At 40.7% G+C, this 60948-nt stretch overlaps 1 protein-coding gene and 1 long non-coding RNA gene across 2 annotated transcripts; one reads left to right on the top strand and one right to left on the bottom strand.

The window, feature by feature from the left end:
- Positions 1 to 240: 240 nt before the first annotated feature.
- On the bottom strand, positions 241 to 36978 carry TMEM121 (transmembrane protein 121). Its single transcript, XM_072998275.2, has 2 exons — positions 36253 to 36978; positions 241 to 3855 (listed from the first exon to the last, which is right to left on the bottom strand). Exon 2 carries the CDS (start codon positions 3124 to 3126, stop codon positions 2188 to 2190), a length of 939 nt encoding a protein of 312 aa, XP_072854376.1. The 5' UTR covers positions 3127 to 3855; positions 36253 to 36978; the 3' UTR covers positions 241 to 2187.
- An 8342-nt stretch (positions 36979 to 45320) lies between these two features.
- Positions 45321 to 50698, top strand: LOC144588663 (uncharacterized). The gene is made up of 3 exons (XR_013544312.1): positions 45321 to 46120; positions 47431 to 47511; positions 48220 to 50698. It is a non-coding gene; the product is annotated as an uncharacterized LOC144588663 (long non-coding RNA).
- The last annotated feature ends 10250 nt before the right edge of the window (positions 50699 to 60948 follow it).

Raw genomic sequence — 60948 nt, 5'->3', positions numbered from 1 at the left:
CAGCTAACAGAGTTGTCCTACATTGGGGGGTAGAAAATGCAAGGGGTTTTGATGGCTTTTGTAATGAACTTCTGTTGGAGGGGTTCCCTGGCTAAGCTTAGCAGCATGGATTTTGCCTCTCCTTAGAAAATGGTTCATTCCCAGAAAGGCTGGGAGAAGGACAAGAGGCCTTGCTGATTTCAGAAAAGGGGGAGACAAAAGCGGGAATGAGAAAATAAGGAGGCACACAGAGAGCAGGAAGAACTCTGGTTGGGTGTCCAGAACCCTTTATTACATAAAAACAGAACTGTCTTCAAACAAAATAAAAAACAAAAACAAAAACTGTGAAATGCCCCCCAATGAGTCGGATCACAAGTGACAAAATGATTTGATATTGTCCCTTTCCAGGCAGGAAAAGGGCTCAGTGCCTGTTGCATGCTTTACCTTCAGAAACCACAACTTCCTGATGAATCCACGATCTTCTGCTTTTAGGGCAACACATTTGTAGGAGCAGCGAGCATTCAAAGAGGAAACCAAAGGAAGTCAGCAGTGGCCCGTGGCCATGTAGATATCCCTAGAGAGAGGTCTTTGCAGAACAAGACTCCACTCGGTCCTCCTGGGCCACTTCCATTCTCCAGGATAGGCTGCCTCTTCACCACTCCTGCTTGCCCCTCCTCTCTTTCCTGACCCCACCTGTTGCCCTGTGTTGCTTAGCTGAGACTGTGTGTTTCATTCAGTAGAAAGACTGAGAGTTCAGTCTGCCACTGAACCTCAAGGCATATTCTCTTTTGCATCTTTTATGAGGTGAGAAATGCAATGGTTGGGTATCAGCTGCTGGGAAAGACACATAGGAAGGTGAGTGGCAGTATATTGGGGGGGGAATACCTGCCCTCTCCTTTTACTGTACAGTAAATACAGTGGGACTCTGAACATGACAGTGAGTGGCACACTCTGGGGCCCTTGGCCTGCATACCTGGACGAGCCAGGTAAGCACTGGACAGCCTCATTCTGATGGGGGGGGGGGAAAGAGAGGCACATGCATATTGTGGGAGCTTTGGCCATCAGGCACAGAAGACATTGTAAGGCTTATGGCTGAGGAAAACGGCTGCTGGGCTATAAGAGAATCAGGAGCAAGGGCTTGATGTGGGAGAGTGAAAAAAGATTGCCGAGGATTGCACAGTCACCTCCCTCCCCCCATCTCCTGCATCTGTCTGGATTTCATCCTATTCTTATCACGTGTCTCTGGCTTCTGCTCATCCCCACGCCCTGGCTGGCAGATCTGTGGCTGGCATAGAGGAATGGATCCCCTTGCCTTGTTTTAGAAAGTGGTTGTGGACTTTATACAAAAGTACTTCTGTTATAAATTCAGCTGCTTGCTGGAATAAAAATTAATCTTTGTAATCCTGAGGGTTGCAGCTTCCACTTGTGGCCCTACCTGGCAACTCACTCCACCTTTCCCAGTGCGAACATCTGGAACTGCATGCCACTGGGAATTAGGAGGGATCAGAGAGGACGGTAGTTTCTTTCTCTAAAGACAGAAATCTTGTGCTGAATAATTTGATAAAATGTCACAATAACTCTTGAGCTTCTTGTCAAGTACTCTTCTTAGGGGGCTTGCTTAGCACTCTGGCAATGCTGCAGCCCCTCTTTTTCCGGGCAGTTCCCTCATCTCTTCTGCATCCATGTAGAAGCAGCGCACGACCCCTTGTTGTGACCAGTGGAACAGAACAATCAAAGGAACTACTAGGTACAGATCATAAAGCTGGCCAAGCCCATCTGGAGTTCCCAGCCACAATTCAGCACCTGTTTCTTCTTCTTAAAAATAAGAAACTGTAAACACAACTGTTTAAAATAAGAAACCAATTTTTACAGGTGCACTGGTTCAAATGCCAGGCCTGATTCTCCCACCCCACCCCACTCCCTTGTTTAAAAAAGACTGATAACAAAAGTCCTCATTCCTTGAAGCACATGTAACAAACAGATAGAAAAGATCTGATGCTGGGGATGAGGTTCTCCTTGGAACGTTCATTTGGTTTTGTTTTTCCCTACAGGGCCCTTAGGAAATACCTGAGATGCAGGAGGTGTTCCGTTATTTGATCCACATCTTGTGCCAGGGGCTGCTCTCCATGCTGGGAATGACAGCAGAATCCCCAACCCTCCCCCTCCCCCAAGAAAACATGAGCAAATGCGGAGTTCAGAAGGGCCCCATCATGTGTCCAAGATCTCCCGGGTAGGAGATTGCTCATGAGAGATGCCTTGGGTACTGTGGACAGTTTGGTTGTGGGACACAGAGTTCTGCTGCAACTCAAGTGCAATAGCATTTTGTGGGAATTCCTTCACTTGCTTCTTGTACTCAAGGAAAGTGCAGGCCTTGGTGGCAATGGCGATGATGTTCTTGCCAATAAAGATGGTGGAGACCCTGCTGTCTTGGAACAGGACCATGTTAATCGCCCGGATGAATATGGTGACAATGTTGATGGTCACCAGGCTCAGGACAGGGTAGAGCATCATTTTCTGGGGAGCTATGTGCTCGCCTTGCATGCTAATCTCACTGAGAGAAACACAAGGCAGGATCAGGAGCAGAATGTAGCAATAGAAGAACATGAGCCCTTCTGCCCAGATGGGTAACCCAGTCTTGTTTGGCTCCCACAAATTGGCCTGGATGTCCAAAATATCCAGCAGGTCTAAGGCCACCCAGAAGAGACGCCCTCGCAAATCCTCTTTCTTCCGGAAGGTGCGTATATATTCCATGCTATCCAAGGCCACAAGCACCAGATACAGCCCTGGTACACAGATGGAGAGAAGCAAGGTCAGAGCCTTTCTGGCGACAGTCTCCAGGTTCCTTTTATCAGCCTTGTAGTTTTGGAATATAAAATACAGTTTGATTTCCAGCACAAAGATGTAGAGGAACCAAAGGATCATCGCATAGCCACGCTTGGCTGTCTTCACCTCAGCCCCCACCCAGACAGCTACATAGCGCAGCACGATCAGAAAGCAGATGTCTCCCACCAATACGATGATGCAGACACCAATCTTCCGGGGGCCTTGGTTTTGCTCCACAAGATATGCATCCATGAATGCCATGCTGGTCATGATAACAATAGTGGTGAGACATACATGTCGCTTGTCTGGGGGTGGAAGCACCATGTTTAGATGATCAAACCTCCTACCTTCTTCTTCTGGCCTCCTTGTGTTGTTACAAGTGCAGGCCTACATTTGTCACTGATGGTTCCCAGCCATTGGGTATCAGTACTCCTTAGTTAATAAACAAGATCAGACAGGAAGATGACCCAGATATTTCATGTAATAATCTCAGGCTCCTGTAGCCCAGAAGCAAACTTAGCACAATCAACCATCCAGAAAACTTGAATGTCTCTGGAGCAGGATTCCTACATAGAAGATCCTCAGACAAATCCTCCAGAGCAATCCACTGGAGTTCCCTTCTGCCGAAGGCTATTCTCAATGTCTTTGACAGTATATTGGATAAAGCCTCTCTCTTTCTTTCAGCTATGATTGTCTTTCTTGTTAATTTCCTTCTTGGGTGATGGTGAAGGCTGACCTGTTAGTCACCTGTCTTTTGGACTCTCAGGCAGCAGTTCATGCAGATACTTGATAATCATAAAAATCATCAGGCAGCCAGATCAGGGTGATAGAGGAAGATCAGGTTGAAATGTGTTACTTCCCCAAATGATAACTGATTCAGCTGCAGCTGGAGGCAGGACTGGCATCTGCCCAGAGTAGCCTTTCTCTAGGGACTCCTTCTGCATCTTCTGCCACAAACTTATCTGGAGCAGGATCCATAGTGAACAAGGCTTGCATTTTCAAGTGAGAGTTCTCCTTATCCACAGTCTCCTTCCTGGTGACATCAACTCTGATCTGGAAAAGACAAAAGAAAAGTCAGTCTGCATATCCCTCCTGTTGTTCATCAGTGCATTTGAGACTGCAGTTCTCTTTAGTGACTTATCTTGTGCTTTTTGGGGCTGGTGGTTTGTTTTGCTTTGATCTGAGGAGTGGTAAGCAGATTCCTACACTCTGATTATACTCTTGAGACAAGAAGTGGAGAATGCTTGCATTTAAAGGAGATGTCTGAGGTATTCTTCTAGAAGGACCTGGGACAGGAGTAATAGCAGGTTTTAGTGGATGGATTAACAGCAGATCTTTCAGTTACAGGTTATCTCATTCCTGTAATTAAGTTACTTTGGGGGTGAAGTACAACAAAGGCACATTTTAAAAGCAGTACAATGAATGGTATCAAAATTACTTTATTGATGTACTCAGTAACAGTTCTGCTAGTTGTTCAACAATGATTATGGCACTGTATGGCAGTGGTGAACAGTACAGTCTTGTCATCTTCCAGCACCTGCTGTCTAAGAAGACTGCTTCATTCTGCTTAATGACAGACCTAAAAGCTTGAGGCTGAGACAAAAATGACAACATGGCAAAACATACCTAGAGTTGGATTCAGACTTAGTTCTGATTATAATGAAAGGGGATAATGTTAATCAAATCCCAAATGGCTTTAGGAAGTAGCAGGAATTATCATCCTGATTGACATTTAGCCGAGCCACATGTTGCATGAGTGCCTCACCTGAGAAGTCTATCAGAAGGCACATTTTTGTTAGTGTTATTTTATGAAAATGTAACTCAGATTGGATGCTGTAAAGAAACTGGAAAGGAGGGGATGATAGGTTCCAGGCAGTCCATTAAATCGAGACTTATATTGACTGTGAAAAGGCAGGTGGGAGGTGAAAGGAAGAGAAGCAACTGACTGATTGCCCATTGGTCGAGGAGATTGGAATATTATCTTGCTGTGGAGGAATGTCAAAGATTATAAAACATCCTTTCTACCTAGGGAAATAATAATGATAATAATGATCATGATAATAATCATTATCATGATCATTATTATTATTATGGAAATAAATGTGGAAAAGCCCAACCGGACATAACCAAAATGCCCCATGGATTAAAGACATTTGTAAAGAAACTCAAGGAAAACAAATGGATGATATTGTAATAGCAACTGAAATGATTAAGAGGCAAGTAAAGGATCTGAAAAATTGTAGTGCACCTGGTCCAGATGAGCTGCATAGATTTTGGTTAAAGCATCTATCAAGCCTCCATCAATGTATAGCAGTGCAATTTAACCACTTCAAAATTCTACAACTGAAGACTGAATGAAAGGCTGCACATTTCTGATAATAAAAGATCGTCAAAAGGGCAATGAACCCATTAATTATTGACCAATTACATGCCTTCCAACAATGTTCAAGCTCCTCACAGGACTACTTGCAAGATCTATATATAAATACTTAACTGAAAACTCCCTATATCCAACTGAACAGAAAGGGAACTTTAAGATCAACTGCTTATTGATAAAATTATACTAAAGAATGCAAAAAGATGAAAAACAAACCTTAATATGGCCTGGATAGACTATAAAAAGGTGTTTGTCTCATTACCACACAGCTGGATTAACACATGCCTAAAAATGTTTGGGATTAGTAAAAGCATACAGAAGTTCCTCAAGAAAAACATGGAAAAATGCAAAACCATCTTAATGGCCCATGGTGAAGAAATTGGGGAAGTTAACATCTAAAGAGGAATGTTTCAGGGGGATTCTTTGTCACCACTGCTGCTTAACATCTCACTAATCCCCATGTCAATAATTTTAAATAAAACTGGATTGGGCTACCATATTTCACAAGAAGATGGAAAAAATCAATCATCTCTTATACGTGGATGACCTAAAACTATTTGCAAAAAGTTCCACAGAGATAGAATCACTGCTAAACACAGTGCAAATATTTAGTGAAGATATCCAAATGAAATTTGGAATTGACAAATGTGCAGCTCTGTCTATACACTGTGGCAAGATCCAAAATCTAGATGGAATTGAGTTTAAAATGGCAATATTATAAAATCACTCTCAAGTAATGAAAATTATAAATACCTTGGAATACTAGGAGCAGACAACATCGTGCACACAAAAGTTAAAGAACTGACAGAAAGAGAATATATCAAAAGATTGGGGACAATTTTAAAATCTAAATTAAATGGGAAGAAAACAATCAAAGCCATAAACACATGGGCCATTCCAGTAATAAGATACCCAACTGGAAAAATAGATTGGATTCAAAATGAGCTAGAAGAATTGGATCAAAAAACATAAAAACTAATGAACATGCATCACACACTACATCCAAAAAGTGATGTGGACAGATTATATTTACCACAAAAAATTGGAGGCTGTGGATTACAGCAAATAGAGCAGGTAGACGAGGAAGAAAAAAAGCCTAAATGATTAAATCAGTACAGAGAAAAATTACTGTAAGCAGTGAAAATGGAGAATATTTTGAAAACAATAGAAACAAAGGCTCAATATAAGAAACAACAATTTGAAAAGAAATTAAACAGCTGGAAAAAAATAAGCCACTACATGGATAACACCCGAGAAATATTGATGGAAAGCATGATCATAATTCAGCATGGTCATGGCTAAAACTGGGGACGATTAAGAAATAAACAGAAGACTTGATTTTTGCTGCACAAGAACAAACACTCCAAACCAACATGATGAAAGCTAAGATCCAAGGAGTTAGTGCTAACAGAAAATGTCAACTCTGCCAAGAAAAAGATGAAACTATGTTACACCTCATTTGTGAATGGCCAAAGACTGCACAAACAGATTAGAAAGTTAGATATGATAGAGTGTCAAAGTTAGTGTACTGGTCATTATGCAAAAAATATAACTTGCCATCCTCCAAAAACCCATGGAAACATCAGGTAGAGAAGGTGTCAGAAAATGAGAAAGTGAAAATCTTGTGGGATTTCTGAATCCAAATGGACAGACACCTTGAACACAACATACCAGATTTAGTAGTAATAGAATGAAGAAATGTCCGGATCATTGACAGTGCAATTCCACAGGAGACCAGAGTTGAAAATAAAGAATTGGAAAAACGAATGAAGTACAGAGACCTAGCAATTGAAACATCTCGTTTGGAGACGAAACACACTTCAGTGTTCCCCATAGTAATTGGGGCTTTAAGAACAACAGAAAAAATTTTTAACACAGTATTATAAGCTGTTGCAGATCTCAGAAATAATACCATCAGAGCTACAAAAATGCCAATATTAAGAACAGCATACATATTGCACCGGTATTTAACACATACTTAGGTTTTTTGTTAAAACTTGTGTCTGTTATATAATACCAGTCAATGTTTTTATAATTTTGATTGACTGTTCCTGGTTTTTAAAAATAATAATAATAGTGTGTCATCAAGTTGATTCCAATGTATATTGACTCTTTCCAGGGTTTCCTAGGTAGAGGGTACTCAGAAGTACTTCCCTCTATTCCCTTCCTCTGGGGCCACCCTGGGACTGTGCAGCTTCCCGAAGGCTACACAGGCCGGCTCTTCTTGTAGGAGGCACAGTGAGCACTGACATCAGCTGAAAATATCTGATTGCAGCTGACGAGGGAGGAGAAGGAATAAGCAAAGTTAATTTAACACAAATTACCTCCTTCCAGAAGGTTCACAAGAACTTGGAATGTGATTGTAGAAATGTGGGGAAGGATCTGGAATGTGGATGATGGGTATAAAACAGGAAAGAACAAGGTGTGATTAGTCAGGTTTCTCTAAGAAATCACTGAGCTCCCGTGGGATTTGCTATGTCGTCTGTGCATGTTCTGGATCTATGCCGAATTGTAAGCATGGAGCATAGAGAAGCCAGTTTTTTTGTTATTTTCTCTGGGAACGCTTCTCAAATTGCCTAGCCTCCAGTTCCTCCTATTTTAAATTTCTGAGTTGTTTTGAAACCTATTTGAAGTTTTATATCTCCTTTTGTTCTTTTATAACCATTTTTTTTCTGAAAAAAATATATTTCCATTGTTTGGTCACTTGGAATAATGGGGGTTGGTGGTATTGAAGAAAGGGTCTTACCTCATGTTTTTTTTTTTTAAGTATTTGTGAGTGTGTTTTAAGTATTTCTATTTCACCAGTTTGGTGTGAAAGTCAAAGTGGACAATTTTGTGCATTTTAAAAATTCTCCTTGTAACACTGAAACGTTTGTAGACCAGAGTGTTCAAAAGGGGGTGGGGGTTTAATAAGAAGATCACCCTAGCCCGTAGCACCTGATCTTCCTGGACTGTGTCTGCACCAAAGAATTTGATGGCAGGGTGGTGGAGTGGTTATGTCAGCCTCTCCGTCCCCAGCTGGAATCCTTGACAGATGCCAGAAACATTTAATTTAAACTAACTGGAAGTTTCATACCAAATCTCCTTTGAGCTACTTTTGGCCTGGGGAAGACTTTTGATACCTTCGGATGAGAGGGGAGGCTTTAATAGTATAAAATCACCACTGAATTGCCACCAGTAGAACTGGGGCTTCCAGCAGCAGTACCTAGTTCATTATTGCCAGAAGACTGATGTTGGGAGCTAGGAAAACAGATTGGGATATTGCCCCCTTCCTATGCCTATGTGGCTTTCTCTTGCAGCAACTTGCCATGCAGTGCCAAAATGTTGGACCAGATGGATCATTCATTTCACTCAGAGTGCAGTTCTTGTGCTTTTATTCCTTTCCCAGGCAGCAAGTAAAGGCCTCTGAGGCAATCAAGAATTCTTGGCAATTGCTCTGATCAGAGATACAGGCTAGCTCACTTTACATCTTTAGGGGTTCCACTCTTGTTTTGCGTGAAAGTGTTTGTTTGTTGACTTAAATCCCAGATGAGTCTGCAAAGGCACCAAGCGTGAATGTTGGCTTTCTTACTGAGTCTGGTTTAAGCAAGAAATGGTCCAGCCACAAGGAGGGTTCCCAGAATTAATACAGTAAATGAGCACTGGCCACAGAAATGTGCTGAGTCAAATTAGTACATGAATCCATGAATCCATAGATACATATGTAGGTACATAAATGTATCTGGATGATTAATTTATTTCAAAATCTGTCAAATTATTTTAAAAATTAAACAGTTCTACTTCTATACCATTCTATTGATTGCTCTTGTTCTTTACTGATAAGTATGTATTGCAGTATTAATAACAATTTGTAGTACACAACAATGTACAGACTTAGGCAAAATCAGGTCCTGTCATCCAGAGGGATGAATTGGCCTTTCCTCTTATAACACCTGACAAGGCAGCACTCGGCAACAGTGGTTTCTCTTGTATTTAGAACTGATGTTTCCCCAAATGATGAAACTAATCTGTTTGCAGGTGCTTTCCCCCATCTTGGTATTTTGCATTCTGGCCTCTTTGTTCTGTGACTGGTCTGTGAAATGTAAACACAGGCCTAATTTGCCAGTGTTTGCCTATGAAAGGGGGAAAAACAGGCTTCTCCTCTAGTTTGACCTCTTGATGGCCTCCTGCAGACACTTTAGACTGCTTTTGACCCCATTAAAAAAAGCCCAAATCAGCAACACTGATTTCAAGCCCTACTATGCATGCAGATTCAAGCCCAATGAGGCTGGCATTAAAGGATCATTTGGTTGGTTTCTTACATCTCCTCTGCCCCCCAATGAGCAAGGACACCAGGCTTCCAAATAATAGGATCTGTTGGCCTTCCCCCAAGTTGATACGTTTTCCTTCATGGCTTAGCTGGAGAAAATCCAACTAGCTAATTACAAATTACTGGCCAAAATCCAATTGTATACAGTATCTTTGGGCCTCAGAACCTAAAATGGGATAGGAAGCTTTTAATTGGTTTAAGCTAAACGTTTCTGGCACCCCATCTGAGATGCAATGGGAACGAAGGTACGCAACAGAATTTTGCCTGCTATGTAATACTACTTAGTTTCTTTTCTGAATAACAGGTTATATTGCAACAATAACTCAACATTGTTACTGTAACTTTTAGCATTAGCTACAGGACTATGGTCTCACTAGAGCAGCGATCCCCAACCTTCCTCAGCCTCTGAGGAAGGTGGGGCACCCCCGCACTCGTGTGGGTGCGTGCGGGTGCATGCGCTCTCTCGGGCGCATGCGTGAAGCAGTGGGGGAGCGCTCATGCCAGCCCTGGCATGCACGTATGTGTGCAAAGCAGCTGTGGGGAGGGGAGTGTGTGCGGCAGGGCTGTCTCCATGGCCCAGTCCAGCTCATGTCATGGACCGGCACTGGGCCGCTGACCGGGGGGGTTGACGACCCCTGCACTAGAGGATTGTGCCCTTCATGCTGTTGTGTTCAGATTTCTTTTATGGTAACTAATATTTTATTTATTTTATTTTATTTTATTTTATTTAACTTATATGCCTCCCACTCTACCCAAAGGTCTGTGGGTGGCTTACAACAATTAAAATACAATAAAAAAGATAAAACAATTAAAATATATACTTTAAAAATTGCCATCAGGACCGACAGATGATATTATTTCAATTAAAAGCCTTCTGGAACAGGAAGGTTTTGACTTGGTGCTGTAATGGCATCAGCGTTGGCGCCAGATGAATCTCAGTCGAGAGGGCATTCCATAGTCTGGGGGGAGCTGCCGAAAAGGCCCTTCATCTACAAGCCATCCCTGGCTAGATCTTAACTGCCAGGTAGGTTCATATGGAAGGAGGCGATCCTTCAGGTATTCAGGGCCCAAGCCATTTAGGGCTTTATATGTTAAAAAAAACCCAATACTCTGAATTGGGCCCGGACAGCAACTGGTAGCCAATATAGTTTAAACAGAATCAGCTTGATATGTCCCCTAGTGGCCCCACCACTCACCAGCCGTGCAGCTCGGTTCTGGACCAGTTGCAGTAGCTGGACCGTCTTCAAAGGCAGCCCCACGTAAAGCGCATTGCAGTAATCTATACGAGATGTTATCAGTGCATGTGTAACTGTTATGAGACTTCACTCATCCAGGTAGGGCCGTAGCTGGTACAATTTCCGCAGCTGAAGGAAGGCACCCCTGGCCACCGGATCCACCTTGGCTTCCAGAGTTAGACTGGGGTCCAGGAGCACCACTAGGCTGTGGACCCTGTCCCTTCGGGGGAGTGTAACCCCATTCAGGGCAGGAATATGGACCCCCAGCCTGTCCGGCAAAGCACCCACTAACAGCACTTCCGTCTTGTCTGGACTGAATTTCAATTTATTAACCCTCATCCAGTCCACTATCAGGTCCAGACACAAGTTCAGCACAGAAACTGCCTCACCTGGATTGGTGGAAAATGAGAGGTAGAGCAGAGTATCATCAGCCTATTGCTGACTCCTCAGTCCAAACCTCCTGATGACCTCTCCCAGCGGTTTCATGTAGATGTTAAACAGCATGGGGGACAGTATCGAGCCCTGAGGAACTCTGTGACATAAACGTCATGAGGCAGAGCAACTGTCCCCCAGCACCACCCTCTGGACACGGTCAGCCAGGAAGGAGCAGAACCACCGTAAAGCGGTGCCCCCAACTCCCAACCCAGCCAGCCTATTCAGAAGGACACCATGGTTGATGGTGTGATGGTGTCGAAAGCCACTGAGAGGTCCAGGAGTATCAACAGGGTCACATTCCCCTTGTCTCTCTCCCGGCAAAGGTCATCATAGAGGGTTACCAAGGCAGACTCTGTACCAAAACCTGGACTGAAACCTGATTGAAATGGATCCAGAAAATCCATTTCATCCTGCAGCGCCTGGAGTTGCCCGACCACAACCTACTCCAACACTTTGCCCAAGTAAGGGAGGTTTGCCACTGGTTGGTAGTTAACCACCAGCCTTGGGGCCAGGTAAGGCTTTTTAAGGGAGTGGTCGAATTACCGCCTCTTTCAAGGTGGTAGGGACCACTTCCTTTCTCAAAGAGGCGTTCATGGCCTCCTGGACCCAAGTGCGAACCCCCTTGGCAGAGCTTCCAATTAGCCAAGATGGGCAAGGTTCGAGTGGAGTGGCGGTAGAACGGACAGATCCAAGCACCCTGTCCACATCCTCAGGTCTCAACAATTGAAACTCACCCATTAATACTTGACCTAAGCACGGCACACTGGACACATCCTCTGATTTTGCAGTAACAGTGGAGTCCAACCCACTGTGAATCTGAGTGGTTTTTCCCTCAAAATTAATGGCAAACTCATCATAGCGAGCTGATGAGCAGTCCGGAACCTCCACCGGATTTCCCAGTTGAAGAAGATCCTGAACCACCCGAAACAGCTTTGCTAGACGACGTGCTGAGGAAGCAATATGGCTGGAGAAATATTGCTGTTTCGCCAGCCGTATTGCCACGAAATAGGCCCGATAATGGGCTCTAAGTCATGTTTGATCAGACTCTCAATGGGACGTCCTCCACCTGTGCTCCAGCCATCTCCCCTCTCGCTTCATCGCCCACAGTTCAGAAGTATATCAAGGAGCTGTCTGGGCTCTGCGTGCAGGGAGAGGGCACTTGGGAGCAATCATGTCAACCCCTTGGGTCATCCCCCTATTCCATAGGGTGACCAGAGCTTCGACAGGAGCGCCGACCATATCAGACAGATAATCTCCCATAGCATTCAGGAAACCATCCGGATCCATTAGTCTCCGATGGCGGATCATCTTAATAGATCCCCCACCCTTGTAGAGGGGAGAAGCTAATAGACTAAATTTAATATAATAGTAAACATTTCAATTACTTTTGAGAAACAGGAAAGTAAACAATAGCTCTTTACTTTCTTGGTCTTGGAACAGTAACAGAAATAAATTACTTTTTGAAGATAGGGGCTTAGCTGACTCTATTTAGTGGTAGGCTGATATTTACCGAAAGCAGTAGTTCCCAATCTTGGGTAACCCAGATATTCTTGGACTGCAGTTCCCATAAGCCTTCACCATCAGCTGTGCTGGCTGGATTTTCTGGGCATTGCAATCCAAGAACATCTGAGTCACCCAAGGTTGGGAACGACTGGCCTAGAGAACAGTAGTTCTCAAAAAGACTCAGAGCATATATTGTGTACTATAGGTGAGCAATTATGCAGCCTGTGTGCTTCATGAGACCCCATCCATCTTAGCGATTTCTAACAGTCCCATGCCTTTGCTGCCACCATCCAAGGTTTAGCTTTGCACTTCCCTTTCAGTCAATTCCCTCTGCAGTTAAAGAGACCCTTCCGAGCACTTCAAACCCCTGTTTGTGAGCACAGCAGCTATAAAGAGGCTCTTTATCTTTGGAATTTGTGGCTTGTTGAGCATTTTACATGTTTTAAGTGTCCCAATGCTACCCTCCCAGCCTGCCTCCAAAAGACAGATTAGTCCATTGCACGTCACCTGTGAATATTTTGGGGAAAGGAAAGAGGAGCACATCTTTAATTGGTAAATGGGATGGAAGCAGGGGAAAAGTTGCAAATCTCATCCTGTGTGGCATGGATTCACTTCCAATGCAGCAAGACAGCAGCAATACCACATTCAGCTTTATGGGGTTCGGTTTTTCATTTGTTTTGTTTTGTTTCGGCTCTCTGTCCTCTGTTTCTCCACAGGTGGTGGTGGGTCTATCTAGAAGTTCTCACCAACTGAGATAGGAACTGACAAGAAGGGGAGTGGATCTCTCTGTCTTAGGGATGGAGCTGAAAGAAACAAGCACAGGTGGTCATAGATGTGAATCCCATCCAGAGCATTGCTCAGCATGCAGAGAAATCCCATGCCAAAGGAAAACATATGGGGACACACACCCGGTTTAGAGAGAACCTTATGCTGGCTCAATGGTGACTGGAAAGTACTTTTTTGCTGCCGTCCACTACCAAGGAACAGGTACTAAAATGAATTCAAACTTCTGTTTGGTCATACGCAACAATTTCATTTCTCCATATGCTCCAAACTTACTTTAGCTTTAAAATTTAACTATACTGTTTGAAAATAAAATGGCTAGTTGGGAGGAGCTCTGCCACAAAACTAGAGAAACTCCACTCATATTTTTTGGCTAGTCAGTTTTGAAAATATTTTTAAAAGAAATTCTGCTTTTCTAAAAAGTTTGCTTTAAATATGAAACAGAAGGCAGACAAATTAGAAAGATTTTTTAAAAAGAAAAAAACCCCAATAAGATTGTTAACAACATTCCGTTCATGTCCTGAGTTGACCAGAGCTGATTTGTACTGCACCCTGGAAGTTAAATCACTGTTGTTCACACATACATTTTTAATTATCCTAGGAAGCTACATTTTCAAGTTGTCCACACAACAGAGAGCCCCCCTTCTCCCCTTACCCTTCTTTGTCTTTATTGCCACTTTTTTTTCCACTGGCATTCAAATTCCTTCTCTCCCCATGGCCATCCCCCATGTTTAGTGTTATAGCACTGAACTACGAGAAAAATATTTTTAAAACACAATTAACAAATTGCATTGCAGCTGTAGCCCTTAACCAGTGTGAGCAGAAGGCAGAATATGGTTTGCAACCCATCCACCCATCACTATGTCCCACTCTACATATCACCAGTTATATCATCTGGAAACACTGAATACAACCACAAAGGGCAGATATAGATGATCACATAAGTCAAAAGCAAAACAAAATACTGTAATGTGAGCAGGAATATTACCAAAACAAACAAACAACAAGAAAATCTTCACAAATCCTGCCAGCCAAGCACATACCAAAAACATACCATATGCTCATGGGGTCTGTTCAGGTGTATTCATAATAAGTACTAATATCAGCTTGTCTGTCAAAGTAAGTGAGACACTGAAGGAGTGGTTTTACCAGTTCCATTCCTCCAGTGAATTTCCATGGCTGAGCAGGGGTTCTAACCCTGCTCTCCAGAGTCCTAGTTCATCACTCTATCCACTGCACCAGTGGTCCCCAACCTTGGGCCTCCAGTTGAACTACAACTCCCAGAAGCCTTCACCACCACCTCTGTTGGCCAGGATTTCTGGGAGTTGAAGTCCAAGAACATCTGGGGGCCCAAGGTTGGGGACCACTGGACTACACCACACTGGGAGAATATCGAAAAAGAAAAAAAAACAGTGAGGAACACAACACAAACATCAGGAAAAACATCTGTCTAGTCACTGTTAACTTCATCTAAGTAGTTATATTTCCCAGCAATAAAGATAAAGTAAGCCAATTCCAAGTTCATCAGACATACCAATACCAAAAACAAATTTGGGTAGCTCATGGAGAAATATGAGACCCTTGGTTTATTCTTAATTAGACATTTCCACATAAATCCATGGGATTATGAAGGAATAACTCTAGTTTGAGAAATATTAGAAATTTTAACACACACAATAAACTCGGAACACATGTTGTCAAACAAATCTGCTTTTTTCTGACTTCTTAGTGATGGTCTGATGTAGGCTACTTGGCAAGCACTATCCCGATTCCTGATCATACCACTTATAACAGGGCAATTCCCTTATGACATCATCTTCCAAAGACTTGCTGTATGTGGGCACTCCAACCATATATACAAATGAAGATTGCATGGAAGACAAAGGAGTTGGGTACAGTTTATTAGCTTAATAGAGCTTTGCAGGGCTGTCAAGGGGATGTGATGCAAATATAGGACTTTGTCAAAAATGTGTTAGTCCATGAGATTTTACAAAAAATGTTAACCTGTACAATTGCATATGAACCTGAACTGTTTTTGTTGAATATAATACCAGATTCAATAGAAAAAGAAAAAAGAAATTTGATCACACATGTAACTACAGTAGCAAGAATTTTATATGCCAAATACTGGAAAAAAGAGGAGACTCCAGCAATCCAGGAGTTAATAGAATTTTTTTTTTGAAGCAGCAGAGATGGATATTTTAACTGAAGTATTAAAAGACAAAGAAATTGTTGTGGCTTGAAAAAAATGGGAATATTTGTATTTTTGGATGAGAGATGAGAATATGAATGGGCTAAAATTATGAAAAAAAGAAGACAAGATGTAATTGTAGATCTTAAAGGCTTAGAAAAAATGGCAAGATTAGGGTGAAGTAAGCTTAGTAAGAAAACATATTGGTAAAAGTAATAATGATATACATATATTGTTCTCTACCACATTCTGTATTTTTAAATTTACCTCAGTAAAGGTAAAGGTAAAGGTTCCCCTTAACATTTAGTCCAGTCGTGTCCATCCCTAGGGCACGGTGCTCATCCCCGTTTCCAAGCCATAGAGCCAGCGTTTGTCCAAAGACACTTTCCATGGTCATGTGGCCAGTGCAACTAGACACCGAACGCTGTTACCTTCCCGCTGAGGTGGTACCTGTTTATCTACTTGCACTTTTACATGCTTTTGAACTGCTAGGTTTGCTGGAGCTGGGACAAGCGACGGGAGCTCACTCCGTCGCATGGATTCAATCTTATGATGGCCGGTCTTCTGACCTTGCAGCACAGAGGCTTCTGCGGTTTAACTCACAGCACCACCACGTCCCCTTACCCGAGTACCTTGTTTCAAACCCCCTTCTCTATGATTGTCCCTGACCCAACTGAAAATGAATAAATAAAAAAATGTGTTAGCTTCTGCACCCCAGTCCACCCCTTGTTACACTGAGCAATTCTGCCTGAAAATGTGGTAAAAATCTCAGTAAAAGTAGGATCAGTAAGAGATGGAGGCATTACTGAGGTCATTGCAAGGTCTAAGAAAGGAAGATGTTCTAGGAACCAGCAATGGAAGAACCAAATAAGGTCAACGGTGATACTCCAAACCAGAGTTACAACTGGCTTTTTTCTTCCCACACACTTAGCAAGCATGGTGTTTTAATACCAAATACCTCCTAATGAATTCAATGAATCGGGGGGGGGAAGACCCTTAGTCCCCACCAGCTGAGACCCTATTGATTATGGCAGCAATCAACTAGGCAAAAGGGCAAAGAGTACTAAGAATCTTTGCAAAAGAAATGGCTGCTGAAGGTGGAAGGCAAGGTTGGCAGTTGCTACATATGAGGTTGATGAATAAAAGTAAAAAAAATGGAAGAGGTAAAGGACAAAGCGAAAACAATGAATTGGGTCACTAAAATTGGCTTATTTTAGGAGAAAATGTGAATGTTATATAACATTCAATTCTGGAAAGTTTATAATATAAAGGAGAAGGAGCAGATGATAAATATATAAAAGGTGAAGGCTTCATGATACACAAGAAAATAAAACAAAATATAAAAACATATGATGCCACCTCAAAGACAGTAGCAGATATTATTGTAAAAATATCAAACTTCTGCTATGTTAAGATTATCCAAGCATACGCATGAAAAACAGCATATACAGTATTGATGACATGGTAGAAACTTTCTACAAAGAGATAACAGTGATGATAGAAAAACATGTTTTTTTAAAAAAAGTTCCATTATACAACAAAAATACGAGTGCTTTAAGTTCAGATATGCAACAAAGAGCAAGCAAACAGCAACATAAGGCCAGACAAAAACAGAGGTGATGAAATTAAGATAAAATAGGTCATTAATTGATCAGTTAATGTTTTTCCCTTGGGTGGGATGGTGCATGAGTGTTAATGTTTATGTTGATAAATTGGTACCATATTTCATAAAAATGAGAAGTGCAATTCCCCTGCCTAAGTGAACTCACCTGCTCAGTTAGTTCATCCATTAGTGGTGCTTGCTAAACATTAGCATACCAAATTAACAATGATAAGTTAGATAATGCTTTCTACTGCGAGGCAATCACCATTCTAGCTGATGTAAGAGATTTATGCTGTAAACACAAGCTCAGCTGAAGGCAAAAGCTTTATGGCTGCAGCTAATATGTTACTCATATCACTGGAATTTCTTCAGTGACGTTGTAGGCCTCTTGAGCAAACCTCTCTTTTGAAGAGCTGGTCTTATCTATGGTGACAAGCAAGAGAGGATTAGCCTCTAAATTGTACTACCTTTTCATCAAGAACACATACCATCTTTCCCATAATGCTAAATTGGCATGGGAAAGCTATCTTGCCATTACCCAATTTAAAATTATATTATACAGCAAATCAGCTCAGACATATTCCAGATATTATTAAAGGTAATAAAAATTTAATTTGGACAGAAATAGAAATTCAGGGTAAGGAATTAAGAATTGAAAGTATATTGTTTAAAGAAAAAATTATAGAAGGGATTAAAAAGATTACTAACCCTTTGCTTAAAACTATGTTAGAAAATTGGAAAAAGTTTAGAGGTATATTGAGCCCACTGATCTCTCCTTTATCCCAGGTGGTGGATTTAAAGAATTTTTCAGAAAATCTTTAAAAAAAACCTCTTAAGAATATATTAAAAAAATAAAGGGATAAATAGGATAAAAGACTAGATGGAGAAGATGAGAGATAAAGGAAATATAAAAGAGATGTTGGGAGGAGAGGGGATTTCATGGTTTAATATGATTCATATAGAAAGGTGGACAAGGGAATGGAATAGTAAGGAAGGGAAAAGTAGAAAAATGACAAAATTTGAAGAGATTATTGAAAAAAGATTGAAATTAGAGGAAAAGACAGAAAGGAAGGGAACTGTAAGTCAAATATATAAATTATTAATTCAGGTTGAACAGGATGCACAAGGATTAAAAATACAGTGACAATATGATTTGGATAAAGAAGTAATAGGAAAAGAATGGGACAAAATGTGGGTCCAAAGAATTATGAAGAACGTGTCTGTAAGGATAAAAGAAAATTGTTATAAGGTAATATGGAGGTGATATTTAATGCTGGTAAAACTGAATATAATAAATAAAAATGTATCATCACTATGCTGGAGGTGTAAAAAAGAGAAGGGGACATATATACATATGTGGTGGTCATGTGAAGTAAGAAAGCAAGAATGGAAGCAAATTTTTAAAGAAATAAGGGAAATAACTGGATTAAATATTCAAATGTCCCTGTCAATGGCTTTATTGAATTTGGTTAAGAAGGATCAATTGATGAAAGGAAATAAGGACTTAATACTAATAATGGTTACGGCAGCAAGGTTAATTTTTGCAAGAAACTCGAAAAATGATAACCAAGTCAATTTAGAAGAATGGTATTGAGAATCATGGGATATGGTAATTAATGATAAACTCACATGTGATATGAAAATAAGAAGAGGCCTATCAAAAATAATGATTTTAAGAAAATATTGAGTGTACTGTATTCTTGGAATATGTATTTTGGAGAAGGAAGAGGTATACACCGATGGAAGAAACAATGAAGTTTTGGAGAGAAAAGGGACTGAATGAAATTTAAAAATATTATTAATGCTAGCCCTGAGGGTGATGGTGGCACTGGTGTATTATGTAATTTTATTTTATTGTGGTGTTAGGTTTGCATTGTTTAGGTCGGATGTTTGTTTAATAATTTTTTAAAAGGAAAGCTGTCTTGTCATTTTGATTCCTGATGCCATTTGGCATTCCCAGTGGATCAAATACCTTAAATCACGTAAGGCAAAAATAAAATAAAAATAAAGACAAAAATGTTGTGGCACCTTAAAAACTGCTAAATTTTAATGTGAGATTTTGTGAATAAGTCTACTTCTTCAGATATAAGTGTTGGACTATATGGCAAATATATGGGACCATTGTCAAAGAGGCATTTCAGACCTGGCCTTTAAGACCCCTATTGACATTCAGTTCCCTGTCAGATAGCATTGTTGTATAAACATTAATTCCAAACTATGACTAACAAGCAGGAACAACATGGTAATGAGTATCTCTAATTACCAATGAGGTGTGTGAGGTGGCACTCATAGACAGTAAGGAAATACAGCTGGGAATTTCAGCAGATAAAACACAATATTTAACATTTGACAATGGCCTAAGAAACCTTATATTGAGCCCATTGAGATGGGTTTTAAACATATGTATACATTTTATCCTTGTTCTCTCTCTCTCTCTCTCTCTCTCTCTGGATTCTTGTCCTGTAGTTTCTCTTTTATAGAATGGTAACTTTCAGGTCTTGTGCAGAGTGACTAGGTAAATTTAAAATGATTTCAACAGGTTTCTGTGTATTGCCATTCCTGATGTCTGACTGTATCTATTAATTATTTTTGCACAGTCCTGTTTGTAGTGTCTCTTTTTTCTTCTAGGCTGTCTTTTTACCTAACTTTAGACATTCACAAGTTTCCCTCCATCAATGTATGTGTATAAAAACTAATACAATCATTGCCTGGGTCTTTATGAAGTAAACACTTATCTCCCCAAGCAATTTCCAAAAGAGACCCATTTATTGTTTTTGATGCTGTAGCCTAATCTGACAAAAGTTCTGGAGCAATGTTGATATATATGGATTTGATGAGAAACAATATTTTGATTTTGTACAAGATGTGATTTTCTTTGATCTGGGCAGCAGTCTCAATTATACCTCTTTGAAATCCGGCACAGATGCTATTTGTCAGGGTTTTGGTATGCTCTTTTTCTTTTCTGACTGAGAGACACACAGCTTTCCTGAAAATAGATGGATATTCTGCACAGCAGCTCATCCAACTCACAGTATTATGTTCTACGCTGGCTTTTTCAATATAAAGTGAAATTAGGCTGTGATCTATTTGAGTAGCTAAGTGATGTGCTGTGGGGTAAACAGTGATTGTGGTATGCTGAAGGTGAGTGAAAAGAGGGGAGATTTACCAGCAGCAAGGACATGGTACTAGGACCAGGGACCTATGAAGAGCAATTCCCTCATCCTTCTCCCTATAATAATAATAATTAACTGTCTCACTGGGACACACTGAAACCATACAAGAAAAGAGAGCAACTTGTAAAGTTTTGCAGCAAGAGTTGGAGCAAAACCGTTATCCTTTGTACTATTACCCTATTTAATTAATCCTCAGTGTCAAGTCTAGGTAAATTTCATGTAATAAAGGCCTAAGAAGTCCTTACCAGAAAGAAAGAAAGAAAGAAAGAAAGAAAGAAAGAAAGGAAGGAAGGAAGGAAGGAAGGAAGGAAGGAAGGAAGGAAGGAAGGAAGGAAGGAAGGAAGGAAGGAAGGAAGGAAGGAAGGAAGGAAGGAAGGAAGGAAGGAGGAATGAAAGGAAGAAAGAAAGAAAGAAAGAAAGAAAGAAAGAAAGAAAGAAAGAAAGAAAAAGAAAGAAAGAAAGAAAGAAACCTGAATAAACCAGAGCTAAGATAAATTAAAGGGAATATGTCAAAACTGTACAACACCATAATTGCACTGGAACCTTTCAAAAAAAAAAATTAATTGGAAGTGTGTTTAGTCGTTTAGTCGTGTCCGACTCTTCGTGACCCCATGGACCAAAGCACGCCAGGCCCTCCTGTCTTCTACTGCCTCCCGGAGTTGTGTCAGGTTCATGTTGGTTGCTTCGCAGACACTGTCCAGCCATCTCATCCTTGGTCGTCCCCTTCTCCTCTTGCCATCACACCTTCCTAACATCAAGGTTTTTTCCAATGACTCTTTTCCTCTCATGAGATGGCCAAAGTACTGGAGCCTCAGCTTCAGGATCTGTCCTTCCAGTGAGCACTCAGGGTTGATTTCCTTTAGAACTGATAGGTTTGTTCTCCTTGCAGTCCAGGGGATTCTCAAGAGCCTCCTCCAGCACCACAATTCAAAGGCATCAATTCTTCGGTGGTCTGCTTTCTTTATGGTCCAGCTCTCACTTCCATACATCACGACAGGAAAAACCATAGCTTTGACTATTCGGACTTTTGTTGGCAAGGTGATGTCTCTGCTTTTCAAGATGCTGTCCAGATTTGTCATCGCTTTCCTCCCAAGAAGAAGGCGCCTTTTAATTTCAGGGCTGCTGTCTCCATCTGCAGTGATCATGGAGCCCAGGAAGATAAAATTTGACACTGCCTCCATATCTTCCCCTTCTATTTCCCAGGAGGTGATGGGACCAGTGGCCATGATCTTAGTTTTTTTGATGTTGAGTTTCAGACCGTTTTTTGCACTCTCCTCTTTCACTCTCATTACAAGGTTCTTTAATTCCTCCTCACTTTCTGCCATCAGAGTGGTATCATCTGCATATCGGAGGTTGTTGATATTTCTTCCGGCAATCTTAATTCCGGCTTGGGTTTCTTCCAGTCCAGCCTTCCGCATGATGTATTCTGCATATAAGTTAAATAAGCTGGGGGACAATATACAGCCTTGCCGTACTCCTTTCCCAATTTTGAACCACTCAGTTGTTCCATGACCAGTTCTAACTGTTGCTTCCTGTCCCACATATAGGTTTCTCAGGAGATGGATAAGGTGGTCAGGCACTCCCATTTCTTTAAGAACTTGCCATAGTTTGCTGTGGTCCACACAGTCAAAGGCTTTCGCATAGTCAATGAAGCAGAAGTAGATATTTTTCTGGAACTCTCTGGCTTTCTCCATAATCCAGCGCAAGTTAGCAATTTGGTCTCGAGTTCCTCTGCCTCTTCGGAATCCAGCTTGTACTTCTGGGAGTTCTCGGTCCACATACTGCTGAAGCCTACCTTGCAGGATTTTGAGCATAACCTTGCTAGCGTGTGAAATGAGTGCAATTGTACGGTAGTTGGAGCATTCTTTGGCACTGCCTTTCTTTGGGATTGGGATGTAGACTGATCTTTTCCAACCCTCTGGCCACTGTTGAGTTTTCCAAACTTGCTGGCATATTGAATGTAGCACGTTAACAGCATCATCTTTCAAGATTTTAAATAGTTCAACTGGAATGCCATCACCTCCACTGGCCTTGTTGTTAGCCATGCTTTCTAAGGCCCACTTGACTTCGCTCTAAAGGATGTCTGGCTCAAGGTCAGCAACTACATTGTCTGGGTTGTACGGGATATCCAAATCTTTCTGATATAATTCCTCTGTGTATTCTTGCCACCTCTTCTTGACGTCTTCTGCTTCTGTTAGGTCCCTCCCATTTTTGTCTTTTATCATGTTCATCTTTGCGCAAAATGTTCCTCTAATATCTCCAATTTTCCTGAACAGATCTCTGGTCTTTCCTTTTCTGTTATCTTCCTCTGTTTCTTTGCATTGTTCATTTAAGAAGGCCCTCTTGTCTCTCCTTGGAAGTAGCTAGAAACATTTCCCCCTCTTGGACGCATAGCTAGAAACATTTCCCCCTCTTGGACGCATACCTTAACATGGTGAAGTGGCTAAATTCTGTCAATGGATCTGAGAGCAATGCTATCAAGAGATGAGGCTCCAAGGTAAGTCTGTACTCCTAGCAGGGTTACCCAAAGTGGAATGATCACAGCTGAGACACCAAACTAAGATGCAGCCACCCTCTTCAAGTTCCAATAGTGATGGGACGGTGGCAGCAGTAGTTGAAGGGGAAACTGGCAGAGGAGGCAATGGCGGTGACACTCAAGCTAACTTTTGTTAGTACTGCGCAGAAGGTGGCAATGGTAAACCACTGTGGAACTTTTTTTTTAACCATGAAAACCCTATGATGAGATTGTCCAAAATGAAACAAGAGAAAGGGCTAGAAGATTATACTTCCAGGAGTAGACTGGAATGGGATATTTTCAGTCTGATTGAAAATGTCTGAAAAATGATGAATTCACAAGACATGGAGCAACTGAAATTCCTCTTTTAGCTCAGTCTTTTCCCAAAGGACAGACTATGACCCTCCAGACAAAACTGAAGTGCAAGTGGAGGTGGCAGGACTGCAGCTGGCGACTGATAAACAATACTACCTTGAATGATTTACGATTTCCAGGGCCAGATGAACTGTATCCAAGAATATTGAAGGAACTGGCAGAAGAACTCTTAGAACCACTGTCTATTTTTTCTCGAAATGTCAGATGACTGGAGGATATCAATCCCAGGGAAAATTCTGGAACAGATTATAAAAGGTCACAATGGAAGCACCTAGAAAACAATGCAGTAATAACTAGAAGCCAACACAGATTTGTCAAGAACAAATCCTGCTAGACTAACCTGATCTCAATTTTGATTGAGTATTACCTCCCTGATAGACAGAGGGAATGCTATAGATATAGTATACCTTGACTTCACCAAAGTGCCCCATGATATTCTGATCAGCAAGCTAACTAGGTGTGAGCTGGAAAGAACAACTGTCGGGTGGATGCACAGTTGGCTACAGAATCTTATTCAGTTGGTGATGATTAATGGCTTCTTTTCAAACTGGGTGGCAATAACAAGTGGGCTACCCCAGGGCTCAGACCTGGGCTCTATGCTCTTCAACATTTTTATTAATGACTTGAATGAAAGGGTGCTGGGAATGCTAATGAAAATTGTTGATTACATAAATTGGATGGAATAGCTAATACCCTGGAAGACAGAAACAAAATTCAAAATTGTCTGAATACTCTGGAGCACTGGCCTGAAATAAAAAAAAAAAAAAATGAAATTTAACAGATAGAAGTGCAAAGTACTGCACTTAGGAAAAAGAAACCAGACACACAGTTACAAGATGGGGGATATCTGGCTCAGCAATACTATGAGCGAGAAAGACCTTTGAATCATCATAGATCACAAGCTGAATATGAGCCGACAGTGAGACTTGGCTACAAATATGGCAAATGCTATTTTAGAATGCATTTACAGAAGTGTAATCTTCAAATTCTGTAAGGTACTAGTTCCCCTCTATTCAGCACTGGTTAGGCCTCATCTTGAGTTTTGTGTCCAGTTCTGGACACCACACTTCAAGAAGGATGCTGACACATTGGAACAAGTGCAGAGGAGGGCAACAAGGATGATCAGGGGGCTGGAAACTAAGCCTTATGAGGAAAGATTAAAATAACTGGGCATATTTAGCCTTAAGAAAAGAACACAGAGGGACGGTATGACAAAACTCTTCAAATACTTATACGGAGGAAGGGCAGGATCTTTTCTCAATCATCCCAGAGTGCAGAACAGATAATAATGGACTCAAGGTGTAGTATCTCTGCTAAAACAATGCCAGGAGCTGTTAATATAAAAATAAAGCTGAAAAAGAACACTAAAATAATAGTAGTGCAAAAATATAATTCAAACAACATTACTGATGAATTTAAACTCCATATTAGAAACAGATTTGCTTTACTAAATGGAAATGACCATGAATGAAGTGAAATCAGAGATATGAGAGAAGAATACAAAAAAAGATTATTTCTGTAGTAAAAAGAAAATAAAAACCCAAATGGATGATGATGAAAGAAGTGCTTATAATTGTAAAGGACAAGTGAGAAGCAAAGCTAAAAGATGACCGAAACAGGGTCAGAATCCTGAATGCAGCTTTCCAGTAACTGGCACATTGAGAACAAAGAGAACTGTTACTATAACCAGTGCAAAGAGATAGAGGAGGACAGCAAACGGGAAAAAATAAGGAATCTCTTCCAGAAGATCAAAGGAATCAAAGGAAAATTTAAGCCTTGATTAGGAGTGCTGAAAGACCAACAGGAAAGCACGCTGTCTGACCAGAAGAAAGTGGAAACAATACAGAAGAGATAAAGAGATGGAAGATTGCTTTGAAGATGAATCCTAAAATGAAGAACCTGCAGTTCTAGAAAATGAAGTGAAAGCTTGGAAGAAATTGATCACCAGAGTAGATGGAATACCAATAAAAATATTTCAAGCCACAGAGACTGAATCTGTTAAAATCCTAACAAGAATATGGAACAGATATGGAAAACAATGGCTCACAGACTGGCAACTTTCAATATGCATTTGAATTCCCATGGAAGGTGCCAAGGAGTATAGTAACTATAGGACCATTGCTCTAATCTCCCATGCAAGCAAAGTGATGCTCAAAGGGTCGCAACAAAGGCATATATGGATCGAGAAAGACTTGATGTTCAAGTTGGTTTCCAAAAAGGAAGAATCACTTGTGATCAGTTTGCAAATATCTGCAGGCTACTGGAGAGCACCAAAGAATTTCAGAAATAAAATGGGTTATGCTTTATAGACTACTCGGCCCCCTGGTCCTTTGTTGTGGAATTCCACAGGGGTGGAATTCCACATCTTCCCTGTTTAACATTTACATGAGACAACTGGGGGAGTTCGTCCTGAGTTTTGAAATGTTTTGTCACCAATATGCAGATGACACACAACTCTATCCCTCCATTGCCACAGTGTAAGCTGTCTGGACCCTGAGTAGCATCCTTTGACCCTTAAGCGATGCTTGGCCTTGATGATGGACTGGATGAGGGCTAACAGACTGCAATTGAATCCTAACAAGATTGAGATCTTGTTGTTGGGAGAGGATCCTGACCAGCTAGGGGGTATTCTGCCTGGCCTGGATGGGGTCACACTTCTTCTACAGGACCAAGTCCATAACCTGGGAGTGTTCCTGGGCCTGGCACTCTCCATTGAAGAATCAAATTTCTGTCAGGTCTGCCATTTGTCATCATTGGCAGATTGCACAGTTGCAGCCCTATCTGGGCAGGAAATCCCTGATCACATTTGTTCATGCATTGGTAGTCTTGATTATTAATGCATAAATCGAATAATAAATAAATAAATAAATAAATAAATAAATAAATAAATAAATAAATAAATAAATAAATAAATCTTGTCTGATTCCACACCAAATTTAAACTTTTAGTGTTAACTTATAAAGCTCTAAACGGTCAGGGACCTCAGTAATTGTTGAAGAATCTCTCTCTAAAATCTAACATCTCAGGTTGTGTTGTTGCAGGTGGCCATCCCAAGGGAGTCCTGGAAAACATCCACCAGGAATGGTGCTTTTTGGTGGTGGCCACAACATTATTGAATTCACTGCCTGCAGATGTGTGCCAAGCTCCCTCCCTGCTGTCCTTCAGGAAACAAGTGAAAACAGTGCTGTTTAAACTGGCAATTGGTTCCATTCTCCCTAAATGAGAGACATTTCAACCCATTTTGTGTACATTTCAATTGATTTGTTGCCACCATCCTTGGGTGTGTGTGTTATGTGTTACCCATCCGTCCGTCCGTCCATCCATGCATCCATCCATCTTAAATTATTTATATGCTGCCTTTCTCCTCTTAGGGGACCCAAGGCGGCTCACAACAGGTAAAATGAGAAATTTTAAAACACTCCATCCGTCTGTCCATCCGTCCGTCCGTCCGTCCATCTGTCCGTCCGTCCATCCATCCATCCATCTTAATTCATTTATATGCTGCCTTTCTCCCCTTAGGGGACCCAAGGCAGCTCACAACAGGTAAAATGAGAAATTTTAAAACACTATATAAATAACGCAATTTTTTTTAAAAAATTAAACATACAGTAAGATTAAAACAATCAAGTATAAAAACATTTAAAATATATAAGTAAAAGAACAGCATTATTGAGATAACATACTGCTTAAAGGACAGCTTGAAGTGGAAGGGCTTTGCTGGACGATGAAAGGACAAGAGGGAGGGGGTCAACCTTCAAGAGGATCTTAAAAGCCAAGAAGGCTCATATGGGATAATATGGTCTTTCAAATAGCCTGGACCCAGTCCATATTCGTTTATATTTATGATGTTTGGCTTGTTATTTTGTTATGGTTATTTTTATCTTAAGCATTATTTTGTGTCCAATTCTGTCTTAGAAAGAAAGAGAGAGAGAGAGAGAGAGAGAGAGAATGTTGCTGGAGACCAAGACCAAGATAATTCACACTCTTGTATTCCCAATAATCATGTGTGGTTGTGAAAGCTGGAACAACAAAGAAAGCTGACAGGATTTTTTAAAATTAATTTGTGGTATGGTGCTACTTTGAGTACATTATGAGAAAGCAAGATTATCTGGAAAAAACAATGATGCTGGGAAAGGTGGAAGGCAGCAGGCAAAGAGGAAGACCAAATACAATGGGTTCCTTTAGGGAGACCAAAGACTCCCTAAGGGAGCCCATCAGCTTGAGTTTACAAGAGCTGAGTAGGGCCATTAAGGACAGGGCACGTTGGGGATCTCATTCATAAGGTCACTATAAGTCGAAGGTGACTTTATGGGCACATAACAACAATGAAGCATTTTAGATGCAATCATGAAAATTTAAGAGCCTAGGTTGGAAGTTCTCCTATGAGTTTGGTTTCTCCCTCTCAGGCACCAAAGATATTTCTGTGATGCCTTTTGCTATGAGGTTCCAACTTCAGCCAAGAAGAAAAAAATAGATATGTCCTGGGGGAAGGGGGGCAAGGAGTGAAGCAATGCAGCCTATCCTGAAACCAAGAGGACATTTGGACACGCCTGAGTGCCGGTCTGTTTCAGAGCTAATCCATCCCCTTCACAGAGAATGGTCTGCAGAGGAGGAGGAGGGAGGACAAAAAAGAGGGTTCCCTTGCTGTTTCTGGCCTAACAAGCAAATACTGGAAGACAGCTTAAATTACAACAGATTTAATTAATACATTTACATGTACATTTATATACTCTATTACATTTATACCCTGCTTTCCCCAACTATTTTTGTTAAAATCACTAATAGTCTTTTCCCTCGTACTACTGTATTCTTATATCTTAATATCTTCTTTCCCCTTCTCCTTTGTTAATTTTTCTTTTCTCTTTTTCTACAAGAATTATCTCCCCTTGCCTGGAAAGGTGGCTATTTATATAGTGGGAATTGTTAAGTGTTAAGTTGTGAGTGAATCAATACTGTTTACCAAATACTCAAATAAACCAGTTAGCATGAGAAATCAATTGGTCCCTGTGACATTCTTTTTCCTTCATATACCACCTCAATAAGCAGCTGCAGAAATCCATAATTCATAATAAGTGATGAATTTATCAGACTAGGCAGAATGAGGCCACTTCCTCAGTTGGGAGTAGAGAAGTAGTGGTGGATTGGGATCAGGATCCATCTTGGCTGTGGTCAACAGATAACAAACCAACTAATTCTAACATTTTATTGTGCTCTTGGAAATATCATAGAAATCATAGAAAATCATAGAAAAGTGAAGTTGGAAGGGGCCTACAAGGCCATCAAGTCCAGCCCCCTGCTCAATGCAGGAATACAATCAAATTTCATCAAAGATGAAATTGAACCAATGGATTTATGAATTATATGAGGTCTATTAACATTCCCAGAATGTTTATAGCCCAGAATGAAAATAGTCACTCTCTTGGACGCATACTTTAATATGGGGAGATTTAAGGGTGTCAGGGATGTTCATAGAAATATCACCAGAAAGTTAGACTTGGGAGCTTAGCCTTCTAAACTCCATTGAGCCCCATTCAAGAGGGAACAGTCAAAGCTTATCCAGATTACGATGCAATCATCTTCTTGGGGAATTAACAGCTGGATCCACAGAAATTTTTTGGTCATTCCACTTGCGATGGGGGCAGAGGAAATATTGAAAAGGAACCAACTGGGCACCAGCAGTAATAGAAGGTAAGACTAGTAGAGAATTTTTAATAGATAGTGGCAGTGACACTCAACCCAACATTACTTACTACTGCGTAGAAGAAGGCAGTGGTAATTCAATTCAAAATATCTGTATTTCCAAAAAACCCCTATGACTATAGTCTAAAATGAAACGAGACCATGCCGGAAGTTGAGATTCCCAGGCTAGAAGGCACTTAATCAGTTACTACGGAAAAACAAAGGACAAGTATGAATAGCGCTGCAGCTAATTAAAAAGGGGGGGGATTGAAGCCCAAAGGAAGCCCAAATTTGCTGGTGTTCAGAAAGGTAAAAGGAAAGTATGATGCTGCATGACACATGGAATTGGAACATGGGACATGAGAAACATAATCAAGCTAAGACAGAAATAATAAAACAGGAAATAAAATGCTTGAACATTTTAATATTTGTGGTGGGCAAACTAAATTGGACTAGAACAGAACATTTTCAATCAGGTAATTACGAAGTAATTTGTAATTACTTTTTGAAATTTTGTAACTTTGGAAGTGACAAACGCAGAAGAAACAACATAGCTTAAATGGTAAGTCATGATGAAGCACAAGCAACCAGGAGCTATAATGTAAAGTCTGGCTGAATAATACTAAGCAGATCACAAACTGAAAGATGTGCTGATAATAATATGTGATTGGAATGCAAGAATTTGGTCTAAGAGTCAAATACAAAGCAGAAGATCAACTTCTAGAATTTTATGAAGCCAGCAATTTGCTTACTGGAATCAAGTTTACTGCAGTTATGAAGCCCCCAAATGTATGTATGAACAAAAACAGATGGCCAGTATAGAAATAAAATGAACTGCAGTATATAATTAAAAGAAAAAGATGGGGAAGCTCTATTTTCTGCAAAAACAAGATCAGGAACAGTCATTGTTATAGACCAGCCTGGGACCCCATGACACATTTGAAGGGGGCAAAAACTGGAAACAATTCTCCACACGCCACCTTACTAGGTTCATTACGCATTATATCCAATCCTGATTCAGCTTGTATTTCTTTCATATTGTGTTTATGTCTGTGGCCAAAAAAAAAAAAAAAAGGTTGAGAATAGTATAGACCTTAAAATAATATCAAAATATTGGCACAATAAAAGATAAACCAGAAAATGGGGGCAGAGAAGAGACTTATTTAAATATTTTGCCTTTTCTTTTCTCCCTCCTTTCTCTTCATTTTTTTTCCTTTAATTTTGCCAATATGCTAAGACTCTCTTATTTCCAACTTCTCTTTACTATATCTTGTTGATTTTTCATTTGCCTAATGTTGCCTAATTTAAACCTATCTAGCCCAGAGCTAAATTTTGCTTTGATTTCTTGGGTATTGTAGAAGATATGTCCTGCTTTTCTTTTAAAACTTTGTTGTTGTTGCTATTGCTCACTTCTTTTTATCCCTATGCGATAGATGCCAAAAAGCTATTACTGAAAATCTAACATAGCTATTTCTTTGGACAGTAGTATCAAAAATTAAAGCGATGCTAAAAAAAACACCCTAAAGTAATCATTGTGCCAAAATATAATTTAAATAACATTCCTAAAGAATTTAAATACCACGTATAAAGCATTATGAAATTCAGCTGGCTATGAACCTGTGCTGTGGATTGAAACTAGAAATATTTTAAAGCAGTGGTCCTCAACGTTGGGCCTCCAGATGTTGTTGAACTACAACTCCCAGAAGCCTTTGCCACCACCTCTGCTGGCCAGGATTTCTGGGAGTTGAAGTCCAAGAACATCTGGAGGCCCAAGGTTGGGGACCACTGTTTTAAAGGATGTATGCAAAAGGCCTGTTTCGGTAGTTTAAAAGAAAAGGCTTTATTGAGTAACTAGCAAAATTCTTAAAATTATTGGAAATATGCAACACAGAATGTACAGTGTATGTGGATATGTAGATACGAATATTTAAATATATTTACTAGGACCAGATTGTTGTATCTGCATAAAATACAATTTGAACCAATGAGAATATGTCTGTCATCAGCCAGGCATCTATAAGGCAGGTGTCAGCCAGAAATCTGTCATATAGGGGAAATGACACAGATAGGGACTGATAGGGACCAAGGTACCCTCTAACTTTCAGCTCTGCTGAGTGGGACACTGCCTCTCTCACACTTGACTTTGCCCATGTGCGTGCACACAACCCCAACACCAACACCCCACACAGGGTTCTGCCACGACCAGTACCTAACATGATCGCTGCATGGAGGAGGAAGACAGGTGCCCACAGGGAGGCAGAAGCATGCATGCACACGCCCAGCTTAGAGGGAACCTTGATAGGGACCCAGGCAATATGAAACGAAGACAGGGTCCAATAAGGGACAGACTGGTTATGTTATAGGCAGGGTGCCATACGACAATACGTACTTCACACAGAAATAAAGATGTAACTGCCTATAGAAGTCGAGTAGGTAATAATATGCAATAGGGCCAGTTTGAGTATTACGAATATAATAATATTACGATGAGATAGTTATTTATTAAAGAAAATATGTCTGTCATACCAGGTGTCTAAGCACTATATGTTATGTTTTATAAATGTTTATTGGTAGTACACATTTATTCATGTTTTAACTACAGCACTAATGTTATTTGAATATCACTTGATAGCACAAACAAACATGGGAGAACCTACCAATCTTACACTCTCTATAAAAGTAAAAAGCAAAGCAAAAGCAAAGCGTACTGCTTATATACCGCCCCATAGTGCTTCAAGCACTCTCTGGGCGGTTTACAAGTTAATTATGCAGGTTACACATTGCCCCCCCCCCCAGCGAGCTGGGTACTCATTTTACCGACCTCGGAAAGATAGGAGGCTGAGTCAACCTTGAGCCGGCTACCTGGGATTGAACCCCAGGTTGTGAGCACAGTTTTGGTTGCAGTACATCGGTTTAACCACTGCGCCACAAGGTGTTCTTTTATCCAAATATTTCCAGCTGTTATATGTAAATGCTGCTAAATTATAGGTTATAATTTATTTGTTACTGTATAACCAAAAGCCAACAGAAATAACATGAAGCAAAAGTAGAAGGAGACAGAAGCAGAGTCAAAATCATAAGCATAACTTTTAGGGATCTGTTACACAGAGACAAACAGATATATCACAATATATATTGCAAGGAAATAGAAGAGAACAACAACAATTTTTTAAAAAAAGGAAAAATAAGATCTTTTGTAACACCCCAGAAATCAAAGCAAAATGTAAACCCAGATTATGTTTAAATTATACCTGATTAGACCTGCTGGAAGATAACATAAAGAAAAGATAGGAACACTACAGTGAACAGTCACACAGAAGAGATGCAGGGATGACATAGTTCTTTGAAGAAGAGTCCTATGATGAAGAACCTGTGATTTTAGAAAGCAAGATGAAGTCTGCTCTCAAAACAACTAGAAAAAAGGCCTTCCAAGCTACAGAAATTGAATCCATCTACATCCTAAAAGGCCTTCCAAGCTACAGAATGAATCCATCTACATCCTAAAAACCCCTTCATGGACTGCTGCCTTGTCATGGGGAAGGGGCTTGAGTAACTCAAAGAAGCTATGGCCTATGCCGTTCAGGGACACCCAAGATGGACAGGTCATAGTGGAGAGTTCTGACCAAACACAATCCACCTGGAGCAGGAACTGGCAAACCACTCCAGTATCTTTGCCAAGAATACACCATGAACAGAAACAAAAGGCTAAAAGATATGACACTGGAAGATGGGCCCCTCAGGTCAGAAGGTGTCCAATATATTACTGAGGAAGAGTGGAGGACAAGTACAAGTGTAGCTCCAGAGCTAATGAAGTGGTTGGGCCAAAGCCGAAAGGACACTCAGCTGTGGATATACTGGAAGGGAAAGGAAAGTCCAATGCTGCAAAGAAATATACTGCATAGGAACCAGGAATGTAAGATCTATGAACCTTGATAAGCTGGATGTGGTCAAACAGGAGATGGCAAGAATAAACATTGACATCCTGGGCGTCAGTGAATTAAAATGGATGGCAAAGTGATCCTCAGGGTTTTGCAACAAAGACATTTGCTATTGGAGAAAAGAATACTGTGAGGATGGAATAGGTTTCCCATTTGGAAAGATGTCAAACGAGGCTGCATTTTATTTCCCTGTCTGTTCAATCTATGTGTAGAACACATCATGCAGAAAGCTGAATTAAATTCAGATAAAGGAGGTGTGAAAATTGGTAGAAGAAATGTCAATAATCTAAAATATGCAGATTGTACCTATAACTGTTAGAAAAGCATTCACTTGAAATGACTACCAAGGAAGTTTAAAGAAGGAAGTGCAGAAACAAAATTTTATTTGAACTTGAAGACATGAAAAAAAATGACTACAAAAGAATTATATAACTTTAAAGTTGATAATAAACAAACTGAAATTGTTAAATATTTTCTATTCCTCAATTAAATTATCAATCCAAATAGAGACTGCAGCCAAGAAATCAGAAGACTGAAACTTGGAAGTAAAGCTGTGAACAAAAATGGAAAATATTGTGAAGTACAAAGATGTGCTGCCAAATCATGAACATTACTGTATCTCCAATTACAATGTGGAAGCTGGATAGTGAAGAAAACTGAAAAGAAAAGAAAATATGATGCAAAATATGATGTTGGAGGAGAGCTTTACAGATACCATGGACCAGCAGAAAGGTGAGTAAGCAGGTCCTAGAAGAAACTAAGTCTGAAAACTAACTAGAAGCAACAAAGACTAAATAAAGGATCCTGTACTTTGAACATATCATTGAAAACCTCACTGGAAAACACAATAATACTGAGAAAAACAGTAATGCTGAGAAGGCAGCAGGAAAAGAGAAAGGCCTAACATGAGATAGATTGGAGATAAAGGAAGTCATGGCCTTTAGTTTGAAAGATCTGAGCAGGGTAGCTAGCAGAACCATTGTTTAGGATTTCAACCCTGAATTTGCTTATACTATTTATTGTATTCTAATCTGTTATGCATGTGTAAATCACATTTGATTGCCCAGTCAATTATTTAACCATATAATAAATATAATAATGTAATTTAAATTGAGCCACACTGTGAACACTGGTTAACTTAGGTTTTCTCAAGAGTTAAAGGATCATCAGCATAGAGAGAGGATCTTAGTAGGGTATCTCCTTGCTTGCAAATGTCCCCAGTTTAAATTCCTGGCATTTCTAAATGAGTCTGTGGGAAATCTCCTATCTAAAATCCCAGAGAGATTCTGATAGTCAGACCTTATTGATTTAGACAGACCAGTGATCTGACGTGGTATAAAGCAGGTTCAGATAATTCCAGGAAGCATGTTGATTCAGCCAGAACAGGCTCTGGGTCTGTGAAAATATACTAGGCATTTCCAATATTTAGCTTGGCAGCTAAGTGTTGAGTTCACTTCATTCCTGCTTTATTCAATGTATTAATGACAAGCAAGACCAGAATTTAGAAAGCTGGAAAATTAATTTGTGTTATGGGCAGAAACCAAACCATCAGTCAGTGGCTTAAATCCTCTTGCCCATGGAAGGATGAGGACATTAAAGGCAGATATTTTCAGTAACTAAAAACTTCCCCCTTCTTGCCTGCAGCTTGTCCAACTTGCAAGCAATCAGTTTTTATCATATGGAAGCCATGGAAGCTGTTGGGACAGGAGTAAGTCTTCAATTACCAAAAACTGCTGCTGCCAAATGATGTTAGTGGCAGTGAGAGGTCTTTGGTAGGTGGTTTGCCCTTGAGTCACAGCTGGCTATAAACCTAAATAACAAGTCTGATGACTCATCCTGAGAATGTCTCCATTGCTAAAATGAGCATCAGAAACAGTCATACTTACTATTTGTAAGCCCAGAAGACATTTCCATTTACTATATGTAAGATAATATACACTACATACCAAGCTGTCTAACTGATATTCTTCTCATATCCAAGTCTGATTTGGGCACTGAAGAAGGGTCTCTGAGATGGGGGAGGCAGCAAGAGCCAGTAGCAAGAATGGGGCTACAAGTGAAGCCCAGGTTTCAGAAGGGCCGACCAGCACTGAGCACAGACTTGCTGCGCCTGCTAAAATGCTTGGCCCTGTAGTAGGAAAGCAGGCTCTGTGCTGTGCAGAGCAACAGCAGTACCGCTCCTTCTCCAACTCAGGCTCAGAGGATAATTGGCCCCAGACACATACAGTCTTCCTGTCCCACGAAAACATAAAAACATCTCTATAACTTGCCTTCCTTTTTTAAGGTGGCTAAAGAGGTTCACCAAAGGGAAAATGCTGGTGAGCAAAAGGAGGCATACGAGACCCAGGGACCCAGGGACCCTATAGAGTGATCCTGGTGGCTGGGCACGAGGATCTATAGAGTCCCTTCCAGCTCTGCAGGTCCAAGATGATGATGGTGGTGATCTCTTCCTCTGGCAGCATGGCAGATTGGGTGCTTTGACAGTGCTAAGGATAAGCAGGAACTACAACCTCTACCTTCTTGCTCCTGCACATCTTCTTCCTCTCCCTTTCCAGGCGGCAGAGCTGAGAGATTAGGTTGTCCTGAGCTCAAGGCTCACCACTAGAGTGTGCCAAAAAAGCATGTAAGTAGGCAAGGATGGCTGCTAATGCATGGAGCCGCTGCCTAATCCTCTTACTCACCTGTACTCACCTGTACTCACCTGTCTGACTGACAGAAAGAACCAGCAGGGTTTCAGAGGGCCACCCATAGTGAGTGACTAAAGGGAAGAAGCCATGGCTAACCGGGAGGATGAACTGCCCCCCCCCACTCTCTGGCAGGCGGAGGACCGGGCCTGCCGGGCTCAGCATCCTCCGGAAGGGGGACCACAGAGACACCAGCCACCAGGGCGTGAGGAGCTAGCTTTGCCCGCCCATGCAGCTGTGCTCTCCCAGGGGGGTTGGTTGGGGGGCAGGACTGGAAAGCCCAATCCTCCCGTCTGCCTTGCCTTGTGGATAGGGAGAGAGCAAGCAGCCGGAGGTGCGCTCTCTCGCCCTTTCTGCAGTGCGGGGGCGAGCGCCCCCCCCCACCGCCCCAGCCACCCAGGGAATGCAAGCACAACCCTCCACCAGCGCCCAGTGGCTTGCCGGAAGGTGTGTGTGTGTGTGGGGGGGTAGGATTAGGGATTCAGGCGCCTGCTCTCCTCCCCAGGGTATACGATGAGAGAGGCCCACATCCCCCGGAACCGGGACTCCTGGCGGGCGGGCGGGCGGGCGGGGGGGGGGGCGGCGAGCGGCAAAGGCGGCTCTCCTTCCAGGCGGGAGGGAGGACAACCAGGATGCCGCCGGTCCCTTACCTAGATGATGTCCGGGATGCTGGATGTCTGGCCTCAGCCGCTCCGTCGTTGAGAGGTGCTCCCAGAATATATATGTCTGCCAGAACCTATATCTACATCTATATATCCGGGTGGCGGGGGGAGCCGTCCTCTTGGCCTCTCCTTTCCAATGGGCACAGACGGGCTCCGTGGAGGAGGAGGAGGAGGAGGAAGGCTTCTCCCCTCCCCCGCACGCTCTCTTCTCCGGAGGATGCTCAGCCTCACCCAGCGATGCCCTCGGGCTTCCCGTTCCTGCAGCCCGCGGAGGAGGCAAGCAAGGCAGCAGCTGCCGCCGCCGCCGCCGCCGCTCCTGCAGGAGGGGCTCCTGGGCTGGAAGATTTGGGGCGGGGGGCGAGGGAAGGAAGTGGCGGGAGCGCGCACATGTGGACGGGAGGGAAATCGTAGCATCTGATGACGCCAGCCGCGGGAACGGCGGGCAGGCGGGGGGGGCGAAGAACGGAGGCTCGGCGGATCCGCCGGGCGCCTCCGGTGGAAAAGGCGCCAGGGCGCGTCTGATTGGCCGAGAAAGGCAAGGAAGCCGCGCGGCCGAGCTGGCCTGGAAGCGCCGAGCTTCGCGTGCCCGGGACCGGAGCTCTCCAGCAGCTGGACGCGAAGCCGCGCCATTCCGACCGGGACGCCTCGCAAGAGGACCGGGAACGAGTCGCCTTCCGGGGCGAGAGCAGAGGCGGCGACGGGGCGAGCTGGCCTCCCCTCAGCCTGGCCGCCTTCATATCAAATAAGACCCCCCCGCCCCGCGGGTGCGCATCTGGCAGGAGGCGAGGAACCAGCCGCAGCAGCAGCAGCGCGGGACAGGGAGCCTCGCAGTGCCTGCCTGGAAAAAAAAAAGGAACTTCTGTTCAGAATCACACAGTTTCTATGGACAGTCATGAACAAGAGACATAAATATTTGGCTGGAAACCAAATATGAGTTTAAGTTTTCAGGACCACATTAACTACCTCTGGTGGTACTAGAGGTATGCTAGGGTGTGCTTTTGAAACCATCTGTCAACGAAAAATCTTGAAGAAAAATCCAGAAGAAAGCTAGGGTTTGGTTTTGGTTTCTTGGCAATGGGCAAATACTATCCCAATCTTCAAAGGCAGAGAGAAAAACTGGGAAAATGCAGTCCAGTCATTCCAAATTGGAAAAGATGCTACAACGTATTACATAGATATCAGTTCGTAAAAAATATTGATGAATATTGCAGCACCCAGCATGGCTTTATCAGGAACAGGTCATCCACTGTTCACCCTTTACAGATTAGCATAGTCTTAATTTCTTATCATATGCCCCTTATTATCTTATTTTGGGGGGTCATAACCTAGATGAAAGTTAACGCATAACAAAACAAGAAATGGCTTAGCAAAATGATGCTGTATTGTGAATATTTGGTATAACTTTATGATTAATAAGGATTCTTCCCTACAAGGTTCATCTGCTGATTTACTGAAATTTTGGGAATGCTTTCTTTTTAATGTTGGTGTTATTCCTTAACAGTTGTAGAATCTAATGCTGACTGGAAGTGTAAACTGATCCTTACCGTTTTATTTAAACGCTTAAGATTTTTATTTATTTTTTATGTTGATCTACTATGCACCAGCAAAATCTCAGTTAGAACTCGTTAAAAATGTGCATCATGGAAGTGCTCATGCTGTGCATCCAGGGCACAGTGTTCACCTTTCTGAGTGTCTGTTGCAGCTCTGCTGTGCTATATTATTGCTGGATTCTTGCATTTCTTTCCTTTGGAGGGAAGATTTGCTTCATTTCCAGCATTCTGGCAGTAATATGAGATGAAGTTAGTCCTTCACCTGGCATCAGATAGCTGAACCTGGTATGTACAGAGTCTGGTTCGTGGCTGGGTTGAATAGAAGTGTCACTTTTGAGTGCTGCACTAATATTCATAGGACTCTTTCGCTTGTTTTGTAGGGGTTTTTTTAACAAGATCTCGGGGGGAGCAGATAGGAATCTAATAACTTGCTCATGGATCTTTCCTACTAGAGTTTGAATTCTGACACAATATTTTCCTCTTTTTATTCCAAGTGAATCGGGTCTAATCTGAGTTTAAAAAAAAAGGAACAAGGATATTTTCAGGAGAAATTTCCAGAGACATTCAAGAGTGGAGTGAAAAGCAGCAAAGATCATCTGAACTGCACCACATTGTAATGACATTGAGTGAGAGTACTCTCAATCTCCTCTTGAATTCAGACACAAGGTCATATATTCTTTTCACACGATGCAAAGGAAACAGTGGCAGAGAATTCATGCTCTGGGAGGTGGATTCATGATCAAACCAAATAGTTATGATTCAAAATTCAAGAGCTTGGCTTTGTAAAATTTAAACAAGAAGAATGGAGCGACATACTTGCCCCCAAGAGACCTGGATCTCTTGTTTTGTTCTTCAAAGGCAGGGAAGAATGAGAAGAACAAAAGAGGAGGCAGCAGCAGGTGGCTGCACTCGGTAGGTGCTGAACCCAGATACTGTTAGGAGGAAGAAAACCAGAAAAGGTTCCCCACACACTGTCTCTTTCCTTCCTTCTTTCTTGCTGTCACTTCCTCCCTTCCAGTGCAGAACAATGAAGAGGGCTGGGAGGTAGATATAGCACCCACCTCCTGGTCTCCTCTCATCTTGGCAGGCTAAAGTGGCCATCCCACCTCCTGGGAAATTTTGTGTAAGTCCTCACTGCACTCATGAGTCTCTGCTGGCTCTCAACCATCTCAGAGGAAGTCGGGTGAAACTGACAAAGTGCAACTAAATAATGCTAGGGAAGAGGAAGGGCTAGAATACTCCCATCACCTCTACGAGTATCACCTCCGCCGTGTGCTCTACCCTGGCCTCAGTTGATGTTCTGCTGCTCCAAAGCCAAATTGCCATGGTCTAACCCCAAACTGTCAGTCATGGTGGGGAAAAGGGGAGACTCCTGTCCTCTGAAGATGCCGGCCACAGAGACTGGCGAAACATTAGGAAGAACAACCTTCAGAACATGGCCAAAGAGCCCGAAAAACCCACAACAACCAAACCCACACCCCATAATTGTTTCTGGAAGCAGAGGGCACCTGACTGCTGATGGGAGAATGAATAGGGATGGTATTTCCAGAAATTTCCCAAGAAGTGTCTGTGTTGGTTTGTCTCAGCATGCTGGCAAAAGAAAAGAGACGGGGAACACAGAACACTGGAGCACTCCAAAGACGAACAGTTTTATTTCAGTGTGAAGTTTCATGCATCAGAACCGACTTCCACAGTCACCAAGATCAAAGTAGATCAAAATTCACTTCTTCAGGTGCCTGAGGAGGTGGATTTTGATAAAACTGCCAGTTTTTTAAAGTGCTGTGATATTTTGCCTTTTCCCTCCCTCTTCTTCTCTTTTGCCAGCATGTTTCTCAATGCACAACTCCTCCAGAACCCTGATGCAGGAAAGGATTAAGTCCCATGTCAGTTTGCAGTATGATTATGTTACTATGCCACCAATATGATTCTGACTTATGGTGACTCTTAATAGTGCACCTGTGGTACCTGGTTATATTTAAATGCATTGTTTATATTGTGATGGTAAATGTTTTGTCTGAAATGCATTGGTTTGGTAAGGGGGTGAGCAAGGAATCTGGAATGTTGGTAAAAATGGTTTTGATCTGCTGAGAGAGAAACTAGATAAGGAAGGAGTGTGTATAAGAGGCAGTGAAGTCTGGAAGAGTTCTGTCTGCATTCTGTGTTTGAGCAGTCTAGTGTAGACAGACTGGGGAAAGGGTGATTTTAAATTTAAGAGCTGGGAGTTTGAGGGGGAGAGTAGAGACAGAATGTGAAGAATAGTTTTCTATGAATTTACAGCTAGAAAAAACAACATTTTTGACACTGTTATTTTAATGAAACCTTACTATTGCTATTCAGGCAGAGTGGTGTGAAGTTCAGCACCTCATGACTGGTTATGTGGAGGGAATAATAATGACCTAAGTGACAGGGCAAATGTACTCGTGGGGCAGTTAAAGGTTGGTGGCAGTGAAAGAGGAAGAAGGGGGGGGTAAGGTTATCAAAGATAACAATTTATTCCTATGGTTACCTAAATAGTCAAGTGATAAGACAAAGGGAGTTGTGACAACAGTAAATGAAAGAGGGCAGTATCAAGACAGTAAAAATGGATGGAACTCATGCAGAGTGGTGCCTCGCTAGACAGTTACCCCGCATGACAGTTTTTTCACTAGACATTGACTTTTTGCAATCGCTATAGCAATTCGCAAAACAGTGATTCCTATGGGGGAATTTCACTGGACAATGTTTGGTCCCTGCTTCGCAAACCAATTTTTGCTAGACAACAATTTTGACAGCTCCCTCCATGCTCACAAAATGGGTGTTTTCAGACCTAAGCTTCGCAAGACAGCTGTTTAAACAGCTGGTCGGCAGTTCGCAAAGTGGCTTTCCTATGGCCAATCTTCGCTAGACAACGACAATTCTTCCCCATTGGAATGCATTAAACAGGTTTCGATACGTTCCAGTGGGGAAATGCTTTTCGCTAGATGATGATTTCGCTAAACAGCAATTTATTGGAACGGATTATCATCGTCTAGCGAGGCACCACTGTGTTTAATAATACATAATTGGCTATATATTTGGTATATACAACATCTTAGGAAGGGCTGTTTAGAAATGCTCAATTGTTTGAATAGGAACAGTGTTACACTTTGTATTGCTTGATTTCAGCCACATTGTAGATGCTGTAATGATGGGCAAATCAACCAGTTTTAATATGGCATGAAAACAGACAAGTGAATCTAATTTATTTTCTTCAGAAATTACACACTTGTCTTTTTAAAGGGAATCTTTATTAAGGCACACAGCTTTGGATTTCACTTTCTCAGAATTCATGGATTAGGTATCTGTCCTTGAAGATTTTTTTTAAAAAACCTGGTATCCTGTTCTCATTTATGTACATTGGATTGATGGTTTTGCCCTTTGTGTTTTCCTCTCAGTGCACCCTTCTGTCTGCTGCTGTGGCTGAATGAATAAGCAGCTCCTCAGTGGCCAAAGTCTTATTGCTTAGAGTAGTAAATCACACTAGAGAAGCCCCATTGAATCAGTGGGGATTTAATGAATCATATCCTCCATGCGTTCCATTGAGTCAAATGGGCATTCTCTAATGGTGACCTCCTGTCCTAAAGTAAGTCATGATTGGAGTAGACCAAGTTGGGTAAATGGAACATACGGAGGAGTCAACTTACCAAATCTTCACTGATTTAATGGGCCTACTGTAGTGCAATTTATTACTCTAAGCAATAGGACTTTGGGCAGTGGATTTTAGCACGTGCATTCTAGTCTTCATACCGTCTTTTCTACATTGAGTACCTATCCTTTTTCTGTATGCTGACAAGTCAAAAGAGAGCATCTTGTGGGAATCAGTTGTCACCTAGATTTGTCCTTGACCTACTAAGCTACCTGTGAGCAGCACAATGTTTTTCTGTCTTATTGTCATTCTGAATTCCTCCTGTCTTGTTCATACTACACATGCAGCCCCTCTGGTGTGTGTTACGCATCCACGCACAGTGAAGCTTTAAATGCAATCTCCATGTAGCAGAGAAGGCCTACAGTCTATTCAGGGTGAGACTGCCATACTGTGATGCAGGACCGTCAGGATTTGACATTGGAAACAAATTTATAAAGAATGGAACACATGCTGAGAACAGATGCAGAAAGAGAAGGATTGGGAACCAGGGCAATGTTTTAGCTCACAAAGTAAAACCACAGCGAGAAATTCAGCTTTCCAACTCTTAAACAAAGAGCAAAGCATGTATCCTCCTTGTGCCTGAAACAACAGTAGTGCAGTAAGCCTAAACAAGGTGCATGTATGTGTTTGTAATGTGCACAGATAAGTTGCTGGCAAAACCAGATGAGAAAGGACAGCCCCATTTTAAAACCCTACAAAATGTAAGTGGACCTTGCACAATATCCTTTGCACCTAATTGTCAGAAATATGATAGACCACCATCTTCAGAAGGGGCTACTATGGCTACAAAGTTGCTTGTTGATTTTCTCACTCTATACACTTGGAGGAGACACCAGAGATTTTGGAAAATGAAATGAGGTTCTGCTTTGTACCGTCAATATGGTAACCTAAGATTGTAACCTGAAGCATTATCCAATTCTGAACAGCAAGCTGAGTTCCAACCTGAGTATATTTTCATGCATACTGGATTAGTTCAGCAGATCTACATGATGTTGGTGGAGGGTCATATCCAACTCTTCCACTTTTTTTTCCATTTCAGGGTTATTTTGCCTCACTTAGGAACTGGTGTTTGTTTTGTTTTGATAGCCCAGGTTGTTCCAGATGTAATCCTGTTTCCTCATTTTGAACAAATTGGATTCCAATGAGAGAATGTACAGTTAAATCTCCTCAGCTATCAGCCATGGTGTCATGTGTGGGAATATTGTCCTCAACGTGGAGCAGAGTTGCTTCTCCCTTTCTGTCTAAATGGAGGGAATGGGGGTGTTCTCTCCAGCAGGGCTGCCTCTTGCCCTCTGCTTCATGACTGGCAGGATCAACAAAAGATGCTGTTTTACCCTGAAAAAAAGAGAGCAAATTGCTCTAAGTTCTCCTTCAAACTCTGCAGGCTTTCCTCTATGTTAGGAACAAACAAGCATCCCTTCTTCACAAAATGAAAGCTTGCACTACCAAAATGAGACCTGCTGACAAATTCTGAGCTACAGTCAATCAGGATGGGGATGAGGGGAAGGGTGCAGAACAGAGAGGAGGAGAAGCTAATGGAAATAGTTCTTTTATCTAACCACTGTTTGTCTCTGGCATACATTCAACAGGCAATAATTCTAAATATGCACTTTTCAACTTCAACCACAAATATATTGCAAAGAGGGAAATATCTCCCCCTCCCCATTGCATGGTGAATAACTCCCAAATGGACCTTTTGGAAAATCAGGCAAAATCAAGGAAGGGAGAAGGACAAGATGTGGACATATAATGGAAAATGGAGAGTGCATGAAAAGGAAGGAGAGGGTGGTTGGGAGAAAGAGAAGGGATGTACTATGGTATGGAAACACAACTTGAAATAATCTGCATTATACTGAAGGAAAACGAACTACAAGCACTTAAGCTTGGAGTGAGTAAATTCAGATATATGATGGGAAAGGACAACACAGATACAACCAAATACCTTGTCTGGATGGGCTCTTCATTTACCATGCTTCTGTGGTCAATGCATTTTTCAAAAACTAAGTTTTTGGCTAGGATAGAGTGGTGGCATGGAGGAAGAGTTATAGGTGAAAACAAAATAAAAATGATAATAAAAAATAGAAAGATACAAAGGTGGTGGCACCTTAAAGACTAACTGTTACATCTTTTTTGACATGCGCTTTCATGGATAAGTCAATTTCCTCAGACATAAGGGAAAGAGATATAACATGGTAAATTGTTATACATGGCATTAAAATGGTTCTATGTGCATGGCTGGTTAATAAAAGTAACTGCTAGGTTCAGCGATGTGCTACTGATTAAATATCTTCTACCCCACAGAGGATTTGCTGGGTAGAACAAGAAATGGTGAAACTGAAACTAGGGCAGCACCACAGCTGCAGTGTGTGTGTGAGAGAGGGGGGGGAGTTCTTCCTCACTCCCACTCACCTTCATTGCTTGTGCAAACAAATCCATCTCCCTCCTACCTCTTCTTTTTCAGCCTGAATGAGCATGAACATGTTCTTGTTCTCTCTCTCACTCGCACACACACACATTCCTCCATGCCTTCCTTATTGCAAGCACATACAAATACACTCTAGTTCGGGATTCCTTCTAAACTCCTATTCTGTCAGGATCACCCCTGAACAACTCTAGCTGCCTAGAGTGGTCCCAATACCAGCTGGGCGGGATATAAATAAATAAATAAATAAATAAATAAATAAATAAATAAATAAATAAATAAATAAATAAATAAATAAATAAATAAATAAATAAATACATACATACATACATACATACATACATACATACATACATACATACATAAACAAACAAACAAACAAACAAACAAACAAACAAACAAACAAACAAACCCTTTCTTACACACATGAATCCCACATCCATAAAGGCCCACAGCTCTCCCCAGTCTCTAAACCCCATGCTGTTCTGTGTTGCCTACCCTCTTTAGCCCTTATCACTGCCTACTGGATTCCTGACCTTCTTCCTGTCATCCCTGATTTTTGCCACCACTGGCTTACTGATGTCCTCTCAAGTTCCCTCACACTTTTCAACCTGGGTAAAGGTAAAGGTAAAGGTTCCCCTTGACAATTTTTGTCCAGTCGTGTTCGACTCTAGGGGGTGGTGCTCATCCCCGTTTCCAAGCCATAGAGCCTAGCGTTTTGTCTGAAGACAATCTTCCATGGTCACATGGCCAGTGCGACTTAGACACGGAATGCTGTTAGCTTCCCACCGAGGTGGTCCCTAGTTATCTACTTGCATTTGCATGCTTTCGAACCGCTAGGTTGACGGGAGCTGGGACAAAGCCACGGGAGCTCACTCCGTCGCGTGGATTCAATCTTACGACTGCTGGTCTTCTGACCCTGCAGCACAGGCTTCTGCGGTTTAGCCCGCAGCGCCACCACGTCCCTATTTTCAACCTGGGACCTTAATTTATTTAGTTTCAACACTCTCAGATATCCAGTGATAACTTGCTCTTTGCTCTCTCTTACACTTCCTTCAAACTAGATGTATGCATGTTTGTTAAACATATTGTAGCTACTTTACCTACACACGCACCTAACAAACATACAACTATGGGTTGGCACCTAGTGTTTATATTAAAATAAATGTGTAGTGGAGGGGAATAATGAGCTCTCTTCCATTCTTTGTCCTTCCTTACTATGTTCAGCTGTTTCCTTTCAGCCTTACATTTTGTATTGGAACTTGGGTGGTGGAAAAACCCTCTTCAAAATTTTCCAGAAAATCCTGGTAAAGATAAATAAAAATTGTAATGTGTATGTATTCTGTAGTGGGTTCTATACCAATAAAGAGCCGCATACGCAGGAGTAATTCCACTCGGTTTAATGGCAACAACGTAAAACACACACACACACACACACACACACACACACACACACACACACACACACACACACACACACACACACACACACACACACACACACACACACATACATATATAAAAACCACCACCCACCAATGGAGGGTTTCCGACTCCCCCCCTTCCCTATTGGCTAATTGCCCAGCATCCTTGCTAATTGGGGGGGAGGGAAAGTTATCCTCTGAGGCTGTTATCCTAGGGAGCCAAGCTCAACTGTGATGAATGTGCATGTTTGGCCTGGATCAGATGAAAAACCAGAGAGTGTTAGGACACAAAGATGGAGACCAACAGAGCCAGAGGAACTATGGGACTTTGTATTTCTGGCTATAAGCCCTCATTGTGAGAGATTCAACTTTTGAACTGTTAACATTCTGAACTAAATTGACAAAAACCATCTGCCAGTGGGAGTAGAGCAAAGGGGATTAAGAAGACCCTGGTATGAAGATCCTCCTGAGCAAAGCAGATTCCACACCTGTCCATTAAGTGATGGAAGACATGTTAAGCATTCCACACTTCACAATAAGTGATAAGGACCATATATCTAAAGAACTCTCTACCACATATGCCCTGTGAGCAACTTGAGACAAAGAAATGTCTTTTACGCATGCTCTATTTAAAAAAACTGCCTAAATAGAATATAAGAAGAGGGGTCTGGGAAAACATTAGTCTATCTGTTTGTCTGTTAGTCCATCTGTCTGTCTGCTGAGACCAAAAGGCTTTTGGAACTAATTACTTTCTTTGGAACTTGGACAATGCAAATAAAGAAATCTTCTCTCTTTGGTGAGTATGTATGTGGTGTGAATGTGCTGAATGCATGAAGCCCCTTTATTTAGAATTGTAATCAATAGGTAATAAAGTATATTTATTTTTGCATTTATTAATGTGTCTTGTGAGGTTCTTTGCTGTTTAATGTTGTTCTTCCTGGGATACAAAAGAACCAGTAGTCACCCTTTTGTGACAGAACCACCTGGCCCCAACGAAAAACCTGGAGAGGACAACAGCGGAGTTGATCTCAAGACATAACAGTATGATACATGCCATCTCTCACAGTGGCATTTATTTCTTCCTCTTTAGTATTTGCATACTGATTATTTTACCTTTGACATTGTCTTTTAATGATGTAAGCTGCCTCTTTAGACTCACTGTTCTTAGCTTTAAATATTGTCTATTGATGATGTAAACCACTGTTGTATACTCATTGTTTTCAGCTTTAAGTATTGTCTTTCAAGGATGCAAGCTGCCTTGGGTAGTTTTTAAGGAGAAAAGCAGGGTATGGATGGATGGATGGATGGATGGATGGATGGATGGATGGATGGATGAATGGATGGATGGATGGATGGTGCTGCTGACACATATTTAGATTGTCACCTGATGAATATAATTGCTGTGATTTATTCAGAAGGAAAGAAGGTAACAATGCCTACCTAACACCCACCAACCTGCTAGTCGTTGATACAGAATGCCAGCTAGCAGTGTGTCATCTTGTTGTATTTAAGCACCAAGCAAGATGATATGCTTATTACCTTTTTGTGTAGGTGTCACACTTCAGCAGGCCCAGTGAATTGGGACTTACTATGCTAAAGTCACAATTAGAGTAGGCCCATTTGAATCAATAGAACATACGGAGGAGTTTCCACTGAGTCAATGGCCCTACTCTAGTGTGACTAACTATGCCATACAACAGGATTGCAGTCACAGCATAAGCTCCCTCACCTGCCTGTCTTGCACTTTGCATCCTTCACTTTCTGACTTGTAGTCTGATGGCTCTTTCTGTTTTCATGTCAGAGTGTTGCACAATTTAAATTTATGGACATACTGTATATGAAATATAAGTAAAATGTTTTTTTAAATGTTAAGATTATTAGACTAGTTTTGACTAGAAGCAGTCTACTTCAATAGTGTTACTTATTCAATAGTGTTACCAAAAGAAGATTTTCTAGATCTTCTTTTGTACACATGGTGGAGCATAAATTACATGTGCACAAGTGCTGCACTGATTGAATTTCTCCACAGTCATAGAAAATTTGTCCTGCATCCAAGTAGCCCCATTTTACTGGATTATTCTTTGATCTTCCTACTTTTCTTTGTAGTCTAGCAAGTGACTTCCAGATGGTCCAGCTAGAATCTCGTCCTGGTGGCAGATACTCTTCAGCAATCATCCATTTGGCAAGGTGTGTAGTTTTTGCTTTCCATAGGTTTACCCTAGACTCTTTTTAGTCAATATTTAGAGCTTGAGATATTATAGAAAAAACGGTTTCCCCCCTTTTTCCTTTTCAATATATTTTCTTTAAATACAGTACACACAGACATATTTTCTCTTAAAAGCCATATGCCAGCATACAGCATAAAAGAGCTTATTCAAAAGGAACTTTCCCCTTAAAATACTCCTCTTCTAAGCGCTTCTCAAGGATGCTCTCTCCTCCTCCCAAGCACCCGGGGAAATAAGAGGAAAAGATTGAACTGACATTTCATACACTGAAAGCACTTATAATAACATATAGCAACTTAACCCTTTGTTCTCAAAAATACAAAGCTGCTATTCTATCCTGCTGTTGTATTCATATAATCAGTATAATACTGATGTTTATATGAAATGTGTCAGTTCGTGTTACAAGGCTGAAAACGTACCATGAAGCACAAGGTTATACCAGAGTGAACTGCATATAAACCATCCAAGAAGCCAGGACATTTTCATCTAATGAGATGAAATCCCTATGAAGGAATGGCTTTTCTTTTACTATGGAGAGAATTGATCTGAGCACAAATGCTGTGTTCATCTCCAATTCTGCAGAATTTGTACTCTTTGATTATCCTTACCCTATAATTTCAAAAGACAATTTTATGTATTGGGTTGGTGTTTTCTTCTCTCTCTCTAACAGGTGTCAAATTGGACCCACCAGAGTTAAACGGACCGGAATTTTTACAATGGTGTGTGCAGCAGAGGTTTAATTTGCAAATCTAACTGTTGAAGCACATACCTCTGTGGAAACTCATTTGTGGGTCACATTCCTCTCAAGGTCTAGTTTTACGATGAAGAACACTGGTCAAAGAGAATTGGACTCCAGCAGCTGAAGTATCCCCAAATGTTTGTGCATAAGTCTTCAATGCTCCCAAAGTGTAAAGCAATCTTTAAAAAGCTCTCAGCTTTGAATATCCTACTGCTTAAATATTTCTCTTTTCCTTCAAGCTTTTCTCCAAAAGCAGGGTTTGAAAAACAAAACTCTGTAGAATTTCAGTCCACTAAAATGACACCAGATGAAAAACAAGCAGTCTGGAGAATTTGGGAGATGTCACCTCCTTTCCTGAAACCTCTCTCCTGAAAACACAAGAGTTCATCTGAGCAATCACCATCATCACCACCCCACCTCCTACTTCAGAGTAGAATGGCAAGCTGGCACAATTTGTAATCCAACAAGTTGCACCCACGTTCACATTGTGCATAGTTCACAGGTGCACAGATCCTTTGCTATGACTAGTGCAGTTAAGGAGCATGGCTGATAGAAACCAGTGGGTCTGGGGAAGGATGCAGTAATTCAGATTGCAAACGTGCCAGAAGGAAAAAAAAAGGGGGAGAGCAGAGAATTCAATGTAGTGACAAGCCATTCGCTCCTGACCAATAACCCCTGTGTGCTGACCCAGACATTCTTATTTCTTTTCTTTACATCAATATTTTCAGTTGTATATAAATCCAAGGAGCCAGTTGAGACCACCTTCATCCTCCCCTAAGGGAGAAAATAAAGCCACTCTAACCTGTGCAGGAGTTTTATGAGTTTTTCTTCAGTGAATACCTGGGTCAGGAAGGTAGCTTCGTTTTTCATGAGTATTGTATTGGTTTCGAAGGGGAGTGGTATAGCTGAGTGTGGCGTCCACCCTCGTGACCCTTTGCTTGACCTTCAAGCCTCAGAGCACACAAAGGCAAACACTCTGTTCTTTTACACTTGCTGCCACCAGGTGATCTCTAAACCACCATTTACTTCAGAAAGATTCAGGTCCATACTTCAAGTTCTTTTAAATAAAAATTTGGTTTATTGATTACAGGGATTCATAAATCTCTTCAGTAGCTAAGCACACCTAAATTTCCCAAACTACACACTCTATTACTCTCTCTCTTATTCTCTACACACTGACTCTTACATTTCTCTTACTGACTCTCTCTCACTTAATCCCCCCTCTGACTCTCTGACCCCGCCTCTTATAGCATCTCTCTTGACTCTGCCTCTCAGCAACATGAATATTCATAAACCATTACATAATACAACAAGAACCATAGATCTAATAAAAGGAGTACCCTACACTGAGTTATATCATTGTTATCATGGATTTATAAGACAGAACACCAAATTCTGTCACATGCTTCTCATCTTCCCTGGGAAGGCAAGTAGTACTCAAGGCAGTGTCTCAAAACTGGGTTCAGAAAGGGGTTTGGGAGTGCCAAGGTCCTAATTTTGATCTTCAGCAAGCAAAATGGGAAACTATCTCTATCACTATATTTCTCTAATGAACACTAGCTTTCTAATTTTATTAGGGGAAAAAACTGGATGTAACTTCTTTCCACAGGAGGAAGTGTGATCTTCCAATTACTCTCATTTTCAGGGGCTGAATCCTTATGTTTGTTAACTTACCTGCTGCCACTTATTCTGCTAACAAAATCAGTGTGTTGGCACAACTCATCTATTAAAAAAGGGTTATAATGGAGTGAGGCGAGGCTGCCTATTACTGTATTAAATGGTCACTTTATTACCATATTTCCCCCAAAATAAGACAGGGTCTTATATTAATTTTTGCTCCAAAAAACGCATTAGGGCTTATTTTCAGGGGATTTTTTCATGTACAACAATCTACATTTATTCAAATACAGTAATGTCATCTTCTGTTTGCTGCACGACAGTGGGACAGGGTTTTACTTAACTAGGGCTTATTTTTTGGGTAGGGCTTATATTACAAGCATCCTGAAAAATCACACTAGGGCTTATTTTCAGGTTAGGTCTTATTTTCGGGAAAACAGTGGGATAAAAATATGCATCGATGCACAATACAATAGTAGTAATGATCACACAGTCAAAAGAAATGAATTCTAACATTTTGGGCTGTAATAAATGTATTATGGTGCCATGTGACTGCACTCCTGATGCATCAAAGTACAACTATGAAATGGAAGGCTTTAGGTATAAGTGTTTGAATAGATGCTGTGAAGGAATAAAATGTTTGTGTTATTGATCTAGTGTAGGGTGGGCAATTAATTTTTATAGGGGGGCACATGAAAAATCTGAACTGTGTCCAGGGGCCGTACCAACTTTACTTAAAAATAAAATGAAACAGTGATGTAATGATTGTTTTTATTTTAAAATGAAACAGCGATATTATGATTGTTTTTATTTTAAACTTGTTAATCTTCACAAATACTAAAGTTTTTTTTGTGGTATTGGGCCGGACTGGAGCGACGACCGGTGGGCCAGACAAGAGCGGCTCATGGGCCGTATGTGGCCCATGGGCCGCACTTTGCCCAGGTCTGATCTAGTGGATCTGTGTTCACTATCAAGAACTCATTCAGCTACAGCCATAATAAATAATAATAAAAAACTTTAGTTGTCCTGAGCACCAAAATCAGCAGGTAAGAAAACAAACACTGGAATTTTGAAAGCTCATTAGGACAGAGTGAGTGAAAAAGGAAATGGATGCAAGGGGTGGGTGGGACAGATGGAGGGGACAAATGTAAAACCTATTGAGAAGAGGTGAGGGTACGGTCTAGGGAGCTTGCCAAGAGCATAAAAAAGGCAGATTGCCATTTATAGGGAGAACTTTGCTCCCCTCGGCCGTGAAAACAATTGCAAATCCCTGTACTGCAACTGCTTAGGCAATTAAAAAATCTAAATTAAAACATAGTGATTACAGTGCTGCAAACTTGTACTTGTGATTTAAAATAAGGGTTAGCACAAAGCAGAAAAGTTAGCAATGAGAAGGCATCTAATTTTCTTTGTAATAACAATGCCTGGGCGTGGATGAGGCCTTCCTAGATGACAGGTGCAGAAGGAAAGCAGCCCAGCTGTGAAGTCATGGAGGAGGCAGGCAAATTAGAGAGCCCACGGAACATAATGGCAACCTTCCTCTATGAACACAGCTCTCCTGATTACATCCTATAAAATCATTTGCTGCATCTGAAGGTCAAAGAGGACATGCTAGGGAGATTTGTGGTCAGGTTCTTCCATTTTCCAAGCAGCTAATTTCGGTTATTAATGTCTGCTAATGCAGATTTGCATTACCAAACTCCATTGTCCATGAACCAGAATGGTTGTGGACTGAAATTAGAGATATTATGAAGGGAGAAATCAAAATCTCATTTCTATAATGAAAAGAAAAGCTTTGATGGATTACTGATGAAACTCTTGAAATTGTGAATGACAGAAAAAAAAGCTAAAAGTGACAGAAATAAGTGCAGAATCCTCAAGTTTGCACAACTTGCAAACAGGACAAAATAGAACTAACGTAATAATCATTGCAACGATACAGTACAGTAAAAAGGTGAAAATGAGTGATGTTTTCCATAAAATACAAGAAATCAAAGAAAAGTTTCAGTCTAGATTATGAATACTGAAAGATCAACAGGAGAATAGGTTCTCTGATTGGGATAAAATGAAAGGAAGATTCAATCTACATTTTGAAATCTATACAGAAGAGATGTAAGTCACTAGGATACTTCAAGGGCTATTACAAGCTGCAGAGACTGATTCAGTACAAATAACAAAAATATGTGAACAAATATGGAAAACAAAATAGTAGCCCACAAACTAGAAACATTGAGTACATAGAAAAAAGATGGCAAAGATTGCATCAATTATGGGGCCATAGCTTTCCTTTCATGTGCAGCAAAGTGATACTCAAGAAATGATACAACAGAAATGTTAGCTCATATGCAGGAGGAAAGACCAGATATTCAAGCTGAATTCAGAAAAACAAGAGAGACCATATGGGAAATGTACCAATGAACTTTAGAAGAAAGTCATTTTGCACTTTATAGACTATGGTAAAGCCTTTGACTTTGTGCATCAATATATATTGGTTAGTAAAGTGCACCAAAGAATTTCAGAAGAAGATCAGTCTGTGCTTTGCAGGCTAAAGCAAAGCTTTTGACTGTGTGGGTCATGAGAAATTATGGCTCATTCTAAAAGAAATGGGGGTGCCACAACATTTGATTGTCCTGGTGATTAATATTGACTCAGGAGAATAGGGTAATGACAGGATAGAACAGAGAGAATGATTTCTAACTGCTAAAGATGTGAGACAAGGGTCTATTTTGTCTCCCTATCCATTCAATCTGTATGCAGCATATATCATATAAAGTGCTAGATTAGATTCAGATGAATGAATGAAAATAGGTGAAAGAAACATGAGTAATTTAAGATACAGCCCTCCAGGCAATTTGTAAAGTACAGGAGAGGGGATAGGAGTGCAGTTCAAGACTGATAAACAGAGCCAAGGAATGTCTTTTTATTTTGAATGAGTTCAAATCTTCTGGGACCCAATGAACAGCATCCAAATGTATTGAAGGAACTGGCTGAAAAACTCTCAGAACCAATGTCTTTTATTTTCTTGAAATCCTGGAGGATGGGTGAAGTGCCAGATGACTGGAGGAGGGACAATGCTGTCTCTATCTTCAAAAGGGGCAAAAAGGAGGAACCTGGGAACTGCAGGCCAGTAGGCCTGACATCAATCCCTGGGAAAATTCTGGAGCAGATTATAAGGCAGTCACTCTGCAAGCATCTTGCAAACAATGCAATAGTAACTAGAAGCCAACATGGATTTGTCAAAACAAATCCTGTCAGACTAATTTTATATCATTTTTGATCAGTTAAGCTTCCTGGTAGATGGTGGGAATGTTGTATACATATTTTTTTAATGTCAGCAAAGTCTATGGCAAAGTCCCCCATGATATTCTGATTAGCAAGCTAACCAGGTGTGGGCTGGACAGAACAACTGTCAGGTGGATACACAGAGTGCTCATCAATGGCTTCTTCTCAAACTGGGAGGAGGTAACAAGTGAGGTACTACAAGGCTCGGTCCTGCTCTTCAAAATTTTTATTAATGAGTTGGATGAGGGAGTACAGGGATGATGCAAAACTAGTTGGAATCACCAATACCTTGGCAGACAGGAACAAAATTCAAAATTCAAAAAGATCTTGATCGGTTTATGCACTGGACAAAAAAATAACAGAATGAAATTTAACAGGGATTAGTGCAACGTTCTAAATCAGGGGTCAGGGAACTTTTTTACCTTTTACCCCCCCCCCCAAAAAAAAATTATATATGCCGACATTACCCCCTTGATTCAAAAGGAAGGAAATCATACATTATTTAAAATAAAAATATTATTGAATCTACACAGGCTGTGTACCGACTAGCAGGATGCACCAAATTTGATAAAGATGTGCACTATTTTTGCTGGAACACATTGCACTCCAGCCATGGTGTGGTATAGAGAGTAGTAAGGTGTCCAATGTGCCTAGCAAGTTGCATTAATTTTTTTCTACCCACGAAATTCAAAGATGCCTGCTTCTTGGAAAGAAAGCAATGATAAACCTAGACAGCACCTTAAAAAGCCACCTCCCCCGCCTTAATTCAAGGTTTCTCTTTTTCTTGCCTGTTCTTTTTCATAGTTTTGAGTCAGTCTCTCTCTCTCTCTCTCTCTCTCTCACACACACACACACACACACACACACACACACCCCGTCCATTTCCTCCCTTCATTTTCTCCCTCCAATTTTCTACAATTACATACATTTAAAAAAGCTTGATGAAGTCCTGGGTCTCTCACACCTTTCTTCCCTTGCTTGCTCCTTGCTCCTTTCCCTCCTGCTGCTTGTTTGCAGTCATTTCCGGAGGAAGCAGTTATTCAGAAGCCCCAAATTGATTGATTGATTGCCTGGGGCTAATTCACAGCTGCAACCAATCAAGGAGCTTATCTCTGATCTCTGAACTAATGGAAGATTTACAAGTGCCTGCTGCAGCCAGGAAGTAACAGGGAGAGGTGGCTTACAATTTGAGATTTGGCTGCAGAGGGTGGGGGTGGGTGGGAGGTAGGGGTGTAGCACTCTGCTCATTACCCCCAGGATTTTCACTTTTACCCCATTTGGGGTAATTTACCCCTATTTCCTGACCTATGTTCTAAATCTAAGAAAAGGAACCAAATGCATAGTTACAAGATGGGGGATATTTGACTCAGAAATACTACACGAGAGAAGGCTCTTGGAATTATTGTAGACAACAATCTGAATATGATCCAACAGGGTGATTCAGCTGCAAAAAAGGCAAATGCTGGTTAGGCATATTGAGCAAAGTGTCCATTTTCAGAAGGATTCAGACAAACTAGAACAGGTTTAGAGGAGGGTATCGAGGGTGATCAGGAGTCTAGAAACCAAGCACTAGGAGGAAAGATTGAAAGAACTGGGCATCTTTATCCTTGAGAAAAGAAAATTGACGAGAGATATGATAACACTCTTCATATATTTGAAAGAGTCATACAGAGGAGGGGTAGAATCTGTTCTTGATTATCAGAGAGTGCAAGACATGCAATAATGAGCTCAAGTTATAGGAAGCCAGATTTTGGAAAAATTCCTAATTATTAGAGCAGTGCAACAATGAAACCAATTACCTCGGGAGGTGGTGAGTGCTCCAAATGTGAGGTATTCAAGAGAAACATAGACAACCATCTGTCAGATATAGTGTGATGTGTATTTCTGCACTGAGAAGATTGGACTTGATTGCTTTATAGGCCCCTTCTAACTCCACAACCCTTTTTTTTAAAATCCATTATTATATTATTCTATGAATTGATAAAAACCACTCCTAAAAATATCTCACTTGCCTTGAAAGTTCCCATTAGGGCTGCTATAAGTTGGTTCTGACTTGACAGCATATAACTACTAGTACTGAACTATTGCAAAAACATATGGAGCAGATCAGAAATGCAAAGAGAACAAAGCAAAAAGCATTTCAAGACACATCGAAAATGGGGGGAAAAAACAAAAAAGCAACCAAACCGCCCCAAGACCCATCGGAAATGGGAAAAAACACTCCAAAAAGGAACCACCACCCCATCGGAAATGCGGGAGAAACAAAACAAAAAAACAAATACCCCCCAAGACTTATCACAGCATGGAAACATAACCCTCCCTGCATGAAAATCACACTGCAAAAATACCAGTTTTTAAAAAGTATAAACCAAGCACCTTACCTTAGCAGGCAACCTCCTCGGATTGCACACTGCTGGGGCAAAAGAGCTCCAAAGAAGCAACCTCGTCGCTACAGTTAGCAATTTGAATTTCCCACCCTTTCCCCCTGCCTTTTTTCTGTTCGTAAACCAAAGCTCCATTCCCAAGTCAAAGAAAATTTTTGTGAACGGAGCTGTTCGTAACTCAAAATGTCCATAGGTCAAGGCATTCGTAAGTCAAGGCACCACTGTACAGTACCTTGTTTTCCTGTTATGAATCTTTTACTTTGCTTATGAGAAAGAATAGAGATACAAGTTCTAAGAGTAGGACATGAGAGCCATCAGAGAAAAAAACATCAGACTGTAGTCTCAAATGCTTAAGACAAATAGAGGTAGAATCCCCCGCTCTTAAAGAAGTTTCTAAAGAGATTTGGGGAGCTGCTGGAAAGGAGGGGGAGGGGCTACCTCTCTGAGCAGTCTTATTGAAGCCAGCATGGACAAAAAAGGTTGCCAAATTAGCAACTTGTGTAAAAGATCTGGCTAAAAATATATCATGCCAGATTAATAGAAAACTGGAACAGGTTCTTTCCAAAATAGACTCTTTAGTGAAGGAATGTCAGCAGATGGGAAAGGACATGAAAGAGGTCCAAGGAGAAGTACGGGAGATGAAGGCAAGCACAGTAAAAATGGAGGACAGAGTAAAGCAAATCGAAGATCTATCAAAACAGAATGAAGGGAAAACAAAGGCACAACAACATAAGATAGACGATTTGCAAAAGAAAGTGATTTATCTGGAAGATAGCTAAGACAGAACAACATCAAAATAATGAATTTTGAGCTGCAAAAAGGAGCTGACCTTAAGCAGGAAGTAGTGACCTGGATAAAATCTATTATGAACTCCCAGCATGTGTCTGGAGAGGATATAGAGAGAATTCATTTTGTTGGGAACCCCAGAAATAAGAGGCCAAGACCTATAATACTGACATTTTTCAACTATGTTAAAAAAGAGCAATTTCTCAAGGTCACCAAAGAAAAATCGGAACTATTAGTTTATAGGTCAAACTCCATACAGATTTATCAGGATTTAAGCAACAAATCAATACAGTGGAGAAAAAAATGATGAAACCCATTACATCAAATCTAATCAAGAATGGAGAGAGATACAACTGGGGTCACCCAGTCTTTTTAAAAATATGGAAAGATGGAGTCCTCCTCAGAATCTTCTCTTTTGAAGAAGGCAAGGACTTGTTAGTCGTATGGGGCCTATGGTTGTGGGAACCCCTTCCCCAAGGTTGCTAAGCTGTAATCTATTGTAGTGAGAGCATACTCTCCTAGTAGACGCAGCTGCTTCTGAGAGGAGAAGCGGCTACCTATTCTTCCTCTTTCTCATAGAGATAGAGAACTAACTTCAAATCCTTTCTTTGGCCAATCCTAATTGGCATTATGTAACCAGTACCCTATCTGTATACTATCAACATTTTGCAAGTTTAATAAAAAGGAGCCCTACTGGTGTTGCCAAGGTGGATGGGCAGGAGGACTCCGCTGGCAGACATCTCTGTGTGTTGACTCTCTTCATTAACTTCTCTCTCTAAAGTTAATTGCTTTCTTAATTACTTGTGATCACCTAAACCATCAACCTTTTGATCCCGTGATCACTACATATGGCAAGAAGATCAAGATGAGCAAGGTGCAAGCAAGTAGGCCTGCAAGGAATGGAAACACGAGACAGAAGATATCTGGACTGAGAGAAACCATTTGATGCCTGAAGACTTCCTCCCGCCCCCTTTTTTTCTCTTCTCTTTCCCCATCTTTTTTCCCTTTTTCCTTTTTTAATACTGTCTCTTCTGCCTCTTTTAAAAAAGATTTTTACACTGTCCTTTCTTCCTCCTTTTGTGTTTTTTGTTTGTTTTTGTTTGTTTTGTCACTTATTTTGTTTCTTTTTGTGGGGATGGAGAAGAGAGAGGAAATATTAAAGGATAAGGATGTTAAGAGAAATAAACAAGTCAAATGAAAGAAGTGAAGGTATTAAGGGGAAAAGAGAGTAGGGTGCAAAAGGAATAAGGATTTGGCTGGGATCCACACTGGTGCAGGTGGTGTCTCATCAAACTTTGTGAGGTGCAGGGAAGGGGGGGGAGGAAAAGAGTTTAAGTGTAGAGTGGTAAGTTAGGGATAGGGGATTAGATAGGAAACAATGTAAATTTGTGTTAGGGTTTTTTTGTTTTTGTTTTGTGGGATGCACAACAGGACCAAAAAAGAGAAGAAGATAGGATATAGAATGGATATGTAGAAAAACATAAGGGTAGTTACTTTAAATGTGAAAGGCCTAGGGTCTGTAACAAAGAGGAAGAGAATAGAAACATCATTGAAGAAGAACAAGGTGGACATTATTTACCTACAAGAGAATAATCAATCAAAGGATGGAGTTAATGAACCAAAATTAGAAAATATACACGTTTATGAAAAAGGATTTGGGACTTCTAAATCCAAAGGTGTAGCAAATATTGATTTCTAAACATTGTGAATTTGTGGTAAAAGAAGTAGTAAAAGATAGTAATGGTAGATATTTGATAATAAAGGGACAACTGGGGGAAGAAGACTATATGTTAGTAAATGTTTATGCACCAAATGCAAATCAAGGAGAATTTTATAAAACTGTCATTAAAGAGATGGAGAAGGTTAGAGAGGGATATGTTATTATGGCAGGAGATTTTAATATGGTTTTAGATAAGGTAAACGATAAAACTATGTAAAAAAAGATGGGCTGAATAAAAGAAGTACCCTATTGAGCAACATATTGAAAACTACGGATTTAAAAGATATATGGAGAGAATTGAAGGCAGATGAAAGAAGGTTTACGTATTATTCCTTTGTACATAATAGTTATTCAAGAATATATTTTATGTTTATATCTCAACATTTAATTTCTAAAGTAGTAGATACAAATATTAATGTGATAAAAATAACAGATCATGTTTTGATGATGATGGAGATGAAAGTTAAGAAAGATAGAGAAGCTAAAAGATGGAGAACAGATTCCAGTATTTTTCAGTATACACATGTAATGGACAGAGCTACGAAAGAATGGGTGGAATTATGGTCAATAAATTAAGCAGGTGGGAGTAAAATAGGAGTGTTATGGGACACTATGAAAGTAATTATGAGAGGAATTTTCATAAGAGAATCATGTAGAATAAAAAAGCTGAGAGAAGAAAATGCAAAAAAGAAGAATCATTAAAAGATTTAGAGAGTCAAGCTAAAAGGAGTTAGAAAGCATAGAGTTAGAAATGGTCCAGAGGGATTTGATATACTCAAAGAGGAATTTTTTTGAGTATAGTAATAAAAACTCAAAGCTTCTTGCTAGGATAGCTCAAACTAAAAGATCAAAAAATTCAATTGGAATGATCAGAGATAAAACAGTAAAGAATTGTAGCGTAATGAAGGAAAAGTGCATGATATTACAAGAATTTTACCAAAGCTTATACAGTATAAAGGTAATAGTACATCGAAAGAAGATATAGAAAATTATATTAAAGAACATGTAAAGAGTAAACTATTAGAGAATGATAAAAGAGAATTAGAAAAAGAAACAAAGGATGAAGAGATTACAGAGGTTATTAACAAAGAAATGGTAAAACTGGCTTTGATGGAATGGGATCAGAATATTATAAACCTTTTTAATCAATACTGATCCCCAAGTTAAAAATACTTTATAATGGAATATTGGAAGGAGAGAAAATATCAAATTCTTGGAAATATTCAATAACAACTCTTATTCCAAAACCCAATAAAGATTTGACAGACCCAAGTTCGTATAGACCTATTTCATTATCAAATCAATATGCAAAGATATTTACTACAATCTTAGCAAATAGAATGAATACATTTATTATAAAATATATTAAAGAGGATCAAAATGGGTTTTTAAAGGGAAGACAAATGGAAAATTTAACTAGAAGGGTTTTGAATATTATATATAATATAGAAAAAGATAAATCAAAGCCAGGTATTTTATCATTATATATATTTTAAGGCATTCAATTGTGTAGAATGGCCAACATTAAAGAACCTTTTAAAGGGTTGGGGTTTTGGAAAGAAATTTGGGGGGGGTAATAGACCAATTATATTGGGAGAACACTTCTGCATTAATGATGGGATGACAGGGCAGATAACTCTAGGCCGAGGCACCAGACAAGGTTGCCCTATTTTTCCAGTTCTGTTTTGTTTGATTATTGAAATGTAAGCAAATGCTATAAGGAATGACTATTTAATTGAAGATATGGGTGAAAATAATAAAATAAAGATGAATTTATTTGCTGGTGATTCCGTATTGACAGTGAAAAACCCATTAGAAAGTACAGATAGAATTAAAATTCATTTTGAGAAATTTGGAAAAAATAACTGGATCAGTTAGCAAAAATCTGAAATAATGTTGTTTAATTATAATAAACTAGAACAAGAAACCTCTTGATGGATTGCTGCCTTGTCATGGCGAAGGGGCTTGAGTAACTCAGAGAAGCTGTGGGCTATGCCATGCAGGGACACCCAAGACGGACAGGTAATAGTGGAGAGTTCCAACTAAACGCAATCCACCTGGAGCAGGAACTGGCAAGCTACTCCAATATCTTTGCCAAGAATACCCCATGATCAGAAACAAAAGGCTAAAAGATATGACGCTGGAAGATGGGACCCTCAGGTCGGAAGGCATCCAACATGTTACTGAGGAAGAGCGGAGGACAAGTAGCTCCAGAGCTAATGAAGTGGTTGGGCCAAAGCCGAAAGGATGCTCAGCTGTGGACGTGCTGGAAGGGAAAGGAAAGTTTGATGCTGCAAAGAAAAATACTGCATAGGAACCTGGAATGTAACATGTATGAACCTTGGTAAGATGGAGGTTGTCAAACAGGAGATGGCAAGAATAAACATTGACATCCTGGGCGTCAGCAAACTAAAATGGACAGGAATGGGTGAATTCAGTTCAGATTATTATCATATCTACTACTGTGGGCAAGAATCCCGTAGAAGGAATGGAGTAGCCCTCATAGTCAACAAAAGAGTGCGAAAAGCTGTAATGGGATATAATCTCAAAAATGATAGAATGATTTCAATACAAATCCAAGGAAGACCTTTCAACATCACAATAATCCAAGTTTATGCACCAACCACCAATGCTGAGGAGACTGAAATTGAACAATTTTATGAAGACTTACAACACCTTCTAGAACTGACACCAAAGAAAGATGTTCTTCTCATGATAGAGGACTGGAATGCTAAAGTAGGGAGTCAAGAAATAAAAGGAATAACAGGAAAGTTTGGCCTTGGAGTTCAAAACAAAGCAGGGCAAAGGCTAATAGAGTTTTGTCAAGAGAACAAGCTGGTCATCACAAACACTCTTTTCCAACAACACAAG

This window comes from Pogona vitticeps, chromosome 4 (assembly GCF_051106095.1).
Source record: "Pogona vitticeps strain Pit_001003342236 chromosome 4, PviZW2.1, whole genome shotgun sequence".
NCBI lineage: Eukaryota > Metazoa > Chordata > Lepidosauria > Squamata > Agamidae > Pogona > Pogona vitticeps.
Note: the sequence above shows the minus strand (reverse complement) of the source record. Positions and strands in the feature narration are given on the sequence as shown.

Coding starts and splice junctions, on each gene's coding strand:
- TMEM121 (XM_072998275.2), bottom strand. CDS start 3,126: ATGGTGCTTCCACCCCCAGACAAGCGACATGTATGTCTCACCACTATT.